Source organism: Chroicocephalus ridibundus, chromosome 2 (assembly GCF_963924245.1).
Source record: "Chroicocephalus ridibundus chromosome 2, bChrRid1.1, whole genome shotgun sequence".
Classification (NCBI taxonomy): domain Eukaryota; kingdom Metazoa; phylum Chordata; class Aves; order Charadriiformes; family Laridae; genus Chroicocephalus; species Chroicocephalus ridibundus.
In genome coordinates, this window is record NC_086285.1 from 146,287,878 (window position 1) to 146,359,966 (window position 72,089).

At 42.9% G+C, this 72,089-nt stretch overlaps 1 protein-coding gene across 2 annotated transcripts; it reads right to left on the minus strand.

Moving 5' to 3' along the window:
• Positions 1-1,269: 1,269 nt before the first annotated feature.
• YWHAZ (tyrosine 3-monooxygenase/tryptophan 5-monooxygenase activation protein zeta) lies at positions 1,270-28,920 on the minus strand. Of its 2 annotated transcripts, none has more exons than XM_063327285.1 (6): positions 28,705-28,920; positions 25,924-26,227; positions 9,635-9,758; positions 5,792-5,955; positions 5,602-5,697; positions 1,270-2,323 (listed from the first exon to the last, which is right to left on the minus strand). In XM_063327285.1, the coding sequence occupies exons 2-6, from the start codon at positions 26,215-26,217 to the stop codon at positions 2,264-2,266; spliced, it is 738 nt and encodes a 245-aa protein (XP_063183355.1). In that variant the 5' UTR covers positions 26,218-26,227; positions 28,705-28,920; the 3' UTR covers positions 1,270-2,263. The 2 variants fall into 2 exon arrangements, with proteins under 2 accessions (XP_063183355.1, XP_063183356.1); XM_063327286.1 differs by lacking the exon at positions 28,705-28,920 and adding an exon at positions 27,519-27,694.
• Between the last annotated feature and the right edge of the window lie 43,169 nt (positions 28,921-72,089).

Consider the following 72,089-nt stretch of genomic DNA (forward strand, 5'->3'; position numbering starts at 1 on the left):
TCAGATTTAATTTCTATTACCTATTATAACAGATTATTAACTTTCCATTCTAGGAATGGTGACTAGTGTCCCTAACTACTTTTTTAAGGTTTAAGATTATCCTACCCACTTTTTCTACCAATCTTGATCATTAAATTCTGGGACAAACATCTCAGCTGCTTCTAGAAATGGAGCATCACATTCTGAATCCAATGATCATATGTATTTTAACCGCTTTTTTTTTTTTAAATACAAGAAAAAGCTTATACTGAACTTCTAAAATGTCAGACCTGTAAGTTGCTCAGGTCAACTGCATATGCAAGAGGGTAAAGCAATGGAGTTCACATTCAGTGACTTTGTTCATCTTATTATTCCAGGTATCAGATTAACCTGGTGACACCAAGATTAACTCTTCACCCAAATAAAAGATATCTAAAACGAAGAAATAGTTACACTCTGCTTAGAGGTGCAGCTCAATCAAGAAAAAGGCTACTCAAGCTTCCTTTATGTTGACTACATAAATACAATGAGACTATTTTAATACAGTTCAATTATTTTCCAAGAGTCAGTACTTGACAGAGATGTGATACTGTTTGAAGTTAGTCTCAATTTCCCTGAAATCCTTTCAGTTTCAAACCAAATTCCTACAAATGTCATAGTCATTCTGTGAATACCATCAGTGGGGATGAGGAAAGGAATCACAGAATCACAGAGTCACAGGATGTTAGGGGTTGGAAGGGACCTCTGGAGGTCATCTAGTCCAACCCCCTGCCAGAGCAGGGTCACCCAGAGCAGGTTGCACAGGAACACGTCCAGGCGGGTTTTGAATGTCTCCAGGGACGGAGACTCCTCTGGGGCGCCCTTCCACAAACTGAGCTGCAGTGTCTGAACCCCCTGAACTCTACGGAGGCTCCCGCTCAGTGCTCTTTTACAGCAAGCTATGGGTTTCCACATAACTAGACCTATTCCAAAGGTCAGCTCTTTAAGAACGTATGCCTTTTGCCATAAGTCTGGGGACCGTATGTTTGTTAAGGTATCTCCAGAGTACTAGCTGGACAGTCAGAAAGCTGTAGGCATCTAAAAGCTGTAAATTAATTAATTAGAGCAATCGTAAAATCAGATGTGAAACATTCTATCTTGACTTCCCTGAAATTAACTAAATGCCTACATGTGTATTAAGATTTTCCATAACAAAAATACTTCCATATTAAATTTGTGTATAAATACTGCCATTGCTGTAAACAGTGTGGGAAGACAGATCACATGAAATCTACAAAGGTAGTTGAAAAGTCCATTCATAAAACTTTTATTCCACTTACATCAACTTAATACACATGTTCTGAACAGTTATGCTTGGATTGTTCATGAAAATTTCATAAGACATTAAACAAAGCTAGCCATCATCTCAAGTTATTTCCCTGTTAACTATTTTTACAGCACATGCATGTTAGGCAAGTATCAAAAAAAAATCACAAAAGCAAAAAACCTAAAAAAGTTAAATACATGGGTTTTTGTTTTACTGCTGTGCTCGATATACAGTGTCATTATGGATATCAAGCAATTCATTTTTTACTGCATCTTTACTTGTACATTTGTTCTTAGGTTGCTTAAACCATTTAAATACAAATAAAATGTGTAGCAAAAATAATGAAAGCAACAGCAGGTAACTTTACAAATAATGGAATGTGAACCGTTTCTCTGTCCTTCTCTAGAGAAAGTTGACTGGGTTATCAAACTGTCTTAAGGAACACTTCAGCTGCAATCAAAGATGTACACTTGATCAGTATATTCCACAGATTTCACATGTTGACTTGACATGCAATATCTATGGGACATCAGTTTATTCACAGCCGTGCGTGCTCCAGCTGGGATACTCATGCTAACTACACCTGTGGCTGCAACTGATTATCCCTTTTTTTTTTTTTTCCATCGTGACAGACCAATATGCAAGCAGTTGTCTTTGCTTGACATAGAAAGCTGTTTAAACACTGGCCTTGTGGGAAGCCACAATGTACCAAAAGTACTATGCCAAACATGTAAAACTTGTATAAAAATTTCACAACCCTATATTGGCCACCTCAGATGAAAACAGATAAGTTCCCCAAATGTTAACTGGCTCTATTCCCCTAATATTAAACAAAACCACATGGGAAATATAGAAATCCAAATAGAAGTAACATAAACCTGTCAAATCGTAAACAAAAACTATTTGTGGGACAGCATGGATGACAAATGGTCTACTGTGTAAATTTCAGAATGAGGCAGACGGAAGTTGGAAGGCTGGTTAATTCTCCCCTCCTTCTCCTGCTTCGGCTTCATCTCCTTGGGTATCCGATGTCCACAACTGTTCAGAAAAGAAAACAGATTAAAACATGTCAGACGTTAACTTTTATGATTAATAATTAATAAGGAATTACTAGAAAGAAAGCCTACTTCTTAAAAAAGAATTTTGTAAGAGGTCCTACTAAGCACCATGCGGAAAAAAGCACACATTAACATGAATATATTTCTGGGCTATTACTTCTACACAAGACAAAATGGGAATCTAGTCCTAGGTGCCCCAACCCTACGCTGCATTTAATGAGGAAGTTCATGAACAGGCAAAACCAGAGGCTCATATCCACAAGGCTCACTAAAAGCAGGCAAGAATCAAACCTACAGAAGAGATACAAGAGAATCAGGAACTAAGAATACTTGGTTTCCTGTGGATTTATACCTTCTCCTCAAGTGAGCTTTACACATCTTTCTGAAGGAAGAGCCTCAGTAAAGGTCTCTCTCCACATCCAGCATTAGAGTGAATGCTACCTTTTCTTCAAAAAAAGGCAGCTGAAGTTTATTTTTGGTTTTTAAAAACAAAAGCATTTCACCAAAATCTCTACCCCCTTGGCTCTGTTCAGTCAGTTGTGCTCCCCTTCAGCTTCCAAACTTGGAGGGCAGGTAAAGGAGGGAAGAAAATCAGGCTAAACATGCAGTATGCACATAATCTTATTTTCAGCTCCCTAAAAATCATACTAAGGAGCCATATATCAAGATTAAGTACAACTAAGGAAACTAAGCATCGGTTCCAGAGCAACACCCAGGGCAAAGAAGTTATTTTGTGAACCAAGTGTTTCACCGCGCTGGTTACTTCCAAACTATTACCAGCCCAGTATGATTTGTAATCTCTTGCTTTATGGAGTTATAGCAGCATTAACCGAATCCTTCACGCTCTATAGCATAAGGTGGTAAAACCCACATACAACTAATTCTCTCTGCTACACTAAAGTCTCACAAGACACTATAATAAATGAATAAATTTTAAAAATCCATCATCAGAAACATTTTATCCTTTCCAGGAGTATAAGACAATAGAGAAACTTGCACAAGACCAGTAGCCTTGTTCTTGCTCTGAACGTAATACATGATATCTGCACTAAATGTTCCTTGCAGAAGGCATTAAGCAACAAGTTTGTTTACTGGAGACAACAGCATGTTCGTCAGTGCCCAGCCCCTGCATTACATCCTGTGCTACGCTACATTATTAGAATACTGTGTTATTCTCAACTTCAGTACTATTCTTGTGAGGAACTGTTAGTAAGAACAGTTTTATTAGAATTTTATCAGAGCCTTCTATCCTAAATCCTCACCTCTAGAGTACGTACAGATATATACGTATATATATTTTTATTCATTAAATAAAAAGGGCCTGACTGGTATGAAGGGAGAATTACCAATTGAAAGTATAGTTTAACAAATCTGCTGGGGAAAAAAAAACCCTTAGGGCTTTTATTTTTTTTAAAAGAAAAAACAATTCAATAAAAGAGCAAAGAAGGAATTATCTAGCAATCCCAGTAAAACAGATTTTGACTTGATATATTGAACAACCCTCTGAGCACTTCTCTGCCTTCAGTCCCTGCTGAGAATAAACACAGACTCTTCTTCAGCCATACAAGGCTCAACGTAAAACGAATCAACAACTGAGGAAACTGCTCCTGCACAGAACTGATCAACATGCTGAACCATTGTCTAAAGCCTTTGTAACAGACTTGCGTAACCGGCAAAACAGACCTTTTTTACATTTATGAAATTCATTGCAGTCTTTCTCAGTCACACATACATCGAAACCTATTTTTCTACCTCAAGAAGCTGTAGAAAAACATGGAATCCATGCACTTGTACAGGTCACGCTAAGCGTTTAAAGCAAGTCATATCATCCATTCAAGAATACGGATTCCTGCAGCTGTCCACAGCTTTCTCCCTTTTAATGGAAAGCTCACATCAATTATCAGGCCTACTTCCATAACTCACACACTATGGCAGCTCAGTCCAACTTCTGCTCTTGTATGAAACAATTTGCTTTCCAACTGCTATGACAAGCTTTACATTATTTTCACTGGGAAGCTAGCAATTAAAGTCAGCTTCTATTATCTATTTCAATACTGCCATTCAAAGGACAGCTCTTGAGCAATCTCACACAAGGGGACAGCACACAGAGACATTGAGAGCAATGCCAACCCTGTATCTGTCTCCATTACAGAGTTTGAGAAATCTCTTCCATTTGTTTTGTAAGCAACAGCTGGAACAATCACAAGTGGTTTTTTTCAGTAGTGTTAAGTTGCCATTCTAGTGGAAAAGGTTCCAAGGAACAGAGAAATAAAGTGTTAGAAACAAAAGCAGAAAATATGGCAACTCCAATTTTACAGACCTGTACAAGTTTACTTCTAGTTATGTTAAAAAAGGCCTAGCTACTTTGTAAATGTCTCTGATATCAGATGCACAGAATGTGAACAAGGGGTTACATCTGGCAACAAGAAGTGCTTATTTTTTCAGTTCTGGCTTGCAGCTCTCCCTCCCCCAGCCTCAAAGACCGGGGAGTGAACTATGCCATTAATTACACTATTGCATGTTTGCTTACATTTACTGTTTCATTTGCTTTAGATGTTTATCTTTGCCAGTTTTAAAGTTCAAAGCAGGTTAAAAAAAACCCCCCACACAAGATGAAGATTTTGATTACTCTGACAGAGCAACACAATCTTCATCTATAACTTACACCACAGACAGCTGTAAGTCCAAGGAAAGAAATAATTAAGACAGTTGTTCTACAACTGCCACGGAAATAGCCTGGCTAGCACGGATTCCAATTTCAGCTTTACCAAAATTAAAGCCAAACAAAAATCTCCTAAACAGCTAGTAAGTCCATTTAAAGGCCTGTTATGTTTGTAGTTTTCAGTAGGATCTATTCCTTGCACATGCAATCACACAGAAAAAGCTATATGCAATTTGACATAAGTTGTGACGAGGCAAATGTGACTGTATTCTCAAATGCTGTTTAACAAAAGACAATAGCTTTGCTAGTCACAGTCCAAACTACGTCACTTACTTAAACAAGCTTAATTTCTTGAATAAAAAAAACAACTGAAAAGTTTGGTCAATTTGTCATGTCAGAAAACTGTGTTAATTAGCATGCAGACAAAAGAGACTAGGCAAGAGAAAGAGATGTAGCTCAGAAAGATGGTGTACCTGTAAACTCATCTGTAAGTAAATGACAGGCACAGTTCCACAGCTGAGAATGAACAGGACAGCTCTGGGTGCCACAAAGACCAATCCCATTATTAACAATACGCAAACTTTAATAATACTCACTGTCAAGTTGTCTCTCAGTAACTGCATTATTAGCGTGCTGTCTTTGTATGACTCTTCACTTAATGTATCAAGTTCAGCAATTGCTTCATCAAAAGCCTAGTGTTATAAAAATAAACAACAACTCCATTGGCCATGCGACAAAAGGTTATGAAAATAATATAAACGGATTTTCCCCCCTCCTTAGACTTACCGTTTTTGCAAGGGAACAGGCTTTCTCCGGGGAATTAAGAATCTCATAATAAAACACGGAGAAGTTTAGAGCCAGACCTAATCTGATAGGATGTGTTGGCTGCATCTCCTTTTTACTGATTTCAAAAGCTTCTTGATATGCTTGTTGTGATTGCTCCACTATCCCTTTGGGGAAAAAACAAACACACACAAAACCCACAACAAGTAAGTAATTCACATACTGTTTTCAGACATACAATCAGAACTGTGTTCACGCTTGCATGAACGAAGTATGTTAAGACCAAACGCCAGCGAGTGAGCACTTTACCTAACAAGTTCCTATTTTATGAAGATTTTACTAAATTACATTTTTAAAATATTCAAAAAGCCGAAGTTGTCACTGACTAAATCACAGGTTTGAGTCTCTCCCTGACACCCTGTGACTACTTGTATTTACGAATGTTTGCTGCAGTTTTGTAGCACCTAAGGAATATAAACCCCACCACCTACATGAAAAGGTAAAAAAAAAAAAAAACCACAAAACCAAAAAACCAAAAATGGAAGTTTTAACTACACATAGGTTTGATATAGTACCACAATTTCAATGCCTTTAAATGCTGCAAAGCATTACAGATCCACGTTTTAGTCACAGAAAACAAAGGTGACCTTTGCCTATCATGCTGAACCCTTTCAGTAACAGCCATCTATGAATTCCCATTCACATTGCTTAGCACAGACATTGTGGCATATCTCAACCCGAATTAAATATATTTATTTTTAAAAAGCTTCCAACACAGTTCCATTTCCAATGCAGATATGGAAAGCATTTTTACCTAACTTTAATGTTCTACTACCTACAAATTTTGAAGGAGAAAAATTAACAATTGGTCTCCTTTTCTAGAGATTAATCTTTTTCCATTCTCTTAATTGATTCAATTGTACAAGTTATAAACGTTTGGTGGAAAAAAACAGCTCTATGGTGTACTCTAAGATTGAAGAGCTCAACAGCTTCTGTTCTCGCTGAATGCACTTGAACTTATGAGCAGACTATGCCTGCACAAGTCAGAGATCCTGGCCCAGCACAGCCCACAAGCTGGACGATGCCCTTGATGACTGCAGGAGGCAAGAGATGCGCTAGACGCTGAGCAGAAAGGGACCATTGCTCCTGCACCCTCCAAGGCTGTTAATAGCATCTGAGAAAAAGGTGGGCAGGAAGTCATTCAATTCAGATGCAAAAGGATCCCAACCCTAACGTTTCTGGAGCAGACCAGAAACATATCCAGCATCTCTGCAACAGCAGCAGTCACACATATTCAAAAATAAAGGAAGGAATTTTAGGCTAAGGACTTAAAAATACATCACTGTTTAAGTCAGAATTACTCAAAGTCTGAGAATAACCGAATACCAATATTAAGGATGTCTACCTCTATTTGTTCACCTTTATGTATTCACAAAAGTTAAAGCATTGTATTTTTCTCTTCAACATGGGAGGACACTCACTGCACAATTATTCTACTCTTTGTCCTTTCTACACTCATCACTAATAATGGAGTGCTTCAGAAAAATCAGACAACTTCCTAATACCTTGGAAGTGACCAGAAGTTGGTATATTATGGTTGAGAAGAACCAGATTTACTCTAAGTTCAATTTAGAGATAGTGAGAAGTGTTTCGCTGTTCCCATAATGGAAAAGCTTTAGAAAATGGCACTGTTCAGGAAAGGCAAAACAAGCAAGGTGAAAAATAAGTAACTTCAAAGAATGAAGCTGAGCATTTTATTTTTTAATCATTTTTCTTTAACATACATAATTTCCAAAAGAAAAAAAATGGTCTATTTTTTCCTCATTTGAGAAAATACAGTTACCTTTTGAGCAGTGATTTGGGGAACTTAGTGCACAATTGCATGTATTCTGTTAATTTTTAAATCAGTCAGTATAGAAAAAGTTGCAAGATTTTTAACCTTGAATTCTTTAGAAAGCGTTGTACAGTTCCAAAGTTCAAGGCTAAAGTAGTAGGGTGAAGCACCTGCTTGACATTCCTGTCCATCAGATTGCTGTACAAAACCTCAGTTGATAAAATAAACAATGTGGTTTATGAAGATAAAAATCCAATTCCTACAGTTGGGAGCTTTATACTGTTGCTGTATTTACTGCAAAAGGCTGAAAGAGTACTGTCCACCTAAATTGGCCGTTATTTCCTGAACAATAATTATCAACGGCTCTTCTTCAAGGTCACAGACAACATACAGGAAAAGCCTGTGAGCTGAAATGCCTGGGGGGGGCGAAATCTTAAATTCAGGAGCCATAGCAACTATGAGCTAGATGGGCTTTCAATACATTTTCTTCATCTGGAAACACACTAAAAACTGCTCTGCCAGGAGACTGGGTTACATAAAAATGAACTTCAAAACCACTTTAAACAAAGATTTTCGCAATCTAATTTTAGAGTCTGTAACTTAATCCTCAACAGAAAAAGAAACTTCGGGACTCAAAATATTGTGCCTTCTATGCATGTGAATAGAGATTACTAAAAGGAAAATATAATTACTCTCTGTACAGTACCAGATCTAAAACACTAGTTACACAGACAATTCTGCCACCACCAAGACTGGGTCAGTTTGTATGGAGTATCAAGCATCACAAGTCAAATCAAGCCTTATTATACTAAGTATCTTTATGCAACTCCCTATTATTCAGCATACTGGGGAAACTAGGCTACCCTGTGTACCGTGGATGTAACACATATGCCACAAAGCTACAGCAGACGCATCTATGCCCTTGAAATTATTCCAAGTCTGTTTCACCTCTATACCAAGTTTCTGTGAAGTTGCACAGAGGTCTTTCTGTATCATAGTGAGAGAGCAGCACAAGGTCACAGGGGCACCACAACTTCAACAGCACCGCAAGGAACCTGTAAGTCCTACAAAAGGTCAGAGTGCTAACAGGCATAAACCACACAGCTGAATGGTTCCACAATAATCCCTGAAGTTCCAAGTCCATGCATCCAGACTGCTTGCACACTCCCAAGCATCCCATGCACATGGGCTAGCAGAAGCTACCAGACTGGGCTCTGTGCTGCTCTTCAGGGCACGCCACCACCAGTCCTAAACTGACTCGAGGAAACAGCTTAACAGCTCATTGCAAACAGTGCTATCTAAACATGATGTGTCATTTTGAATTTTGAAGGGTGTTCTCTTCAACTACAGCAGTTAAGCCACCTAATATATTCAGTGCTGTATATTAACTTTTCTAACTAAATTTAGGTGAAGGCAACTTACCTGCAATTATGACAAGCTGCTTACAAGATGATAAAAAAAATTTGAGGAAATAAAAAAAAACATTTGGACATTAAAACTACCATGGTTATGGAAGAAATTTTCCTAACAGTAAGATTAGTTTTATTAATCCTTTTCTTCTCCAGGTGGTTTCTAGTCTCTTTGCTCACTGAACCTATGCAGACTTTTTGTATTCTGTAGAAACGCAGGAGAAACAGCATGAATAAGACTTCAAAAAGCTACAAGACTTTGTTCCCCTGCAAAGAGGTAAAAACCCAATACTCATCCGGGCAGAAGATGCATAAACCTACACTTCAGTGATAAATCAGATGCACGCACACACACATAAGTTGGAGTGGATTTCAAGAGTTTGTGACTGAACATCTGCTCCCTGCTTGCAATGGCAGAGGTACATGGAGATTTTTATAACTCATTTGAAAGCCAATGACCAATGATTTTTCTTCCAAAACCAGAAAGCCTATTACCAAAGAAATGTACATCTAAATCAGAATTATTCTAAAGTCAGTCATGTCACCATCCCACCAAAAGCAATCTAATTTGACAATATTTATCCACAAGCTAACATACAATACCTTTCTTGTCATCTCCAGCAGCAACCTCAGCCAAGTAACGGTAGTAGTCTCCTTTCATTTTCAAATAGAAAACTTTACTTTCTGCTTGTGAAGCATTAGGGATCAAGAACTTTTCCAACAGAGACTAAAAGAGAAAAAAGAACATAGTGTTTTGAACATACATACTTTTACAGAGCACTGAACCAACAATTCAATTATACTACAATCTATTTCAAACTCAAGACAGCTTTACTTTTTGCTTGTTTTCTTCACATCCTACATAGCATATTCAACTAAGGAGAACATATTCTGGATCACAATTCCAGCTACAAAAAGGAATGCTGCATGCTGTGACTCGACAGGGGGAAGACTGTGTTAATTTAGCAGATGAGACTTGTATGACCAAAGCAAGGGTTTCTATAAACTGTTGTACAGTACCCTGACAAAAACAAGGTAATCCAAATTGTCTTGGCAGAGGGTACACAATGGAAGAAAGTCTGCATTCACAGAAGATAGTAAAAGGATCTGAAGTATCAGCTGCCAAATCAGAGACCCAAATATCTTACATACACAGGCAATAAATAGGCCTCATTAACCTAGTTCCCATTAACTGGAACGCTGTACTGGCATCACCAGCAAGAAACTGCAAGGTGAACCTGGATTCTTGCATTTCCAGACACCTGACAGTCTGACAGTCAGTTGTGTGGCACTGAAAAGGATCATCTATTTGACTTTATGTGCTGCCCTAACAGGTGTTTCCTATATCTTCTGAAACAAGGGTTGCTCTCTCTGGAGTCACTCCACCAAATCCTCCCTGTGGGCTGCCTGTTAAGACCAGGTTTTTCTAGATTATTCTAACTGCTTATTAAATTAACATAGCAAGTTCCCAGCTGAGGCAGTCATGTAATTTAGCAAGAGTTCTATTATGATGAAAAGAAAAAAGGAAAAAAAATAAATCACCGACTCCAACACATTTAGTCAAATTAAGGTACAAGCTTGTCAAACTTCTTGATATAGAGTGCTTTAAGTCAGACTTTGAAAGAAAAGCCAGTTATTTAAAAGCCAGAAAAAGTGCAGAAGTGCTCTTGAATACTCAAAATTAAATGAGAAGCTGTTACACATACAAGGCTACATAGCAAATAATTTTTTAAAAGAAGTTTTAGTAAGAATTTTTGCATGTCTTTCTTCCCCTGTAGATTAGATGACTGACGTTTCAGTTTTGTCTCACTGTTTTTAACTCATATTTCCAAGGACACCACAGAAATGGACAATCTAATTCAGTTCCAACCCACAGGACGATGGCTGCTTTACAGTACTTTCATCTAGATAGCACCCTGCAGGCTGAGTGAGTATCTTACACGACGTACTCCTGGGGCAGGCATACCCTGAATACAGTAAGCTGTAACCACTGTACCGTGACAGAGGTACCTGTGGTACCTGCTCTGCTTAACAGGCCAAATGACATAAAGCTACAGAAAACTATATTCAGTTTTCAGAGAAAATTCAGAGAAAGAGCAAGAAGAGCGAACAGGTTTGGTTGGTTGTTTTGTTTTTAATTAAAATACTGCTAATTCATTTTATATAAATCATGAATATTTAGCCTGGTAGCCTCAGCCTTGTGTGAGACCCTTCAAAATGAAGTGACCTGTTGTGACAGCTCTCTCTCATTCCTGTCTCAGCAGATAGGGTAATGCAAAAGTTTGGCTGACAGAAACCAAAATCAAACAAGGTTCGGCCATGCCCATGCTCCAAAGAGATAAAAACCTGTTAATGGACTCTATTAGTTTCAACATAATGGAATGTATTTATTCAATCATCTTTACTATTAGATATTTTCAGTATTGTGGGGGTTGGTATATAGCTTCATTTTATGCAGGGAGACATGGAAAAATACTCAGTGTCCTGGCTTCTTCCCATCTGAACAACAGCAGAGACAATCCTTTGGCAACAAAGAAAACACAACACAAGCACGTCGGCAGCAACAGCATTTTTATGGATCCTATCAAATGGGCTGATGAGCTGCCTCACGTGAAGGGCACCCTTCTGGAGGACGTACCACTATGCGAGAAGGGTTCAGAGCCACCTCTGCTCCAGTGTGGCTGGAACGAAGCAGAAGGCCATAAGGTATATGGGTCATGCGCTTCAGCTCTCCGTAACTACTTACGCACTCTGTTCTCACCATTAGAGAACTTCAAGATTCACAGCTATGACATTTTTCATCAGTGCCAAGAAACTCTGACTTCAATGTCAAATGAAGGTTCCCAGCTACTGAGAATAAGGCTCCTTATTAGTTTTTCTCTGTAGGGCTGCAATTAAGTCAGGTGTGTCAGTCTGCACCTACCCTTCTGGCACCACGGGGAGTTGCCCTCCTTCTGTCCCCTCCATTAATTGGTCAGACGAAAATATTGTCAGTGATTCTAGAAACTGAAGTCATTCATCATCCACATAGAAGGTTGTTCAATTAAAAAGTACAGCTCTGCTCGCTCCCATAGCAGCAACCAAACTTCCAGACTTAAAACTTCACTTAGGCAACAAATGAGGTGAAGTTCTTTGCAAAACACCTAACTGAATGGGTGAATTGGACCAGCAGACAGAGAAGAGGAAAGACTACCAAATGAGATAGGCTTTCTAATCAGATAGATACTAACAGGGCAACAGCAGCTCGGACAGTGCGTAAACCTTGTATTGAAAAAAAGTTTTAAACCCATACCTAATTTAGGAGACGGACAAACTAAGAAAATCCTGTTGAACAGCTATTCATAGAATATAGCCTATGCAAAGAGGCTCTGACTCTGAGACTGCGCTGGTAGCTTGCTCATATCTGGATGAAAGGCTCTATTCTATACAAACAACACGTAGGACTGGTAGGCCACATATCTTTGGAAGAATTTTATTTATGCCAAATACTTCATAAATAGCAACAACAAAACCTGAAAGCAGATTAACATTTAAAAGCTAGCATGTGAAATTACTGAAAGGAGATCTCTCCCCTATTATTTATCTAGTACTATATATTCAGTTTCTGCTGTTTGTACCAGTCTTTTTAGTTCAGGATATATTTTCTTTTACTGGCGTAAGCAAGCATAAAACACTCCTTTGAAGTTAGCCTGAAGATTCAGGGTACTCTGATTTATCCTAGAGATTGGCTGTGAAAGCTGCAGTCTGTATGGAGGTGGTGTGGCTACAGAAAGGCATACAGATGAGACCAATAAAACTACTGACCTTTTGGAGTTCAGTTACAGAAGATAACGTAAAATGCTAGGCATAATGAAAGGCATAACCAATCTAACACTTTGTTATCTTATGGGGAATATCTTTTTTTTTTTTTTTAAATAGCTTTAACCGCAAGGCTCCTCTGGAAGATACAATTTTTTCCACATGGAAGACTATCTTTAAGACTATATTTAAGTCCTATTGATGGCTTCTGTTTGTCCAAAGCAGAATAAACAGAAACAAGAACGGTTCCGATAGTACCACTAATATATGCCTACCTTCTCTCTCCATTACCAGTTGATATGACAATGATTATCAGTATAGAGCTGATAACCATATGGTCCACTAAAGTGCTAACAGCTAGTCCAAGATTGTACCAGTAAGCTGATCTGTAATGACTAAGTTTGTTGGGTGATCTGCGTCACTGCGATGCATACAACACCCTGACAACTGGAGTCCACTCAGCACGGGTATATTATAGCTACATGGTATGTAGCTAAGCCCTCATGCTCATTCATGACATTCCTGCTATCGTGCCAAATTCCCGTCCATTTTTGATATATACTAATATGCACTAACTACAATTCCATGGGCAGTAATTACAGTGCCTCAATCAGAATCTAGTAGAAACAGCTTTTTAAACAAAATCAAAACACCGCTCCCTGCCCCCAAAACCCCACAACTACTCAGCCGTAACTGTCAGAGCTTTTAATTTGACAGCAAGAATCTAACTGCTGTGAAACAAACCATAGCATTGTAGTCAATTAGGCAGATGCAGCAGCATCTCAGAGCACTTTTCAGCCAAAATCTGTAACAGCTTGTATGACTGCTTCTAATACTTTTCATAGCAAAGTCATACACAGTCTTTCCAGAAAGACTTAATGGAAAATTATTACTTTAAACACCCCCCCCCCCCCCACACACACACCTGCATGTACTAAATTTGAATACCAACTCTTACTAATATGTTGGCCGTTAAAAGATCAGGCTTCAACACTTCACATCTGCCAATTGTGATTACGACTAAGTTAACAGCTTTCTGGTACCCTGAACTGGGAGAGACAGCACATTCGAACTCAGGAGATGTCACCTATGCTCACACATACCTAGATAAGAAATCTCATAGATTTGGTATGGTCCCCCATCCCCAGCAAGTATGCACTAGAGAAAAGTCTTTGTCTCCAAAAACATAACAGAGGCTGCATGCACACAGCTTCGTTATTCTACTGGCAAACTTCAGTCCTGGCTTATTTTAAACACTGAACTGGTACGAGATTTACTTTCGTCATTCTTACACATGTTCTTTTGCCAGAGCAGGACACAGTCAAAAGATGGCAACATTAAGCACACTGCATTTGGTGCCTATTTTGATGAAAGGCCCTATGGACTTGTTCCTGTGGTTTTGCAAGATAAAGTCTGAAAGCTAAAGTCAAACTCAGTTAGGAGTGTGAAGGAAGCACAACAAGCAGTAATTCTGTGTTACAAAAAAAAAAAAAAAAAAAAAAAAAAAAAAAAAAATCAAACCCCAACACCCAACCCTCTACAAAAAGTCTGCCTGCTTCTTACTACAAGTAGACATGCTTCAGTTTGTCACGTTGTGGTGACAACTTCAGTTGAAGACAGGAAGCCAACCCACAAAGACTTGAATAGTCCTTTCCTGACACTTGAAGCCTACAACTACCCTTCTTTTAAAAGCATTTGCTTACATCTTTGGCAAACGAATTGTGTGGGTCAGAACACTATTCCCAAATTCATAAGAGCATTAAAATCAATGCCTCAGTTTTGCCTTGTTGCTTATAGTTCTGTGCGTATTTCCCTTTATTAAAGGCTCAGCCTCAGCACATGTTATTGCCTGGGAACTTTAGATAATTATTAATGGACTTGAGGATTGCAACAGCGCCAATTTTCTATTTAAGATATTTCTCTCCTGACAAACAGGAGAATAAGAATAAATTCACCAGATTCTAGAAAGATGTAGTTTTAAATAAGCAGGTATATATGGTTAAAGTACTGAAAGCAAGAAACTTTGTTTTTAAATACCAAAAATTGATTATTAAGATACATTTTTGAGTAAAAACTCTAGAACTATCGAAGAAACAAAACGATATTGCTCTTGCACGGAAGAGCCAAGCCGCAGAATGGCAAAAATCCAGAAGAATACACTGATAAACATTAGGTAGTTTAAACAGTATCAGTTTTGCTCAGAGCTAACAAGGCAGGCCTTATGTTTTCATGCAGTAACATAGTTACGATGTTATTTCTAGTTTTGAAAATAAGTTACACAGGAGTATTAGCTGAACTTTAATTTACATGTCATCCATCTCTAGTATATTGCATGGGGATGAAGATGGCATGGAAGAACTCTTTGTGTTTTAAATTAATGGAAAACATGAAAGAAACGTTTTTGGTTTTTTTTAACTCAACCTGAAATCTATTTCACGCTAACTGACGGTGGCCTAATATTTTCATGAGTTAAGCAGCATGCCACTATCTTTCTCCAACATATTACAAGAATACAGGACAGATTGTACTGGCTGACAGGACTCTTCTGTCTACTAACCTACCTGCAACACTTGCCCAAAAGAGGATACCATTGGAAAAATACATGAAGAAAGCAAGAAAATGCCATGCTCCTGTTAGCCTCCATCAATGCCTAAGGACTTCCTGAGCCAGATGTGTTTTCTCTGAATGTAGTAACCTTCAACAGGCTTCTCATCCACATTCCACGCACTTGTCCAAACTCCCCTTACATCAACATAACCCTAATACCCACAATACACTATGGAGAAGAAGCTGGAGACACTTGACTACCTGCAGAGGAGAAAGTGGTACTGTTGTCTTAAACCTACTTCCCAGTTTCATTAAAAAAGAAATTTAGCTTATAAAAGCACTGGTATTCGAGTCTGCATTTGTTTTGAAAGACTACCAGATAATCTCAGGCTATTTGAAGAGTTTCAGTACCATTCCCAAATAGGAATCCAAAGCCCCTGCTTTTGATTCACACCATCCAGGTAGCTATTTACTTTATTCTTTACAAAGGAAGAAGGTGAGCAGAGGAGGAGGGAAAGGAAAATAAGAAAAGTGTGATGGATATTAAGAAAAAGGACATCCAGCTGAAGCCCTGTGTTAAAACAAGCAATAAAATTACAGTCTATTGAATCTTTAAGATTCAGCTTTCCAGATACATCAAGATACATCTACCAACAAGGAGCATGAGTATTTTAAAGAATTACACATATGTAACTATCAAGTGTACTTAGGTAGGCATTCAAAAATATTGATTCAGATCAGTGTTTCCAGGTACACACTTTGGAGGAAAAGCTACATGTACTTGCTTTCACCAAGTGGAACTCACTAACCAACCAGCACAGTAACTGCAGCACACCTTTGTTAAGATGTTCTTTTACAGACTTCTATTTTGATGACGAAGTTATCAAAGTAGGCCACCTGTGCTGGACAAGTTCAAGATGCCTATCACTCCCATAAAAAGCTAGTGTGTCATTTTCCAGGTATGTGTTCTGTGCCTCAGCACCACAGTTAGGAAAGTTACTCGGGCTATAAAACAATACATGCAATCAGCTGTACTGCAGACTGGCACACATGCTACAAAGAGTTTAATTAAGCTATCTGTGGACAGTAGAAATTTTATTTAAACACATCTATCTGAATTGTTGGAGGGAAGTGACAAATATTTGTATTTTTAAGGGGAGTATTTTTAGACAATTCCTTCCCAAACCCAGGCTGTTTTGAGACAGGCTCATTATGCTGCTTCTGATTACAGTTCTATGCAGATCAGGGCTCTGCAACTGCTGCCTCATGGGTGACCTCCAACCCTCTTGGTGGAAAACCAAAAGGACTGTTCTACTGTCAGCCTTATACTCCAGCCAAAAGCAAAGCCTCTTGTTTAAAGTTAGCTACAGGTTTCTATGTATTCATTTGCTCACTAGAACAGGAATACAATAAAATCTGTCAAATACTAGTGGCTGCTGTGGTACCGGAGATCTCTCTGGTAAAACATCTGCTGAAGAAGGAAACAAGCCTGCTGCCTGTTCTCAGTAGCAGTTATTCACTCTTCCCATCAAATTGGCTGCCCACAGAAACAGACAGCAGCAGAAGTTTGAAAAAGGTGAGAAGGCTGGCTGGAAGAGATGAGGTAAGAACGATTCCTCCTCTTAGCAGGGGAGGAATTCAGAATTTGGGACAAAGGACTTTCACTGGCAGGAAGGAATTTGATTGTGGAGTTCAAACAACACTGGGAAGATGTGACATGCACGGGGACACCCAGGATTGACAAGAGCAGGGAAAAGGTACACTTGATCAGACATTTTGCTGTAGTCTATCTGGTAAAGACCTAGAAAGGGAAAAAAAATGGAGGATATGAGGCTTAAGTAATAAGAGAGTAATTGAAAAAAGAACTAAAGGAGAAAAGGGAATCCTGTATAACAGGAAGAATGGCAAGAAATTTTAGCTTATGAAAAAAAGTACTATTAAAACAGTCTGAATGTGTTTCTTTAGAAAAGGGAAAAAAAGCAGTATCACATATGGACAAGCAAACATGGAAGAAGTAGGACACTCAGAAAAAATTATCTTCATGCTGACACGTATGCTGGGGGATAGAACTAAGTCAGTAAGAAGTAGGTGTATGCACTAAAACACCTACAGGGTGCTTAGAGGGAAGATATGGCACTTAAGGACAGACATACTACTGGTCTGCATAAAAAGAAAAGGATTGGAACTGAGACAACGAGGAGCAGTATCTCAGTTCACGTTTTTACAGCCACACACGTAGCTCTCCTTGCAGATCTACCCTCCCCAGCTTAGACTATCACGCCCTTTACTAGCTTATTGCTCCTACCACTCTGCTTTCCAATTAGTATTTATGGCAAGGGAAGCAAATGTGCTTAATATCAGGATACACTCTTTGAGATAACTCAAAAGATTTTATAAGTCCTTCATCCCAATCATCACAGGTTTTTAACAAAGTATGCTTAGCAAACACATGACAGTGAAGGAATCAGATTCTGAAACATAGGCAAAAATACCTCTCTGGTTCAGTAACCAACTCTGAGTAAACTCATACAAAAGGCAGCAGCCAACAAGACACTTAAAAAAATAATTAGGATTAAAGTATTTAATTTGTTGAGGCATCACTATAGACATTAATATACAAACCAGTCTCTGCTGAGGATCAAAGCCACTGTGCAATTTTTAACTTTTTTTTTTTTTTGCATCACCTCATTAATTTATTTCTTGACTATTGGGGACTTGCAACAAAATGGAACGGTGCCAAATGCATCTATCGTTATTCTTTGAAGAAACAGAGTATCTGCTGAGAAACTTGAGATAATACAAAATTGAAACCAAATGAGTTGGATGAGAAATTCTGCTAGACAGGTAGGTCTAAGCGACAGCTGTTGTGTCTGTACTTGAATCAGAACACGTTCTAGCTGTCTTAAGATGCTACAGGTCTGGTCTCTGAAGAAACACCAATAAAAACCCCCACAAACATGATGTAATCCTTTTTATCCTTGGTAAGAAACAGAAATAGGAACCATTTTTCTTTAGCAGCTTGCACTCTGAGAAGATCTGAAACCTCCTGAAGTAGACTATATATCTATTAGGAGTTCATTATAGCATAGAATTGTTAATAAAAGCATTTTATTAACAAAAATGCCATTTTGTCAATGTAAGCCTGCCTTGCACTAGGAGAATCTGATCAGTTAGAGATCAGATTCCTGCTGTTATATTTTGTCACCTGCATAATCACAAAGGGTATCAACACCCAGAAAAAAACCCCAACAAAACAACAACTGCTAACTCATTTGAGCTGCATTAAATCTGATAAAAAAAATAAAATGTTTACAGTTCATCTCAGCAGCAGCACTACTTATTATTTCTTATTAGAAGAGGCATTGCTGTCAGATTTCAAGAAAAATAAGCAACTACACAAGAGCTGACGTTCAGTAAAAAACAAGTTTAAAAAATAATCACAACCTTAATGGTCTCCAACCAGCTTTAATAGCACAAGCTTTCTCAAACTATTTTGAAATAGTAGTCAACTACTGCCTGAATGGATGACCAACTCAAGTTCAGGGCCAGGAGCCGCTGTGTCTGCCTACAGCAAAGAACGAGTAAAGCATTTGAAAACCTGTTTCGGAAACATGTATTTCTGTCAAATGCACGATAACAAGACAGAAGTTTCCAGCGAAAACCAGAGATGGTGTGGCATCTGTTTATACAGATGTACAGAGATAATACACTAACTGTTCATATTCTGAATTTTGTATTTCTACCACTTACAGTTTTCACAGGCACAGTAAAAGCTGGTATCTTAACAATACAGCATTTCTACTCTTAGTCTTCTAAGTAACCAACCAGCGAAAAAACACAGCAGCTTCACAAAATTACAAGTACACACAATGAAGTTCTTGCTTCAACAGCACAGAAGGAGACTGTCACAGGTGACTAAACTTACTTTATTTTGCTGCTTAGAACTGCATATCAGCAGTAAGTGCTTAAAGTACTTGAACACTGAAGGTTGCTGTCAAATTAAGCAAGTTGTTCCTTGCATGCTTTTGAACAGTGTAAGCACTATGTACTTTTTTCTTTTTTGAATCAAAGCCAATTACTGAACATTAATGCCAAGTGAAATTAATACAGCAGACTATTCGTTATAGTAAAGATTTGTTCTACTTCCAATAAATGCAAGAGGATATAGACATATGTATATATGTGTATAAACATGCGTGTGCATAGCTAATAGAAGTATAAAAGGTAACAGCATGTTTACATATTTTTTTGCATTTATGCAGAGCACCTTAGCTGATTTTATGATAAACAGGTACATCAAACACACCTATCAACATTACAGATGCACTTCTTGCTAAGATTAATAAGTACTAGCTCACCTTTGCTCATGCACCCCAACCACCAATAAATTACTTATATACGCTGCAATCTAAAATCCTTTCAAACATGAGCTGAAGTTTCATATATTTACGAACAATTACATGAACAATGTAGAATAAATAAAAACCAACACAAGTCATCTCATATTTGAACTGATCCGTGAATGACATTTTAATTCTCCATCAAGATTCAACAGTTTTTCAAGTTTAATTTGCTTAAAAAAGATAGAACATTTGCTCAAAAAAAAAAAAAAAAAAAAAAAAAGGAAATTGCTCTAGTTTAGGCAGTGCTTTCAGTGCGGGGGGGGGGGGGGGGGAAAGCCAAAACCAAAAAAACCTCCCATAAAAATCCAACAGCCAAAAAAAACCAACCCCAAAACCCCGAAGGAGTGTAGCTACAACCAGGAAAGTGATTAAAGGATTAACAAAGTGAAATCATGAGGTTGATGCGGATTGCCTCAGCCTCCTACCTTCAATAGATGTGAGCAATTACACCAGCCAAACCTTAACTGAAAAAGCTAGACTCAAGAGTTAATCAGAAGCTTAAAGTATAACCATCCTTGGAAGTTAGTAAACCCTGGCTACATTTTGCTCTGTGATATTAAAAAATCCATGCAAAGAAGCATTTGTGAACCAGAGGTACTCACATATTTTCAAATACACCACTAGCGCATTACCAATTACCATCTTTTAATAAAAATTTTAACAACATAAGATGACATCTTGAGTTCTATGTCCAGGTTTGGGCTCCACAGTACAAGAGATACATGGATATACTGGAGTCCAGGGAAGGCCACCAGCATCATTACGGGGCTGGAGCACATGATGTACAAGGCAAGACTAAGAGAGCTGGGTTTCTTCAGCCTGGAGAAGAGAAGACCAGCAGATCTTACTCCTGTACACAGCCGCCTAGAGAAGATGGAGCCCAACTCTTCCTGAAGGTCTACAGTCACATGATGAGAGGCAGCAGACAAATTGTAACATGAGAATTCTGATTACATACAAAGATTATTTTTTTTTCTTAACCGTAAGTATGATCAAATATTATGACAGGCTGTCCAGAGAGGTTGTGGAATCTCCATCCTTAAAGATATTCAAAATTTGACTGACAAGGCCTTGAGCAATGCAGTCTAACTGGATCTGTTCTGAGCAGAGTTGAACTAAATGACCTCCCTTCCAACCAAAATTAGTCAACCAAAACAACTTAAAATAATCAGGACTAATTGTTTCAAAACAAAGATTTTGGGCAACTAACTCCTAGATTTCAAGAAATTAACCACCCCTCTTCTGCAATCAACATTCTGCAAATAGAGGCTTCTACAAATACCTTCCCTTCTTTTCCAAAAACATCAAAAAAAGGACACAGATCTCAAAGACAGAAACAAAGTGCAGTCAAAAATAAAAAAAATCAAGCATGCCTGAAGGAGTCACAGAACTAAAGGTAGCAATTTTCAGACAGAACATTGAATTTTTTGTTAGTATTGGGTATCTTCATAGCACAGAAGGTTGTGTAGTATAATCAGTCACACGAGCTCATAAGCAATCTACTTGTTAGCACCACTCAGTAGGTTAGTTGTGCTCTTTGACCATGAGGAGGACACACTGAACATACAAAGGTTGACAAAATGCTCACACATGTGCATGTCAAAAAGCATATGGCTTTCTACAGGACAGAGGACTACATTTCCTAATCCTGTCATTAAGAATTAGTGCAGAAACAGGTTTTATAGATGTTAGCATAGTAACCTATTAGATGTTTGCAGGCAAGTAGAAAATAGTCCCACAGTAATTTGAGTATGACTGCAATAGGCAATAATTCTGTGGTATGTTCTTTAAAAAGCCATTTAGATGCATTCTAAATGGCATTATGCTCCCTTCCCCCCAGTGAACTGCAGCCCCACGACAGGTTACTAAACCTTCTCCTACTCCCCCCCAAAACAACATACATAGGAAAGAATTGCAAACATAGTCACTTAGCTGGCATTTAACTGCACCTTCTCTTCTCACAACAACTACCACTTCTAAAAAATGAAATATCCATAACAAGCGCAAAGAAAACTGAACAGTGTAAGTACACAAGGAGTACCATTTTACACTTCTGAGCATGAAGTTAGGAAGAAGTAACATGGCGAAGCAAGCAAAAAATTCATATTATTGAGAGGTCCTGAACAGCACCATTACCCATATTCTGACAGGGAGGGAGTGGGAAAAAAGTACTATGTAGCAGTACCTATGTGTGACAGTAACTCTGGAAGGCTGAAGGGCAGCCAAGGTTTCAGGAAGCTCTCTAGACCTTAAAGGGGAACAACTGAAACGGAAAACAGTGAAACAGAGCGCTCGGGCACTGCAAGCAGAGATTTACTTCAGGTATGACTGTGGGGAAACCTGTCAGGAGGAAGAGATATCACCCAGAAGACTGGGCATGGGGGAAGAACATGGGAACTCTCACACAGGGTTCACTTCGGGGACACGCAGGGGACTATTGCTGTACGGCACAACCTAGGGAAGAAAGTGTAACTGTCTTGAATTACATTCATACTAAAATAAAGATAGCCATTCGTGTTTTAAATGATTAGTTTTGCATTTAGCTCATGTCAGAAACTGCCTGAAAGCTACTAGTATAAAGCTCCTGAGAACTTCTAACATGCAAGCAGTATCAGATGTTAGCTATTCAGAGACCTCTCCATAAATTCTTCTCTGTACTTCAGAATCCTCATTATCTGAAAAATTCATCTTACTACAGATTTGGACCACTTCAGCTAGAGCTCTGTTTCCAATTAACTGCAAAAAGCGTTTTGAAGAAAATCCACACCTGTTACATTAATAACAATTTTTATTATGGAAATGACAAATAAAAGATCATTATACTGGTATTTTAGACAGACCTTCCTTTCTACTATAGAAAGTGAAACAGGATGTGAAGCACACAAGTAGCTAGCATGAGGAAAAGTACTTAACAAAAACCTTAATTTCCTGTATCAATATGAAATTTCTGAGGCTGGAAGTTTTCCATAATATGCAAGTACATTTAAGATGCTCGTGTATGGCAATGTATGTCCTTCCCCCCCACTCCCCCATTATTCGTGAAGAATTTGGAAATTCAGTCTTTATTGTTACAATGCAAGGAACTCATACTATGCACAACGTGTCACAACTATTTGCAGTTTATCAGCACCACCAGACCAACTCCAAACTGGAGATGGTTATACTACACCTGAAAATACTCCAGTGTATACCTGACAGAACTGGTGCTAGACCAAGAGATTTGAGGTATCTCCTCTTTGTACAGCAGCACAGAAAAGGACAAGTTCAGGATGTAGATGCTGGCTTTTCCTGCTACAAGGTCAGCGTAAAAGAGAAAAATAAACCATTGGACCTGATCCACATAACTGCTAAAATTTTTATCACCGAGTCAAATAGTTACAAAGTGAGAAAAAAGTCCAGCATTAATTGCCCTTATTCACTCTGTAAGTCAGTGGAACAGCTGGGAACAGAAGCCAGGCAGAGTTTGTATACTCTGTGTCTACTGGATTAGAGGAGCTATTTCTTCCATTCCATAGTAATTTGATTCCAACAATTGAGGGAAGAGAGCGAGAAGCTGCAGAAGAGCCAGCTTTGGCTACATTCTGCTAGTCACAAACACATTCTCTTAATTGGTTTACTCCCTTCAACACTGAAGTTTGGACACCAGTTACTTCCAGGCTCAGCTGTGATGCAGCACCCCAGGGTATTAAATATTACTTAAGAGCCTAGCAGGCAATTGAAGACACAACAGCTCAGACAGACTCACAGTCTTAATAAAAGATACAAAAGTTTTGGAGATGCTTTTGTACTGTAATTGATAAGGCTCCTGACTGAAAGCTTTGAAAGTCTGTTAACACTTCAGGTCCTATTAATGACATACTTCACACCAACCAAGATTTGGTAAGCCTTGTTTTTTCACTTCTGTGAAGAGTTATAGACTAGATTATGCTGTACAAAAACTACAGAGGATCTTGTGGGGGGAAAAAAAAAGCCACCCTAGTTCTATATTTGCACTTAGCATTGTGCAGACTCCTGTTCATAAAAATCAATTAAATACGTTACCACAGTTCTTTTTTCTCTGTTAAACCATAGTGGCTATCAAATAAAGCAATACAGTCAGTCATGTTTCTAGGTTAGTAAGAATGCATGTGAACAGAATATTCCAACAAAGAAAACAAGAATATGTTTTAAAATATAAACCTAATTCTTTAATGTAATTAGCAATGTCAAAGGTGGTACATGCCACCTGAAAGCATTTTTAAATCCTATCCCTTGAATAAAAAAAAAAGTTTTTTTTTTTCTTTTGAACCTAAGTCTAAAAAAGTAGTTTAATTACTACTAATCACTGCCTAAGGCATTGTTTTTTTTATGGATAGTAGTTTTTCCTTAATCTATTAAGAAAAATTGGAGTGGCAACACTGAAGATTAGTAAGACATTAGCTTCCTAAAAGTAGTAACATGTCAAAGAATAGTAACTTCTTTGAATAATGTACATATCTCTCATTAAACACAGAGAGAAGTTCAAGTCCATTTTGAGATTCAGAAGATTTAACAAGATTCCCTCTCATGTTGCCCCCATCCTAGATACTTTAGCTGCTGCAGCAAATTGAAAAACTGGGGTTTTTAGTTTTTGTATTTAGCATGCACAACAAAAGCTAGTTTCACCTCAATCTGGTTTCCATTATCAGAAAAAAAAATTAATTGGAAACACTAAGTTCTTCTAAAAGGGTGTTTTTAAGCCCAATGACTTAATTAAAATGATTTCTTAAACCCAAACGTAGTTTACAAAAGAATTTCAGATCGCTCTGAACTGAAAACATCTACCCCTGAGGACTTTCACACTAATAAAGTAAATTAATTAATTTTAAAAAGAAATAATAATAAATTAGAACGCCAGATTTGGATCCTTATTTCCCTGGCTTAAATAGACGAGCCACCACTTAACAACACAAGAACTAGTAAATCAGTTCTTTCCTATGTACGAGTTGGGCATTTCCATTTTCATAGTGGAAGTTTAAGAGTTATCCTTACACAAGATAATAAGACATACGAAACTGGGTGTGTTACAATAACCATGGAAGCCAGCCTAAACTGGAAGCCAGGACTCAGAGTTATCCATGCCGACTTTTACACACCCTTGGAGAACCAGTCTTCTAGAAGCAATCGTCACCCATGTCATTTAGTTATCTTACAAAGCAAGCAAAATTTATGCTACTCATTGATCTTAATTTTTGTTTGACATCAGATCTTCAAGCGCATACTTAGCTATTTAACACTTCCCTCACATCACATGTCATTCTGCCACCTCCAGGTACGTGATCCCTCATCACATATGGGATGACACACCAGCAGGGTCCACAGTGGACAATTCTACTGCTGACAGTAACATCTACCTCACAAGTGGCTGCAGGACTGGATATCCCTTAGTTCTGTGCTCACTGAAGCACCACAGGTGTATGCAGTTGAAAAAACCCTGACAATCTGGAATAAGCATTTGGAAGAGGTTTGGATTTCATAAACAAGTCTCCTAATGAAAATATAGGGTTGTTTGCCAGGTATACGCACATTTTAACATAACTACAAGCCACAGAAAATGTCTAACTTGAACACCCTTGTACTTTGCTATTAAAAATTTTAAGTTTAAGAGGGTATCACAGCATTTCTACTGCCTCTTCCTGCAGACGATTTTCTGCATGGCTGAGTCATAACTAACATTACATCATCTTACCCAGGGAGGGGCACAATTTCCGTAGAGTAAGAACTACCTCTTACAACTAGAGCAGCATATAAAAGTTGCAGAAATCAAAGCGATCTAGGACACAAATACTGCACTGAGGGGGGAGGGCAGGGGAAAAAACCCCAAACTAAACCTATATCTAGTTCAGTCTCAAAGAAATATGTTGACTTTTCATACCTATTACTTTATATACAATAATGTTTCATCATGTCTCCAAATTCACTAGCATTCATAACTATGATGATTTGTATATAAATAATCAATATACTAGAAGGAAAGAAAAGTCAAGACTTTTTAAACCTTGTCCTTCAGAAACAGCATAGGAGACCATAGCTTTACTAACAGACTAGAAGTAGTCCCAGAGAGCCCAGCACCATTTACCCTGCAACTCGAAGTAAAAATGCATCAACAGTTTCATTATTTCTCACCAGCACATCATTGCAGATGTCTCTTAGCTCAGTCTCAATTTTCTCTCTGTATTCTCGAGCCATCTGCTGTTTTTTCTCAGCGCCTTCCGTCTTTTGTTCAATACTTGAGACGACTCTCCAAGATGACCTGCGGGCTCCTACAACATTTTTATAGGCAACAGAGAGAAGATTCCTCTCTTCGTTGGACAACTCGGCTCCTTGCTCAGTCACAGACTTCATGCAACTTGCCATGTCATCATATCTTTCAGCCTGCTCAGCCAGTTTGGCCTTCTGCACCAGCTCATTTTTATCCATGCTGATATTTCTGAAGAGGAAAAATAGCGAGGCATTATTCAGACATTGACCAAGGACAAAGGTGTTTTAACTTCATATGCAGAGCAACCATTCTCTAAGTAGTTCGGAACTGTAAAGCTACAACGGAAATCCAGAACACAAGGCAAAGAAACACTCAATGCTCTAACACATGAATATGTGGATTGAAGACTTAGTCACTGCTTCCTCCTGAAGAATTGTTAACTTAAAAAAATATGTTATTATTTTAATAAATGCAAACAAAAGCATCCAAAGGTGAACCGAAAGCAAATCATTCCCATCTTATGTGCATAAACAATTCTAGTCCTTTGCCATTGTTCTCTCATAAGACTACTTTCAAGCTGCAGCATGAACTGCATCCAATTATCAATATAACAAAGTCGACAAAGAAAATATCCAATAGTAAGTTTTTCACAGGAACAGACCAAATAAAGTGCAGACAAACAGTACCAGGCAACTCTCTATGCCTTAACAGAATCTTACAGTTACATGCAGAAAGACTTGGCACAGGCAAATCAAATCCCACACTGGATGTTACAGTCATCATCCACCAAATATCTAAATTTCAAGGTGTACACCCTTCAGCAATGTTAACTTCCTCTCCCAAAATGGGATACAGCAGATGTTCTGAGCAAGGTAGTGCTCTCAGCCCGAATGGCTATGCTTTCAGAGACAAAAGGAAATTTCACTATTTAAAAATATTACTTCGACATCAGTATTTGATAGCACAACCTGTCTGAGATGCTTCATAACCTGCATCTTATCAGCACTTTAAAAAAATAAAATCAAGCTCTGCTGAACTGAGATAATGGGATTTTTTTTTTTGGTACATCAGGAAAGAATACTCTCCCGTTACACCCCCATCCTTTTCTGTATCTTGACTCGATCATTTTGAAACCCTGGTAATGTGCTTTGGGATATATGATCCTTTAAAGTCTGACTAGCTTATTAAAGCAAGAACCAATTTTGGTCATGTATGCTTTATGTATTTCTGTACATTCCATACACAACAATCCTGCATCTTAAGCTTTAACCATTAACCTTTTTGTCATTTCATATGAAGTTGCCGCAAACAATAGCAGCACTATCTTCCATTTAGGAACAAATTAAGCACGTTTTAACGTTCCAGCCACCTGAAAGGGAAAGTTTTAGCAGCTCCTACCCCCAACACGGGGGTACAGCCTCAGCGGCGGCTCCGCAGCGTTCGCAAAGGCGCGTTGAGAACTTGACCGCACCGCGAACGGCGGGTTAAGGAGCCATTTTAAGGCAAGGTTTTGGCTTACGGTTATTTACCACCCGGCGTGATCTGGGCGAGGGTGGTTAAAACACCGGCCCCAACGCCGGTGTACCGGGTCGCCCGCAGGCTGCTACGGCAGCATCTTTCTCCGGTGGCCACGCCGCCCGTGTCCTTCCCGGTGGCCGAGGGCGACCGCCCCCCAGGCGCGGCGAGGGCTGGGCGCTGCCCGCGGTTCCCCCGCCGGCGAGGTGACAGCAGAAAATGGAGCGGCCCGGGGGAGGGGAGGGAGGGGAGGGGCGGGCGGGGCGGCGCGGCCCCCCGGGGCTCAGGCGGATCGGCCCCGGGCCGCCCCTCCCCGCGCCGCCGCATCCGCCCGCCGCGGGGACACCGAGCGCCTCGCCGGCCGCCTTTGTCATGGCGGATCGGCGCCGCAGCCCAGCCCACTTTCAGCGCGCGTTAATCCCGCTCACCTCCGCCCAGCGCCGGGGGCGGCGGCGGAGGAGGATGCCGCGTCCCCGCCCAGGCAGCGGCCGGACGAGGGGAAGCCCGCGGGCCAAGCCCCGGGGGACCAGGGGGTGTGGGGGGGCGGTAGAACGAGGGGGCGGCGGAGGAGGAGGAGCCCCTACCCCCGTCCCGGGGGAGCCACCGCTATCCCCAGACCCCTCGGGGGGGTGCGAGAGGGAGGATGGGCGGAGGCGAGCGGGGGCGGGGGGGAAGGGAAGCGCTCCCGACCGAGGGGCGGCCGCTGCGGCTCTTCCGCGCCCGGGCAGCGCTCCCGGCGGGAGACCACACCCAGCGGCGGCCGCCCGCGCCCCGGCCCCCCGCCCCCGCCCGGCGGAGGCGGCGCAGCCCCCCTCCTCCCCCATTCCTTCCTCCCTCCCCAGGGGCGCGGGGTCGCCCCCGCCCGCCGCCCCACGGGCGGGGCCCTCACCTGCCGCCCCCTCCCCCGCCCCGCCGCCCACCGGCGGCTCTCCCCCTCCCCCGCTTTTCCTCCCTCCTCGCCGGCGGGGAGGGGCGGCCGCGGCCTCACCTGCGCGGCCCCCACAACGGCCCCCACCGCCCCGCTCCCTCCTCGCGGAGCCGCCCTACCGCCGCCGCCGAGGCCGGAGAACGAGGAGGGCGGGGGGGGGGGGGATCGGCGCTGCCCGCCGGCCGCCTCGTTCGGCCCCCACACCCCCGCCGAGCCCCCGGGGGCAGGGTGGCGGGGCGGCGGCGCGGCCGGGCCCCGTTACCTGTGGGCGGCGGGAGCGCGGCGGCGGGTGTCTCGGGGCGAGCGGGCGGGCGGCCGGCGCGGACTGTGCCTGTCTGGCGGCTCGCTGCGCTGCAGCCTCTCTCCCAGCGCCACACACGGCGTCTCCGCCAATCAGCGCGCTGCAGCGGCACGGGCAGCGCACCGCCCGTGACGTCAAGCCGGGGCCATGGCAACGGCGGAGGCGCGAGCGCCGAGCCCGCGCAGCCCCCCCTCTCCTGTCGTCCCCCTCCCGCCGCGCGCCGCAAGGGCGGAGGCCCCGCCAACCGCCGCGGGCGCCGGCGGCGCGCGGGATGGGCGGGACACGCCCTGGAACCGGCGGGCGCGCGCCTTCCCCCCCCGCTTCGCCCCCACCGACTGCGGAGCCGAGCCGGGGGGGGCCCGGGGCTGCCGCAGGCTCGGGGCGGGCCGGGGCGAAGCGGCGACCCGCCCCCTCAGCCCCGGCCTCTGACACTCCGCCAGCCGCCTCGCCCTACCCGGCCCGGCGGGGAGCCGCCTTCGCCTTCCCCTGCCTTCGCCGCTGGCCGGCTGAGGAGATCGGCGGCGGCGGAGCTGTCGCCAGGCCTGCGGCACAGGCCGCCGTGTGGAAACGCGGAGGTGGGCGGCACCGCCTCATGTGGCCGTGGGTTATGTGTGGGTGTCACCCCCGCCTCCCCCGTTTACCCCACAGCCCAAGAGACCTGTCCTGGCTTTGGGTTTTCCATGAGGGCCGAGTTTTTCCAATCAGTCCCCCTTTTCTGACCCCCCGCGGGGCCTTGCTGAGCAGCCAGCACTGTTCCCATTGCAGGGCCACGATGTGGGGTGCCAGAGGCCAGGTCCGTGGGTGAGCCCCGGGGTACCGAGGGGATGGGGAGTGTCCTGGTGGCACGGGTTTTCTTGAGGGCCTGCGTGTGCTGAGCGAGGCGTCAAACTGCCCACCAGGAACTTCATGGTCCATGCCAGGAGCCTAATGGCCCCTAGGCCCAGAGCGGGAAGGAGGTTGTGGGTTGGAAAGGAAAGGCCCAGAGAGGAGGGCGCAGGGAGCCTGGCAGTGAGGGCACTGTGTGCTCGGAGGGACTCTGCCGGGCCCTGGCTGGGTGGACATGCAGCCGGGCTCTGCAGATGCAAACTGCCCTTTCGCAAGCCTCTCCCTTGAAAAAGCAAACAGGCATTTCGGCCAGCACCAAACAAACATTGATGAGAATGTGCTGACAGGAGTAGGAAGAGTGTTAAAATAATAAATATTGCTGTTGTTGGAAATGCTTTTTTTTTTGGAAAAAAAAAAGAGTGTTTCCCAAAGGTGTTCAAAGCCTGCACTCACTTGTCCCCTTTTTGAGGAGCTTGCCCCAGCTTGATTCCCTGACTCAAGTCTGCGGTGTCCCAACATCTCATGCTTTCTTCTGGGCTCTGGGATCAGTGCTATCTCACAGAATTAGAAATAAGATGGAGAATAATGAGATGGAGAAAGCACCTTGATATTTTTTTTGAAAATGGTCAAGTAGGATAGAAGGGGTAGGGAGATTTTCTCCTCTGGACTCACATCGAATCTGGCAATGCCACAGAACAGGACCATCTCCAGCGGGAGAGGGAGATTCTCCCCCAGGGGCTTGCTCCAGGCTCTAGTGCCTGTGGGAGACCCTGGTGAGCACTCCACCCTGTCCCTTTTCATTGCCAGGTCTCCCATAAAACCTCGGGCTCTGCTCACGTGCTGGGTTATCATATCCCAGCTGTGGAGCCGTAACTGGGAATCAAGCAGCAGCGGCTTTCTGAGCGACTCCTGCTCGGGTCACAAATACTTGCTTGACTGATTGTTCAAAACAGCTTGTGCAGAAATAGCCACAGTGCAGGATGGACATGTATTTATGTAGACAGAGTCATAAAAATCTGTTGGTAGGGCAGTATCTGGGAATAGCATAGGATGAGTGAGGTGCTTGCTTCTCAGAAAGCTAGAGGAAGTTATGAAAGTATTTGTTTTCTTGACAAGTGACTGTCTGGGCCTGGATTGGTACAGTACCAGAGAAAGTGGCATCAACAGATTCTTCTGCAGATGTGTTGCCTTCTGCCTTGTGCCTCCTAGTCTTGCCTGCATGCCCCTCTCCATCTTTTCCAAGTGCTTCTGGGGTAGCTTTTTGGCATGTTCCTTGTCTTCCTTCTGCCTTGGACTGGTGAAGTGACTGTAGACCTGATAGTGCAATGAAATGACCGGAATGGGGGTTTTGTTTCTAAATCTTCAAAACAACCATCCTGTGTTTTGACTGAATATCAGAAAGGTGCTATTTTAAGCTCCGCATGACAAAGTTGTCTTTTTAAGAATAGAGCTTTTTTTCATTTACCCTTAAAATTGTATCATATAAAGAACGGTTAAGCTTTCTGTGGTGGCATTTTACCTATAGGATTTGTTTATGGATCTCTTACTACCCTTTCTCAGGGCCTAAGATGTATGTTGGGGTTCGTCATAAAGTGTATTTTTGTCCGTGTAAGCTTTGCTCAGCAACTTCTGTTATCTTAGAAAATGATTTAGCAGTGGGGTATTATTTTTTGATTTCTCATCAGTTCTAGTGCCTTCCATTTGCTCCAAGGTTTAATGAATTTCACTCACGTTCCTGTGGAATGTTGCTGGAACGCTTGTGAAGAGAGCTAAAAAAAAGCAAAGTGGGCAATACCGGGTAGAGCAAAGCTCACCAGAATTTACTAGCTGTGTCAGGTGAGAACATCACTGTTGCTTAATTTAAATGTGAAGAATTTAACCTTCCTTTTTAGCTCCCCAGTGATGCTTTGTTGGGGTATACAGATACAGAGGAGTTCATTTTTGAAACAAGCATTGTAATGCTCAGGTTCATAATGTATTCCAATACACAATGCTTCTTCATCTTATCTGTTTTTATTTTTTATCATTATTTTCCACTTTAGGAAGCAATAGGAGGAGAGCTTGGGAGCTGTACTTGAACACAGATGGTATGATGGCACAGCATTTGCTGCAACTTGCTTCAAGTTATGTTACAGAGTTCATTTTTAACATAAGCTTTAAACCTTTATTTTGTAGAAAAGTCTCATTGAAATGGCAACCACCCAAATATAGACTATACATTTTCAGAGGTGCTTGAATATTTTGCGGTAGCATGATGAAAAATTAACTGATACAGGCAAAATAATAATCCTTACAAGTGTGTAAAGAATCCAGATTGGAGCAAATGATAGGTGAAGCATAGGTATGTATTGTTTTTTTGATAACTCCAGGAAATACAGGAGAACCCCTTGTGAAGTAGGCTGCGATACTGTAGGCAGTGTTAATAGTTTTGTGGAAGGAAAACATCAGCCTTTCCATTCACTTCTTGCCATTATTTCTGGTTTTGGAGTGAATGGAACAACCCTAATTGCCACTAACCGTAGTTTTTGTTTGCTAACAGCCCCGTATGTCAATAGACTCTGCACTCCTTCCCCTTTAAGTGGGCTATTTTTGCCAAACACCATTTCCACTCCTCTGGATTTTGTGAACGCTGCCATTTGAAACAGATCCAAGGAATTAGACATTACTCACCTTTGCATATGCCGTCTCTCGAACAGATACTCTCCTGCTGTCTTCTATTCTTATATTTCCTGCATTTCCCCCAGTGTGGAATGTTTTATTTTGTCTTGCCTATTGCAGTTTTGACCAGGGAACTTTGTCTCTTAAAAAGATAGGCTTTAATCAGTTTCCCTTTTCTTCAAATGCATTTTCCCTGCTGCTCTCCACACAGCTTTTTGTTCAATGACTTGCACTTTCACTATCTCAGACTGTCAGGCGTACTTGTCGGCAGCTAGGAGCAAAAACTCATTTGTAGAGTTAGACACATTTGCATATAAAAGTACATATATGTATGTTTATTTACAGTGATTCTTACTTTACTTTCTTACATGAGAGGAAGAAATTGAAGGGGGGGGGGAACGACTCCAGATATCTTGTATTCTCCCTCTAACACAGCATTTAGTTCTTTCTTCTTCCCTCTTTATTCTTCTCCCTCTTGTAAGTGCTTAGTTACTGTTCCATGTGCTTAACTATATTTAATTAAAAGCGGTTGGTAGCAAGGCAGGGTTATCTATGTACTAGAAGAGGATGGCAGTTTTGGGGGGGTTACCCTCACATGGGCCAGGGAAGTCAGTCCAGGAAGTCTGTAGGAATACCTCCTAGAAGATGGCAAATGCCATCAGGACTGGAAGGTGCAGCAGTGGTTCCTTTCGGTGCTAACCAGCCTGCTGCTAGAAAATGGAGATGTTCTGATTGACATTTTGTTTTTCCTGGGAACAGAAAAATGAGGAAAGGCAGCCTAGCAAAGGGCATTTCTCCGGAGACCAGGAGATGATTCTGCAAATCTATGGCCTGCGGGGGGAAAAAAGAAGAGTAGCAGCTCTATCGTGTGCTCTCCTGCTGTCAGGAACTACTTCTCTGAAAGCTGCTTGCTTAAAATCCTGACTGTTGTGGCTTTGTTACATACGTACCTTTCTGTGCTGATTCTCAGGCTACATGATTATCCTGTATAAAGGAGTATTCTTACGCAGCCTTTGTGTGCTTCTGTAGGGCTTTGAGCTTCTTGCGTCACACTTAGCAAAAGCAAGATTGTCAAAGTATTACCATCTTTCTGTAATAAAACATTTATTAACATTCTTAGGAATATGCCCTAGCTGTCTTTATTTCTTTCTTTGTCCACAGCCTGTGATTTACAAGCCAAACTTGAAGCTTTGCACAAGGGAATGAGATCTTCCGTTCCTCTCCTTTACAGTCTGATTGTACTTTTGGATCAGCTGGCACCCTTTGTCCTCAGGACACTCTTGTAGGTTGACCCAACTGAGAAACTAGAGAAGGCTGGATGCATTTTAGGCTTTTCTTTTCTTTTTGTTTCTCCCCGCCCCTCCCCCCCGTGGTCTAAAATGAGTCAGATTCTGACTCTCTGTCAAGTGCCAGTGAGGAAACATATAAATTGTGGATAAAGCTGCTATTTTCCATCCCTGAGTGGAAAGTAGTTAGAGCTGCTGGATCTCGCATGGCCTTTCCCTCTGCCTCTTTGAAGATGTCCTGAGAACCTCCTCGAACCTCCTCACCTGCCTGTCCATAGTCTAGTTTTATAAAAAATGACACATTTAGCTGAAAATCAAAGTACCAGTGAGTCTCACTTAAGTAATTCTGTACCTTGGATTAAAATCCTGAAATGATTTTGGATGTGGACTAGTGTAAATATATATGTTAGAGAGTTAGTGCATGATTGGAAGTGTTCCCAGGATGATTCCTCAGACTTGGCCATCAATAAAATGCAAAGGTCATTTTCACAAAAATAATTTAAAAATGTTTGCAAACATCTTGTCACCAAAGTGACAGGAATCCACAAAGGATGTCAGGATACCCACCAAATAAATGGCATACAAGTGATGAATTGTAAGTTACCATGTTCCCTGATTCTGGAAAAAAAAGTGATGTAAAATGGCAACATCTTTCACAGAACTTGTCACCAAATGACAAAGATAAATCAGCACTGCTGTATACTTCCTACTGACCTTTCTGAGAAAGGAAGCTAAATGCTGTTTTTCCATGTTTACAAAAAGCTCCTGAAAGGTATGGAAGACTGTAAGTTTGCACAGGTGTCACTAAAAAGCTGAATTTAATCTAAAGAACTTTTATTTCTGACATTTAGTGTATGAGATGGGGGAGGACGTCAGGATCTGGCCACACTTGAAGGGCTGCAATAACTTCCAGTAACCAGTTAGCTGGAAGGAGGGTTTGAGAGGTCTGGGTGGCGAAGTTGTGATGTACAAAATGTAGGTCCATATTGAGATCTCAGTGGTTCCTTTCACTGTAGTGTTTGAGTGCGTTGGTGGCATCTGAGCGCCTACGTGTTGAATGTAAAAGTGTGCAAATTCTTGAATTGCTGAGAGCTCGTTTTGAAAACAGGCAACCTGGCATTGCTTCGGGTTTATCTACTTTGCCATGGAAAATTCAGGTTGTTTTTGTGTTGTACCTGAGTTGATTTTACAATATTAGGTGCAAACTCAAAAGCTGCACAGAAGAACAAAGTTCATTGCTCTTGAAAAAGGTTGATTAATCAGACTACTTTGAGATGCAGCTAAGGAGCATTTTAGGGATGCTGTTGCAGTCATCAGAACTGTGAAGAAATCAAATGAAATATCCCCAACCATCAGCAATAAAAAGGAGATTTAACGCAAGTGTTTGAAAACACTAGGCTGGATATAGGCCTGCAAGTGGAATATATATGGTTTATATATTATGATTTTATTATATTCTCATTCCTAACTGATTGCGCAATGCTGAGGTATTTGTGTGTCTTCCAAAGATGTCTTGAAAGAGCTTATCACATGTGTTTTCTTCTCCGTTTCTCCCTGCAGGAAGCAAGATGAATGGTGCCAAAGTGGGCGTACTTTGCCCTGGGATGCAGGAAGGCGGTTGGCCACCCCCTCTGCAGGGAGCACCAGCTGAACCTGTCTCCTCCAGGGCTGGAAGTACAAGTTGGAGTGAATTTAATACTGTGTTGATAAATTAACTGTGCATCGGTCTTATTCTGGGCCTCCACACAGGACTGAATTACACCCTAAATTATTAAATCCTGAGTAATTCTTTTGGTTTATAGATGAAAACAGTACTTTTCTTTTTGCAAACAATGGCCATTGGGATTTGGGAACTTGGAACTCTTTTCAGCTTGTATTCATTTCCGTTATATGTAACTGCTCTTGAGTGAGCAAGATAATACTTAAAAAGTATTACCAGAAAAGACAGGATGTCTTGAAGCAAACTTGAGACTAACATCATTCTATTATACCTACTTTGATTTATTTTTGGACTTATTTTTTATTTATTTGCGCTTACTAGCTAATGTTATTTTAATGTTGATTGTCAGGAAAAAGGCTCTCTAATATCTTGTTTCCAATCAGTTCTGACACTTAATTTCAGAGCTTCTTGTCTTGTATGCATTTATCCTGAGTTTGTCTCTTATTTTTTAAATAATAAATTATTTACCTTCTTTACTTTCTTTAGAAAGATACCATAGGTGTTAGAGTTGAAGGCATCGTAAAAAATGCCAAGGTGCCAGTTACTAGTCTCACAGGGTATGCGCTGAGGTTTTCTGGAGGACCTCAAAAACAAAATAGCGTAGCTGCTATAGGATACATGCAAACTCTCACTATAAACATTTGCCATTAAAAGGATCAATCGGTAACGTATTGAACCTACATTTTTAAAAGGTAATCCAAGGAACAATTAATACAGTAAATTGTGTATTAGATGATCATTTGAAGTTCTACTTAAAAATGGAGTGATACAGCACTTCAAAAGGTCATTTTATGAGATGGTCTAACAAATGACAATTTCTAGAGTAGACAAATCTGTCTCATTAATCTCTTACTGGTATCTGAATGATTCGATAGAGGTATGGATGACTGAGAACTTACTAACATATTCTATCAGATTTTCACAAGCCCTTGTTAAAATTATCACAACAGGCTACTAAATAAATACAGGATGTAGTTTTACAAGGGAAAGTTAGGCCCCTAAATATGTATTTAAGTAACTTTATTAAAGTTATAGGCATTAATAGCATTTCTAACCTTGAAGGTTTTCTTAATGCAGTAGGTACTTAAATTTTCGACTGGTAAAAATGCTCAGTTCCCTTGTTTTTGCTGCTGAGCATGTGCAAAACCATCTTGACAGCTCCAGGCTGCTAAGCCCCAAAGAAATACATAAAATAAGCATTTTCTTGCAAGTTTCCTCTCAACTGCCTGTCAACTTCAGTTTTGCATCCCAGCAACCAATTTCAACTCATTTTATTTTATACTGACTACATTTATCACAATTTATTTTATATTCTTGATAGGATATTGAAAGAGGCTCTCAGGGCCACAGATTGCTGCTGAAATGTTAGACAACATTTGGCATGAACAGGATCAGAAATTAAAAACTGGCATTTTTTAGCCTGGTTGCCTTTGAAATGAGGTTTATGAGATTGTGTTGTTTATCTCTCTGTACATTCAGCAATTCCCCTTAAAAACTTTGGGACCCAATTTCAACTAAATGTGAAAGATGATCTGAAATCTCAAGATAAATAAGGTCTGTGAAGAACTGCAGCTGTACAGAAGACAAAGCGCGTAATTAAATGCCTGGGCTGTGGCAAAGGCAGGTGGAAGCCAGCCTTTATATAGCGGTTGAGAGCCGCCAGCCTGCCCAAATATGCTCAAAGATTTTTGATTGAGCATAGCATGTGCCCTATATGGAGGGTGGGTTTCGGAAGGGAACCCAAGGTTGCTATGGTAGAGGAGATTTTAGGAGGCAAAGAACTTAAGTTCATAAAAACAATCAATCAAACTCTGCCTTGTTTGTTTTATTTCTTGCAGAGCAACTCGATTCTCTTGCCCTGCCTCTTCTTCCTCCTTCCCACCCTGAACACCTTTTTCTCTCCCAGAATCTCCAGAGCCTGTTACTATCTTTGTATTCCCCTTGCTCTCCTGGCTCAGCATCAATTCCTGTAACTTAACCGGCCTAAGAATTCTGTCTGATTTAGTAATGAGGTCTCAGATACACTCTGGTGGGAGCCAGTTAATGGCTGTTTGTTCATCCAAAAAGTTCAACCAGGCTGTTAGGATGTTCTCATGTCAATAGCTGTAACAAAACTAATTGGTACTGACCCCTTTCCATCCTGACTGGAGAATCTCCTGCTTTGGTATTTATTCTCATCAAACTTTTGTGGGTTGTTATTGTGCCCCCCTGCCAGCTACCTGACATTTTAAAACCCAGCTGTTGTGTGGTGGAACTAGCGAATCTACTTTAAAAGAAACTAACTAGAAGTAAGCAAATTATTATTTTTTTTAAAAAATCTACACACACATTTCAAACAGTATATCCAACCCAACATCATATTGTATTTAGAATATTTCTATAAGGAATGAAAGCTTACAACTGTCCCGCAGGATCTGTATTGCTCTAAAAACCCGTGTGAGCGCTGTATATTTTACGAATTATCTTAGCTGGAGAAACGAATTAAAAATGCCTTGTCTCCTTTTTGTCTTTTCTGTCAGGTCCTTCCTCAAGATGGATACCTTATCTAGCATGGAAAGTTTTTGTAGCTCTTCTCTGGTCAATTATCTAAACAGGACACAATTGAGCTGATGTCAAAACAAAGAATAGACACATACATAGTACTGGGCTGTGATAAAAGCTGCTCTTCTGCACAACTTCCCAGCTTGTGAAACCTGTCTGGTTTTGCATAATAGATAAGCCCCAGGAAGTATAAAATTAGTGGGAGTGCTTGCAGTGTGGCCAAGTTACAGTTTTACAGTCGTTTAAAGGTCAGTAGCAAATTGACATCTACACCCAGTCCTGCAGGATAAGGCTCTGTAGGGACAAAGCTCTCAGGCAAACCTCTGCATGATTTGCCTGTGGACATATGGAAAACCTGAGGCCGAAGAAGGGGTTGAGATGTCACTTGCAAGCTGGGGCCAGAGTTACCAAGCCAATTTTTCTTGTCATTTATCTAGGGCAGACTTTGAAACCTAGGCTTCGAGGAAGAATTTTTGAAGCAAAAACTCCAGCCTAAGGTCTCACAGGGCAGGTACTCTTTTTTCCCCCAACTTCTGGATTCTCTGTTTCATAGTACTTAACTTGAAAATGAGGTTTTGATGAGAAGAAGGTTAAACTGCTGAAGGAGACTAACAAGATTATGGATGTTATTATCTCTCAAATAGTTAATGTCTCACTTCTCAGTTAAACATTTATTTTTTTCAAACCTCTCAGGCTTCTGGCTAGGCTAATTAAGAGTGCAACTAGGCTGTAACCAAATGATCTCTATGATAGATAAGCAGTATGCGAGCAGGAGTAATAGCAGTAGACTAACTTCAAAATGCTGTGAGTTCCTCTGAGCTTCACCAACAGATTTGTTGATCAGCTCCAGATTTTACAATGTCATTTTTCTCCTTCTTCTTTAACAGAAAAATTGTCACTAGAACTGCTTACAGCTCAAGCCTGAAAATGCAAAAAGTTGTGTGGAGACAGCAGCGCACAGGCAGACTTGGTAGGCCATGGATTCAGATGCTCACCAGTGCCAATTTCAGAGAAGATGCGTTGCACAAGGAAAGATCGGAACTTAAAAGCAGAGACTGGGTGCTCTCCTATGGAGAATCTGGACGTTTTTGCCCATGTGCAATGATAGGTGAGGGACAAGATTTGGGCAAGAAAAACTAACACACACACATCCCCAAAAATAGCGTAGAAAATGTTCCACCTGCTGTGAAAACAAAAAGGAAGGGTGGTATTAAAAGAAGTCTGAGGAGTATCTAGTTTCAGAATTTGGCTGAAGAAAAAAAAGCAATAAAAACCACTACTACAGATGAAATCCATAGATGGTCTTAAAGGACGGAAAGATGTACTGCATCCTGCAACTGTCGGAAAGCACATGGGGAGGGGAGGTGTTAGTGAGCAGATTTAAGACAAGGTGGAGATTGGGAAGTGTCCAGCTACAGCTATGGCTGATGTTCAGGGAGAAAGTTCTCCAAATGTCCTGAACTCTAGAGAACATGCTTAAATCCACAAGGCAGTGCTGTATAAGCTACAGCTACTCAGCGCTAAACAAGAAGCTCTCCAAACTATTTGTTTTCTCTGTCTGATGTAGATTACTCGTGATGAGACTAACACGGTTGGGAGTTCTCTTACTGATGAAACTTTTAAGCTCTTGGTGCACAGGTACTTGGTCTGCAATACCAAACCTGCCCCTCAAACAGCTGGACGCAAATTTGGGGAAGACCTTTCCTGCAGGTTCTCAGGTAAGAAGCTAGGCTGACATACCTGTACCTCAGCTGTAAAGGATGCCGCTCCTGGCATTCGTGCAGCGTGCCACTCCCAGGACGATTTGCGATTTTGCTAGGCATGTCCTGCCCCTGGCTCACGTGGTCCCTGGCACCGCTCCAACATTCACAGAACAATTTACATCTCCAGCATATCACCTCTCCAAGTAAATAAGGCATAACAGCTCAAAGGATGTTCAGAGGGCTCTTCAATACATTCACTTGGATATACATGGCATTAAAGTGCTCTTTTTCTGTGCCTCGGTGCTTTGCCACCAGCCAAAAATTCTTCCCTCCCTCCCTGCCATGATCTTCCTCCCACAGACCAGCCTTGCTGGTGATTTTGGCCTGCTCCTCCCTTCCCCAGCACTCCCCAGCAAGCTTCTTGCTCTGACAGATTTTCCCTTGGCAACAATAGCTCCTGCTGGGTTCCTCCCAGTCTGTGGTCATGGCTACTGGGGTGTGAAGTGTTCTGCCCACCTGAGTCAGAAATGCTCTGCTGACAGCCTAACAAAGAGCAAGTCATCAGCTGAATGGTACCCAGCCACCGGCACTGTCTCAGCGGAAAGGGCTGGATGTGAGAATACCTGGCCCGAACATTGCAGTCTCTCAAATTATTTTTTCAGCTCTAACAGCCTTCAAACGGCTCCAAATTTATGAATCCATCCTGCACATTATTTAAAAGTGCATTTTCGTCAGAGAAAAAATAAATTGCAAAAATAAAAATGTTCCTCTGCCTAAAACCAAGCCTGTGTTATGTTTTGGGAGTGGAAAAGAATCCCCAAACTAGATTACAAAAATACACAGTAGATTATTTTGATTACAGTTGTTCTAACTGAATATTTTTACAGATCTGAAAATGTTCAAAAGCATTTAAAAGTAAAGGAGGCACTTTTTTTTTTTTTAGTCCTAGGGCTTTAAAATTTAAATTCTGCCTCCATGTTTGCTAGAGATCCTCTTCTCTGCTTCTTTTGTACAGAGCTTCCTGAGTAAGATACTGTTTTTCTTCGTTTTTTTGGGGGGAGTGTCTTAATTTAATTGAATGAACCACTTCCAGAGAAGGCTGGCTGCTGAGCCCATGCCATTGATAGTGCAAACCCAGTGCTGGTGAGAGGTGCGGTACCAGTGGGGCCTTGTTCTGTAACCTAGTGGGGGGCATCTTTGCTGGACCAAGTGCATGCGCTCTTTTCCTGTCACACCTGTGGCGTCTTCCTTACAGCATATGTTTGTTACTGTCAAGTTAATGACCCTGCGCAGTTGGCTGCCTGCAGTGCTGAAGGGAATCTCTTTTATCAGGTTGGGGGGCATTAACATGCAGTTTCCGTGTGGAGATGAAAATGGCAGATTTCTGCACATGTTTGTTTCTTCCTGTCTTTTTTTTATGATGAAGTAAGTCAAGGTCTGATTTTTTATCTATAGGGTGGTTTCGGTCTTTCACCATACTGCTTACTGCTGCAAGGAAGGTGCTGGGGAACCCTGATACTCCTTAGAAAGGTAATCTGAGTTTATTTATTTTACACAGTAATAATCACTGAATAAGGCACAGAAATAGTCGTTAGGGCACAGAGCAGAACCAGATTTCCTCGCCTTTGGCTGCGAGCTCTGGCCACCAGACAAGCAGGTTCAATGTTCTGTCATTAATTTTTGGATAAGTATGACAGATTTTTATCAGGAGCTAAAGGTCCCCTTGAGGAGCCTGAAGAGTGTGCCTGAAGTAACGGGTTTGTCTTCTCTCTGACGCAGGAGTGAATTGAATCTGGGTCCCCCATGTCCTGGGCAAATGCTCTTCCCACTGAAGTGCTGGGTTAAGGTGATGGGTAAGAGAAAGTAGACAATTTTGTTCACTGTTTGAAAGGAAAACATAGAATCATAGAACGGTCTGGGTTGGAAGGGACCTTAAAGATCATCTAGTTCCAACCCCCCTGCCACGGGCAGGGACACCTCCTACTAGACCAGGCTGCCCAAAGCCCCGTCCAGCCTGGCCTGTCCCAAGGATGGGACATCCCCAGATTATCTGGGCAACATGGGACAGTGTCTCACCACCCTCACAGTAAAGAAATTTTTCCTGATATCTAATCTAAATCTCCTCTCTTTCAGTTTAAAACTGTTACCCCTCATCCTATCACTATACTCCCTGATAAAGAGTCTCTCTCCGTCTCTCCTGTAGGCCCCCTTTAGGTACTGGAAGGGGCTATAAGGTCTCCTAGGAGCCTTCTCTCAGCCTGTCTTCATTGGAGAGGAGCTCCAGCCCTCTGATCATCTTTGTGTCCTCTGGACCCGTTCCAACAGGTCCATCTCCTTCCTGTGCTGAGAAACATAGAATCATAGAATCTTCATGGTTGGAATGGACCTTTGAGATCATCGAGTCCAACCATACTCGCACAAAAAAACCCCCTACAATCTCTGCCACATGGTACCTGCTTGCTCTTCTTCCAGCTCCATCTTCAGAAGAAGCACCTGGCTCTCACCCCCTGATGAAGAGAGATCCTTCCCTGCGACCTGGCTGTGGGCACAATGCAGAAGATGCACCACTGGATGCCTCTCCGTAGGCACAGAGCCTGTCCTCTGGGAAGTACCAAAATCTTACCAGAACTTGATATGAGGTGGGTGGGGAGGAACGGGAGGTTTCCATGTTTTACACTGAAACAACACGTGTATTGACAAGCCTCCATGTTCGCAGTCTTTCTTCCTGTGTTCCATATAAACAGGAGTCAGTCCCAGTTAGAAGACAGCTGCGTATGGGATGGGCTGTGTGTTGTTATTGTTATTCCCATAACACTCGCGTGTAAAGATGTCAACCTGTGCTGAGACCCAGTTAGGTTATAAACACAGCAAGCTGGAATCCCTTGGAGAAACAGAAAGATAGATGACTTGCCTGCAGTCAAACATAAGTCAGTGGCAAAAATAGTACCTGGTCTCTGGACTGAAAAACCAACGTGGAATCAACCTGGTTTGTCTTCTGCTTTCTGCAGCTCACAGGCGGATGTGAATATGTTGGGCTGAATTGGGATCTGTTAGATCTAATTGAGCCTTAATTATAATACATTAAACAATTAAAATAATGGAGATCAGGCACAATCAAATTTCAAAACAAAGAGATTTAGCAAGATTAGACTGTTAAAACCGTACAGATGATGCCATTAATTTTGGAGGAGGTCCAACATAAACGATACAATATCTAGCCAGCTGGGAAGACAGCAAACTGGAGGTAATATCAGGTTCCCAGCATGAAGCGTCAGGGGGTAGACGGATTTTCTCCTTACATTTTACAGCTTTATTTTTAGACAAGAGCAAAATGCTGAACATATCAAAACATGTATATGTGTGGCATGCACATATAGCATAGGTGTGATGCCTCTAAGTCATACAAATTTGTGGACTTCAAGGAGGCAGGGAGTTCACAGCTTGAAATGCTTGGTGAATTATATACACTACTGTACTTCCCATTTATGTTTTTAAGAGTTATTCTGTTATTTATAGTAACTTTAGCACTGAGGAAGCTGGCTTTGACTGACAGCTCCAGGAGCAGAAGTTGTTCTTTGTCCATAAAACAGGTACAGCACTTCAGGAGATGAGAGGGGGCTTTGGGCCCCACGCTCGTTCCTTTCCTGGCCTCTCCAGGGGTCTCGTCATCACTGTTATCAACAGTAATGCATTTATGACACTTCGTCATTTGTGAGAAGAACCTGCTGTGTTGTTCACATGAAGCCAGGCTCCCCCGCAGGAAACCCAGAGCTGGTGGAAGGTCCTGGAGCCCGGACACAAAGCTATGTGGGGGGGAAGTGCTGCAAAACACCCCAAAGCTGTTTGTTGGAGGCAGAGCGTGGGGAAGGACAATATGTAACAGCTGATAACGGAAAAGTAGGTAAATGTGACCAAAAGCCTGGCCTGCAGTTCACAGGTAAAATGATTTTACCAGAAAAGGAAATTATTTTTAAAGAGCCAAAGAACAAAGACATTTGAGACCTCCTCTGGGAAATAAGGATGAGCAATCTAAACTGTGGGTTTTCTTTGTATAATCGAACACTGTATTCCTGGAGGGATCTTTTTATTTGGTTCTTTGGTCTCTCTGATTCCTCTCGACAATGTACACAAGCAGCAGTACAGAAAATAGAGATAGTCAGAGAGAGATAACACTGTACCGAGAGAATTTAATTAATAAGTCCTTGTGGGACTGTGGGGGACTGTGAAAAGAATGGAGGAAGATGAGCAAAAAGAAATCTTCCTAATGTCTAAATGTATTAAATATTTAATTGAAAGAAAGCAAAAGAGGCACCAAAAGGAGTTTATAATTCTTGGAAAACCTAAAAAAGAATATTAGGCAATATATTCTCTTTTCTCCTTCAATTTTGCTTTAAACAAACTTAGTACTGCAACACTTTCAAGGAGGAGAATTTGGGTTTAGGATTTAGCAACAGACATCTGAAGACCTCAAAAAAAGCAAGGGACTGGGTAAACAGAACCAAAGGAGAGACTCACTCTCTTTTTCAACAACCACCACCTTTTACAGTTCTTCAGGATCCACATGTGAAGTCCTGCATGGCCGGATGCCACACACACCGAGACGCAAATGCTGGACACCCATTGCTGCGCAGCAGGCAGCAGATAGACAACAGCAATGCTGCTGAATTTCAGGCTGACCCAGGAATGAAGGATTTTTGGCATACTGATCTTGACCTCTGTCTTCTGTCCTGTCAGCTGTTACTTCCCAGTGCCCTTGGGCTGGCTGAATTTGCTCTTGCTGATGGCCTTTATATAGTTCCCTGCCTTGGTACCCATGTTGAAGCTGGGCTTTTAGGTCTTTGGGTAGATCTTGGAATTGCAAATTAAAATCACATATCCCTGCTTTTATTAGAAGCTTTGCTGATGTCCAGAAGTTGCTGGAAGCCCGATATTCTCCACCATTTACTGGCTGTGAGCTATGTAGATACTCATATTTTTAATTTCCTTTCATTTAGATGTGTGTGCAGGACCTCTGTCATGATCAGCAGGGAACTCTCCCCTGGGTACAGAGAGGCAATTCGGCATCTGTGCCAACCCTGGCTTGTAAAAGCCTGGCAGCTCTCGACAAACAAAGCCTAGAAATGTTGCTATTAAAAGCATTTATTGAATAAATCCATATGCGACAAAATGATAGCTGCAAAAAGCAGTGGAATTGTTTTTTAATGGATAAATCTTATTTGAAAGGTAAAGCTGAGCTGCAAAAGCTCAGAGAACAGTCACCTGAGGATAGAGCTTTGAGCAATGTGGGAAAAATTAGAACCACTATGAACAATATAGAGGATAATAGATTTGAGAACATGTCTGCTTTGAGTGGGAGCTTTTATGTAAAGAAAAGAGAGGATAAGCCTGGATTTAACTTCGGCATTTGAACACTCTCATAAATAGAGATAGAAGAACAAACCCTCATTCCCTTTAGCAAGCCTGCAGCAGGCAGAAACGAGAGGAGACCTGTTGTTCCACGTAGGGGTCGGCAGACTGCAAAGGGGGATGGTGGGCAAGATCTGACCTCCCAGCGAGCCACACAACTGAGCTGCAAGGTGCCCCCGTCGCACCTTGGCTGCGTGTCCCACCAGCTCGGTGTCCTGTGCACAGCCTGTGTGTTTCAAGGGAGGCAGGGTGCTGAGCTCGGCTGGTTGGTGTCTCCCTTGGCGGGGGGAGCAGAGGAGCAGCGGTTGTGTAAAGGCTGTTGCAACAACTGAAGAGCAGCTCTGCTGGAAATTCAAAATTGCCATGGGAGAGGATCCTGGTTTTGTGTCTCTCTGCTTAAAGTGTCTCTGCTTTGGCCTTGCTTGGGTGATCAGAACTGACTCTAGACAGCAAAAAAGGAAGAAGAAAAAAGAAAAAAGTCATTCCTTAAAAAGAGGCATCTGGGCAGTATTTAGCTATAAAAATAAACCAGCATTTGCTATCTGAATTGTTTCTTAGGACACTGAAAAGAATCTGTTATGACGGGCTTCAGGCAGGTGATCGCTGGGGGCAGATATTTCCTGGTGAGGGATGGGGAGCCCTTTGTTGGAACTGGCAGAGGCAGATGTGGTGACCTAGAGGTGCAAAATAGCCTCTCCTGGAATGAGAGGTCTCCGGCAAGGACAGACAGCTCCCGTGGCTGCTGCTGACATACCTGAATGCAGTATGGGAACACTCAAATGAAGTCAGGAATTTCTTGGCACACATAATGTCCACATTAGAGAAATGTTTTACATTATTTGAGGGATGGTCTGTCTTGTCCAGCCTCTTCAAAGAGATTATTGGAGAAACTATGAAAACCACATATCAGGATTGTAAAAGTTTACTGGGAGATCAGATAGATAGAAATGAAAGGGAGGACAGAAAAATGTTATGGAACAATGAAAACAAATAACATCTGAAAACATAACATCGGAACTGATCCTGCAGAGAACTCCAAGACATGCAGACTCATATTTAAGAAGATATTTGGGAGATAATGAATTCAATCTAGCAAGGAACAGATTTTTCAAAATCAGACATAGGAAAACAGTCAGAAGCACCTACTATGTTGGGAATATTACACATGCAGGTGCAAGTGCTCGATTTAGAAATTAGTCTCTGACATTCCTGCTCACAGTCTAGGAGGAAGTGAATGTTTGTGTGGACCTATTGCTGTAAATCAGTCTCATCACCTATGAATATCTTGCTTTTGGAAATGTCAATATTTTCTGGGGAAAAAAAAAAAGTTCTCTCTTCAGTTTCTTCCCAAAATAGGATGCCTAATGTTGGTAAAGTTGTAGACCTTGTATTTCAAGATAGATCTACACTGGCTTTTCTGTAATAGCAGTTTCCCCATGTATTTCTTCCCAAAGTGTTTGTGGTAGAGCTGTGATATATCATCAAAGAATGTCAGGTGCTCTGTGCTTGTAAACCATCTTCTTGTTAGAAAACATCTTACTGAAAAATGAACCATTTTCCAAAATTGAGGCTATTTGAACTTTCAGAAGTGTCTGGGATCCTTAATTTCTACCTTACTCTTAAAAAAAAAGACGACTAAAAGAAAAAAACATAGTTCAACAGCTTATCCAGGGGAGAATAGGTAGAAAACAGAGAACAGAAGCACATCGCATTTAATTCACATGTAAAATCCCCCCTTGCATTACAAGTGAGACAGAGTACCACTGCTATATTCCAGCCCCCAGCTAAAAGTAGCTGGAATTCCATGTAAGTAAAGCCCAGCTTTGCTGTCTTGTCTTCTTTCCTCCTTTGTCTGATGCTCTGCTCCCTGCCAACCCCAGCCACCCCATGATGGTTTATTTCTCTGGAGGAGGGGCCTTAACTCCAGACATCTTGCAAAATGCTTGCTGTGTGGGTTACCAGCACTGGGAAGAGTAAGATGGCTGTGTGATAGAATAGAATTAGAATAGAATAGAATAGTTCAGTTGTAAAGGACCTACAATGGTCATCTAGTCCAATTAGATATTAGATATTAGCCAAGCCTTCTGCAAGGGACCGGTCTCACAGCTGCAGCATCTGGCAGAGCACAGATAGCCAGAGCAGCAGTTGCTCTTAGGGGTGAAGGGAGGGCCCCATCCTGCAACAGCACTTCTGTCTTCACCCTTCCTATCTCCGCAGTAGAGGCAGCGGTAACAAGCCTGGTTTTCCGTCACAGTGCTGCCCTTCCTTCCCCTTTCCTGCGGCAGGAGCAACCCAGCCCTGGCCCCTTGTCCTCAGGATGGCAATATTCAGTGCCACCGGCTCTTCTGAGGAGCCGTTGGCTGGCTCTGCCTTGAGTTCCCCATAGCAGAGGGCTACAGTTGAAGCTGGGGTCTCACAGCAGTCCGTGGGTCTAAGGCAGTCCACAGGAAAGGTATGAATGTGTCCCTCATGTGAGTTCTTAGGGAAAAGTCAGATGCTTCAGCTAAATTAGGATTCAGAGCTTGCAATCAGGTTTCGCACCAGCAGAATAGCCTGACGGTTAAGGCAAGGTCAGTGAATCCGGAGAGCTCGCCCATCTCAGCCTGCAGGGATTTGGATGCACACATCCTTTGGGAATATCGTAACCACCAAACTGCGCTGCCGCCCATCTAACAAAACCGGACGTCTTCACTGCAGGACTTGCTGAGGAGCTGCTGCCTCATCCTCGCGGCCCTTCGCTGCATCTTTCTGAGGGAATTTCAGCAATTTGCTCCAGCCTTGAACCTGTACTATGAACTAGAGAAAGCACTGGACTTGGATGCCTTTGAAATCACTTTGAGCCTTGCATTGCTCTATTTCTCCCAACAATTCCCATTTGTATACTGTGACATTTAAGTCTCCCAGCCCCTCGGAGCAGAACGGCTGGGCAATTATAAACCACATTTGTTGTTCAGCTTGCGCCCCCCTCCCGTGAACTGAACCGTGAAAACGGAGCTCAGGCCAGCTCTGCTCTTGTGACCAGGCAGCACCATTTATAAAGCTCCGGGATGAGACTTCATGGCTCATCCACAGTGATGGATGCAGAACTCCTGCAGGTGGATAAGGCTTGATATTCAAATAGTCGAGCTGATCTCCAGATTCTTCCTTCCACAAGGCCGAAAAAGCCTCTCAACAGAGAAGGGCTGAGCTGAATTTCCCATCCAAAAATCCTGCTTGGATCTTTGTGTGCAGACTCCCTTTCTTCTTGGCCTCTTCACAATGGAGGGCGCCGTATAAACGTTATTTATCAACCTCCTTGGGAATGGAGTGTGACCAGTTATAATAATCCCTTGTATTTCTTAAACACCTTATACCTGATTTCCTAGCCCTTGGCAAATGTTATGACTTCAGCCTCATGGTGTCTGAAGGTAAGTGCTGTTTTCCATGGATAATGGGTGGGAAACTGAGGCGCAAAGGTTTTAAATGGCCACTGGGATCTCTAACTGTCGTGTGAAGTGGATCCAGATGCGAGGCATTCCCAGCCTCAGGTCTGTGCCAGCCCTCTAATAACAGGGCCAGCAGGAAGAGATGAGTATGAAGGATTCTGCCATCCCCATATTAGCACAATTTGCCAGCTTTTTTCCATGGATACAGGGAGCTCTAAACAGGACTGATGGGTCGCGGGGGCTTGAGCCTCTATCACCTTCCAGCACTGTTGCTCTGGGGCAGTGGCTGCTGGCAGAGCTGGGTGCTCAGGTAGGGACAAACGATACAAACAACCATCGCAGAATTGCCCAATGTTGTCTGTCAAGAGGCCTCGACATGACCCAGAAGATGCACTTCTGACAGAGCCAATTCCTTTTCAACCACAAAGGCATCCTTCCTTCCCCGTGCCTCTCTGTTGCTTGTTTCGATAGCTGTGGTATGTTTCCAACATGAAATAAACACACATAATATAATTTCCCCCCGCCCAGCTCTTGAGTTTATCTAACCCAAACATTTTTAGGAGCTGGATAATAGAGCAGAATGCCAGCCTCAAAATCATAACTTTTAAAGTTGGGTGAAAAATTAAAACAAATTAAAAATAGATATTAAATTTGAGAGAGGCTGAAAAAGTTCTGTTGGAACTTGGAGGAGTTTCAATGTTATTTTTAACTGTAGACATTTAGCTCTTATGGGAAACAAAACTTAGAAGGACAGATATAATTAGGTCAGATATTGAGAAACTTATTATGCTTTGCTACAGATGATCCCAGGAGAATGTAACTTAAGCCCTCTTTTTGTATTAAGATTCAATCATGGTTCTTCACTTTTTAATGTAAAATAAAGTAGGATAGAAATATGCTTTGTATTACTAACTGCTTCAGCATGTGAAGCAATGAATGTTTGACAAGAAATCTGAAGACAGAAGGCAAGTTTTTTATTTCATTTTGTACCAAAATACATAACATTATGCTAGCATCTGTGCCTGCTTTTGTTCACTGTGTAGATACAGTTGATTTACTGACGATACCGGTGTCTCCTGGGATTATCTGATGCTTGGCATCTCCGAAGCACCGCTGTGCAAATATTAACTGTGCCTTGCAGCATGATTGCAGCATAGACATTATTCATATTACAAGTGGGGAAACTGAGGCAAAGAGCGCCAGTTGCTAGATCAGCACCGAGTCTGTTTCACAGCCACAGTCAGGACTCAAGAACTCCTGCCTTCTGCTCCCACTGCCTCTGCAGAGAGATCCACCTTCCCACGAGAAGTGTGCATTTCATACATAACCAGAGGAGAAAAGCCTTTATCAAAAGAAGAAATGAGCCAGTAGGTGGCTGATAGAGAGTACTGTTAACACATGGATCTGTCATTACTCATAGCATTTATCATGTCTGTTACTGCGAGGCACACTGTTCTTTAAAGTAGGTGTCTAATTTGAGGGATACTGGTTTTCCTAGCAGCTACAGCGATCTGGGGAGGGAGACTTGGTGAGTTGCCTGAAGTGGGATTTTGCACACCATTCATTGTAAAGGCTGCTCAGAGAGAGGTGGAAGTGGACTGGAGTCATGCTGGGCAGGTCCTGGATACCAAGTTTTCCTGGCACAGCCCCACTGGCTCAGGAGTAGGAAAAACAATATTCTCACTGACAAAGATTTGCCGGCACCTCTCCTGGAACCCACAGCCAAAGCAGACACAAGACATACAGGCCATATCTAGCCTTTTGGCTAGATAGCTTGAATTTTTCAGGGAGATGTTTTAACTGTATCAGCAACAGGTCTTCATTGCCAGTATAAAATGCTTCCCTAGCCCGCAGGGGATTTGTGGGTGTCAGCAAAACTTATATAGAGTAGGATCAAAATGCAAATTTTTACAATGACTGGAGTATGAAGTTTGGGTCAGACCCTTCATTATAGTTGAATGAAATAGGAGGAGTCTCTTCTTGCTGCTAGGCCAGGAGCGGTGGTAAATCTGAAGAACAGATTTATCTTGAATTCATCTTGAATGTGAAGCGAAGATTAGCCAGACGCAGTGGCAGGACCATCTAGACCTAAGCACATTCAAGACAAGTTAATCCAACTGGTGTTAACATGGAGCAAGACTCCATAACTGACATGGCCCTGGAGGAACATAAGACAAGCCAGGAAACAGAATACATTAATATTTCTCATAATATGTTTGAGAAGCGTAGCGGAAAGGAGAGCACATAAGTTCATATGGTAAGGAAAAAACTCATGCTTGGCCTATAAGAAATCTTGATCAAGACAAAGTGGTGGAAGGTAACTGGCTCCTGTTCTGCCTTGGAAACCGTGTATTTGTGGCAATGTGAGAGTGTCATCCATCCCACTGTTGCCAATATTCAGAAGGTTACTCGCTTTCTATACTTGTAGATGGTTGAGATTGCAGTCAAAGATTCCCTGTTTACCACAGGAGGTGTTAAGGTTGATGAGGTGTTCATAATTATTGCTAATGACTACAAGGTAGTAATATTGCTCTTCACCTTCAAGGTAATAAGTGGCATCAAGCTATGGCAATAATTTCCTGGAATAAACACTGTACTCTTACTTTCTAATGTAAATTGCACTCTTATTGATGCAATAAACTGCAACTGTTTCTTCAGGCTGTGGAACACTTCCAGTAAGTGATAAAAGCCTCAGTCGTGTAATTCTGTTGGGTGCGAGTTCCTCACAGTGCTTTCTTGCTGAGCTTGCAATAGGGGCTGTGTAAAAGAAACATATTCCCTGTCTGTAGCATATGAAATGCACAGGAAGTGTGTGTTTTTCCATGTGGTTCAAGTAGAGTTTGGTTGTTGTCTTTCAAACATGCCACTTCCTACATGCAATGGCAGAATCTCACTGCCCTGAGAAACTCAAATCAGCTGAGTTGTAACTCAAGGCCCAGAGGTAGCCAAAATAGGGAACTATCTTGGATAGCCTCTTAGGGATAACGCTTCTTGGTAGTGTCCAGACAGTAAATTGACTTGCATTAAAGCTTATTAAGATTATTACTGTCTGAGAATACATGTGCGTTCCTATGCTGAGTAACTCTGCAGCCACATTTCTACAGTTCTTTCTTACCCGCTGCTTCTCCGCATTTCTGTTAAACTCTCAGTCATCTGTCAAGTCTGTCTCAAGCCCTGTCAAGCCTTGTAAAGTTCTCCTGAGAGAGTAAATTTCCTTACTTAAGGTACATTGGCTAAAGAAGTTTGGTTGGGGTTTTTTTGTTTGATTTGGGCTTGTTTTATTTTTTTGCTGAGGGAGCTAGTTTAACTTTTCTCGGTCTAAAAAAACCTATCCCAACAAAATTACTTTTTTGTTTCTGTACCGAGTCAACTTTTCCCAGCATACAAATATAATTTGGATGTGTAATGTTGCACAGTAACAACTGGTGTAGCAGTAACAGCTCTCTCCTGACACAATGGCCGAGCTCTGAATTTGACATTTGAGTGTTCCCTGCTGTAGGCAATAGCACCTGCATCTCTAGAGTAGTGGCACGGGAGCAGGCTATGCAGAAAGTAAACTCTGCTTTGGATTTTTAGGATGCTCAGCTAAAAGATATTACCAGGCAAACATGGAACTTCATCCCCAGGCTTTGGGAGGTGAAACTGTGAATTCCTTTTAATCCTTGAAACATCATATTTCTCTGTTAGTATTCGAGGCAACCAGTAGGATGGCTACTTGCCTTTTCTATTTTTCGGAGGAAAGCAAAACCAAATTCTTCCTGGTTTGATACCAGAGAGACACTGTCTACTTGAAACAGAGCCAGCTTTTGAAAATGAGTTAAAAGTCATCTCCTTGCCAATTTTTGTGGGTGTTCATCCTGCTTGGGTAGCAAGAAAAATCCTGCAGGGAATCTCATGAATGTCAGTGCAAGCAGGTAATGAAGAGCTAAGCCCCTGCTAAATTTCTTTCTTCCTTCCTTTGAGGAGGAGGAGGAGAGGGGAAGGCAGATGGTAATTCTTCGCTGGAGCACTGTGCGTATGTCTGTTTTTGAAGCTTTACCTCTATAGAATTGATGTATTTGACTAAAGAATTATATCCTTGCTGCAGAAAACAGGAGCAAGACATCCAGCATGTTCCCTGACTGCATTCCTCTGAGCCAGGGGAAAAGTACTATGGGAAGCAGGGAGAGGAGTGGATGGGAGCCGCTCACTGCAGAGAGCACTCCCAGCTAGAGGAGAAAATGTCAGGACCGCTGCCAACATGCCAAGTGAAAGGTGTTGGGGAGACTTGTTCACATTTACCAAATTGATGTGATTTATTGTGCTTTTCCTTCTTCCCCCTCTAAAGAAGTTACATCTATTCAAATACATTTTTTACTTTATTGCTTACAGTTGGAGGTATTTCACACAATAAGGCCCAGGTAATATAGTGCAGTTTCCCAGCTTTTTCCATGGAAGCTCAAAATAATGCTCAAGTGCTTTTTTTGCAAAGACCCTCTAAAAATTGAACCCAACCCCTGCTTCATCAGTCCAGTTTGTGGCAGAACAGTGGGAAAGCCTGTCTCAACTGGGACTTTACAGCTATACTAAAATACATCTTTTTCACAATAAAGACATAGCCTAGGACTATGGCTTCTCAGGGGAAAAAAAAAGTGTTTAAACCACTGTTAAAGTAATTTTTGTACATTAGTCTCTTATCTCGTTCCAGGGAAGACAAAGCAGTGCATCCTCTTAAGTCCCAGGGAAATATTTCCAAAATTTGGGGGGCATAAAGTATTTCTAGTTCAGCCAGCTGGGGAGTTTGGAGTCCACCACACTGTGGGGAGGAGAGGATGTTAAAAACATATTTAATTCTATGTTGAATGCACTGAATTGTATTCATTTCAGCAGTCACCTTTCTGAAAATATTTTATTCCAACACGTTCAAAATAAAACCTTTGTTTTTTCACATCGAAGAGCCTTTTCCCATGTTTAATTCAGTAAAAATCAGCCTATCCCCCCAAATAAAACATAACCCCTTTTGCCCTCGTGCCTTTGGTTCCCATATTTTGTTTCTTTGCTGGTTTTCCACTTCAGACAAAGGGTCAACAAGATCCAATCCAATCCACAGGTGTTACAGATCTTTATTTTGTCAGGTGAATGTGAAATACTGTTAATTTGTGAAGTTGAGCAAAATGGAGGATTTTTGCCTGTACCGGCCTGGCAACACCACTGTCCTCACCAGGACAAGTTCTCTGGAGCAGAAAGCTTGCAGTCAGGGGTGGACTCAGGAAGCCCTAATTAGCACCTGAGCTGGGTGCTGGTTAATTGGGTTATTTGGCAATCTGAGCTTTGAAGCACAGGGCTGGCCCTGAGAGCGAGGCCTGGTGGGGCACAGGTGGGTCCAGCCACCATTGCTGCCCAAGGACAGGAGGGAGGGCAGGGCCCCACCGCCATCTTAGGGCAGTGCCAGTGGGTGCCAGGACATGGCAGGCTGGGCTGGTGACCAAAGTGGCTCCTCTTGGCAAGGGGAGAAGTTCCTGGAGGGGGAGGAGGTGGCAGCCGTCCTGTTTCTGGGAGGAGAAAGGCACCGAGCAGCATGGATCGACACAGCTGGGCTGAGGGAGGCGAGAAGCCTCAGGGTTTTTTTAGCGGAAGCAGGAAGGACCTGGTGGTGAGGAACAATGGCTGCGGGGGTCAGAGGCCTCTGGGGGGCAGAGGCAAGTGTCTGTCTTGCTTGTTTAAATGGCCTTGGCACGTGCGTGAGGACCTCTCCTTCGCAACTCCTCATACGTATGGGAGCAAGAAGTAAAACAACTGTTTTTGAATTTCTGACATGCACACAGACAAAATCAGTTAAAATGCTAGCAGGATGCTGCTTCTTCCTCCTCTCCTCTGCCTCATGGAGAGGCAGGCGTTATGTTTACATGGTAGGAACATGCAGAGGCTGTAAGGTTCATCACCCGCGGCACTGGGTTAATGGAAAATAATGCCAGCGGGTGTCACTTCCATGGGATGCTCCATGAACATGCAGCAGAACCATGGCATGCGCACTAAGGAGAATTTTATCCTAAGTAAGCAAACAGGAGTTTAATGAAGAGCATGATCATTACGTGGAAGGTGTCCCTGCCCATGGCACGGACGTTGGAACTAGATGATCTTTAAGGTCCCTTCCAACTCTAACCATTCTATGATGATACTTGGGTGCTATTGTTGTCAGGTGAGGTGTATTAGTGAGTGTCTAACAGTCCAGACAATCACCAGAATCTGATTTCAGAAAAGATCTGATGCTTACCACTGCAGAAGATATACATGGCACTGGAAAAAGGTGGGCAGACAATGCCTTCAAGGTGGGGTTTGTATCAGTTCGACTGCCCTGCTTCTGTCCTGCAGCAGACAGCCGGGAGGGATGGAGGTGGAGGCCAAAGGTACACTACTGCCAGGCTGTTCGAGGAAATGGTCAACATGAAGTTTCGATTAAAGGCCATAGAGAATAACCTTTCTTTGTATCCCTGGTGCTTAAGTATAATGTAGAATACTTGAGTGAAATTTGGCTAAACCAATACCAGGCAACATTTGTCTTTAGAATCATAGAATCATAGAATGTGTTGGGTTGGAAGGGACCTTTAAAGGTCACCTAGTCCAACCCCCCTGCAGTAAGCAGGGACATCTTCAACTAGATAGGTTGCTCAGAGCCTCATCAAGCCTGCCCTGGAATGACTCCAGGGACGGGGCCTCCACCACCTCTCTGGGCAACCTGTTCCAGTGTCTCACCACCCTCATTGTAAAGAACTTCTTCCTAATGTCTAATCTAAACCCACCCTGCTCTAGTTTAAAACCATTGCCCCTCGTCCTATCACTACATACCCTTGCAAACAGCCCCTCCCCAGCTTTCCTGTAGGCCCCCTTCAGGTACTGGAAGGCTGCTATAAGGTCTCCCTGGAGCCTTCTCTTCTCCAGGCTGAAGAACCCCAACTCTCTCAGCCTGTCCTCAGAGGAGAGGTGCTCCAGCCCTCTGATCATCTTCGTGACCCTCCTCTGGACCCACTCCAACAGGCAGAGAGAGGGGGAAGAAGCACTACAAGTTTTTATGTCATTTTGGACAAAGATAAGCCATACATTGAGATCTACTGGTGAAACTAGATTGCATCTGTGCTGGTGTGGAAAATTACGTAGATGTTTCTGGGCTGGGAACCATCTCCTTTGAACTACCCTGCACCACATTATGCCTTTCAGGTGGTGGAGAGCACCCGTGAGCTTCCCAGCCCCTGTGCTGGAGCCAGGCATGGTGCAGCTGAAGGGGACACAGGCAGGGTTGAGCCATCTTTGGTGTGAGACCCAGGAGGAACGAAATGGTTTGAAGCCACCTTTTCATGCACCTTCACCTTGCTCGCTTATTCTACTCTGAGCCAAGGACATGAAAGGTGAAGAAAAGAAGACGTCTCATTGTCTCAGATTTATGAAGTCAAAACAAGAATTATTTAATTCTGACTATTCTGCAATAGTTTACTTCTGCTTTTGTGTGTATTATACTGCATACAAAGTCTGCAAAATCCTTACCTGTTTCTTTCTGTTGGACATAGCTAAAGAAGACACAGGGAAATCCCAATGAATCAACATGCAGCTACCTTGACCCATTGCTTCCGCTGAGATGTCGGCAACACGCAGCAGTTGTGGAATGCCTATCCCACTTTACATTCAACCCCTAGCTTATTCTGGAATAACTTTCATGTGTAGACAAGCCAGGGCAAGGCTGCAGTGCTAACCACCCTGTCTTTCTGTCTTCAGGAATTCTCCCATGGGAAGGCAATGCTTTATTTCCTCTTTAAAGCAGCGATTCGTCCCAGGATCTTCCACAGCTGCACAAAACGGGGGAGACGACACAAGGATTTGTGCAAAATGAGATGGGCTGGATTGTGAATAAGCAAAACAAACCCCCTTTGTGTGAAGGTCCCACCTACCATTGTAAGGTGGATCCAAACCAGAACACTGAATGAGGCTCGTCTGTAATGCCAGGGAAATTGAAATCCAGGTCCAACTTAGAAACCTAGGAATGAGAGGTGAGGTAACATGACACTTCCCCTTGGGATGGCTGTGCAAAAGAATGCAGGAAAAAGGAAAAATTAACCCTGTCTGCATGCAAAGTCAGCCACGTCCCTCCCTTGCTCAAATCCTGGGGGAAAGGCTCCCTTTGCATGTTCAAGATTTGAACATTATTCCTATGCCCCAGGCAAGAAAGGGCATGATACAGTTCTAATGACTGGGATCTAGGGGAATGTGGAATTCGTTGAGAGTATCACAGACTTTGCAATACTGATTGTGCTGGTGTGGAGGAGGCGTAAAACAATAAACATTTTAGGAATTTCTTCTTCCATTTGATGCAAGAAAGTTAGTTAGCAAATAAGTTGTACTTGATATTTCTTACATTTTTAAAGGTGAGCCTTACCTACACTGGAACATTCGGTCAGTTATGTAGCACTTCTGCAATGAATAAAGATGATCCTAGAACTCAGTACCACTAACACTTGCTTTACTGTCCCTTTTATCATGGTTTCATGGCTCTTACACTGTGACACAGAAGTGGGAAAGTGATTATGGAGGCAAATACAGCAGCTATATAACACTTTCACTCAAATCTTCCATTAAAACCCTTTTTTGGAGAGGGAAGAGATGAAATTTGAAAGAAATGACATTTGAAAAAAGAGCCGAGGGCAATGGCTGATTTCCACTTCAGCAGACATCAGAGATGGGCAAGGGAATCTCATCTATGGTACCGTCCGTAGGCTGATGCTTTTAGTTCAGTGGCACCGAAATGCCACCCACCATCAGCCGAAGTTTTGTTCACTATTTATATAGAGCCAGCACCTGTGATGTTCTGGCCTGGAGGCTACAGGAGCATCAGCTAATGCAAAAAGTTAGCACCTGCTCATGCAAACAGATTCACTACAGATACACACACCTGTTTGCGTGACAGTGTTGTGCTTGCTGACGAAAGGCGGATGTTTAGTCCTGAGTTTGCAGAGGTACTTAGTCAATGCTGAAGAAGTGAAAAGCTCAGGTGGGAAGTGCTTCTGACATTAAAAACGGGACCTTCGTACTGCACGAAACATTCCAATATGGAAGGTTTAAAACATACGGTGACTTTACTTACTCCTACCTTTTGGATCAGTGACTATTGCAGTTAGCTGGAAAAAAAACACAAGGCAGAGCGCAGCCAAAACGGTGGAGCCGCATATGGTTTTGACTCAAAACTGTGCAAAAATGCAGCCTTTCAATGGTTTGGGGAGTTGAAACCATAATTCCCTCCTCCCGTGATCTGCTTCATAATTCCCATGGGGACGGATACCCATCAGGAAACTTGGTCGTGTCGCCCCCCCCCCAGATCCGCCTCAGTTTGCTGAGAAGGGCTGGGGGGCGGTCAGGGGAACTCAGCTGAGACTTTGTGCTGGAACAGTGAACCCTGTAGCCGAACTCTTGAGAGGTCTCAGGTGGTTCTACTTAGAAGCTACAGTTTCTATCAAATTAGTTATAGCCCCCCGTGGGCTTAGATCTAGGCCAGTTTTAAAATGATGGCAGAGGCTATTATGTTTAAATACGTACTCCTCTCACAGCTTGAGTGGTAGTGGTGCAACTTCTAAACCAGGTCGATGACTAATCAAGGGCAGTTTGTACTAAAAAGAAAAAAAAAATTAAATTGTGGCACACACGTGACTTGTAGATGAGGCCCAGTGTCACACACTCTGCCGATGTGGGGCTCAGCAGCTCCTGGGTCCCAAACTAGTCCTGGGCATTATCCTGGTGACTATTTAAGGTCACTCTGGTATTTTACACAGTTTTAAGTGCTAAAAGGCCACATGGTGTTACAGCTGTGACTGTAGGATTAAGGATAGTGTTTATAACATCTTGAGGATGATACTTGCTCATGCACATTGGTATAATGTTACACACGCGAGTGTCTCCACGTGTAGTTGTCTCCACATATTAGTGCCATATATCAAGCCCTTGTGTGAAATTGCCCTGGTTTCTAAAGACGTGATGGGACTGATTTCACCCGACTTCAGTGCTTTCCATGTCCCTTGTCTCAGTTAGGCAACTGGGCTCCCTTTGCAGTCAGAGGGAAAAAGGCACTTAAAAGGTATCTCCTTGAGACATCTGCACAAGGACGAGAGCAATCAGGTTCTGGACATGTTTATTTCTCTACACTGCCTATCAGAGGAGTCCAGCGCTTTGCTTTGTAGCTGCTGTCTCAGCACCCCAGCCTCCTGCGTCCTGCATCACTCATGTCTCCCTGCATCCCTGACTTACCATTCCACAGGAAGCACACGTGGGCAGCAAACACAGTCAGCCCCACAGTGTAATCCTGGCTGATACACAGAGTGCTGCGAGCAGAGATCCCATCTGAAGGTGGGGTAAGCTGCAAGGTACATCTGTGGGAAAGGAAAAGGCTCAGGTATTCGTTGTGGACAGCCAAGAGACCAGAAACTGAATGACCCTGAATGTTCTTCGTAAACCCAGCAGAGGAACCACCCAATATACTCGTATGCTTGGCTATGATTTCTTCCTGTTTTTACAGGCTTTTTTTTTTTTTTGTCTTAACTGTTTAGTGCGGCAAATTTCTCTTTCCTCATTCTCTTCAAGCCTTTCAGTCTCCACAGTCTTGTCTATCCCAAGGCATCACCTTTCAAGGTCCTCTCCGCACCCCCAGCCCTGTTAAGGTGGCATCCTGCAGAGCCATTTACAGATGGGGCCAACCCCACCCCACACTTCGTTGACTCTGCCTGGCCATACCAGTCTTTTGCTGGAAGATGACCAGGTCTGCCTCAGCTCCAAGCTGCAGGGAAAGCCAGGACACGAGGGAAGCTGGCCAGCAACCCAAACCTACCCTGGGACTGTGTACAAACAGATCTGGCAACCAGCCTGGCCTCCCAGGAGCTCCCAGGGAGAAATACCACGATCAGCAAATCTAAAATGTGAAGAGGGGAGGGTGAAGGAAACAGCCGAGCTTTTCAGATGATCTGAAGCAGAATCTGGTGGGTGTTTCACTCCTTTCAGTTCCCTCTGAAAACCCGGGCTCGCAGTGACAAGATCACATGGGCGCGCAAGCCGGTTATTGCACAGTTTTTGTTCCAGACGGTTTGAGAGGCTGTGCGGTTGTTTTTTAATATACAGTGCCCCCTCTGGCTTTCCTCTCTGCTGCTGCTTTGCTGCCAGGTGCCAGTCTCCTGCAGGAGTGCAAGCAGGAGGGGAGCAGGGCTGCAGAGCATGGGAGAGCGGCATCGTTTTGTGGATCACGTCAGCTTAGGGCACGCCGTGTCCTCAGGCAGCATGGGAAGCGGGAAGATGCTGGTCTTAGAAGCTGGCCAGCAAGTGGTGTCGTTCTGGAGCACAGGAGATGTAAGAAGATTTTTCTGCCCCCAAGTGCAGTTCGCATTCCTGTAGCTGGCACTGCGTGTTGACAGGGTTCAAATGATTTGACTTTTCCATTTATTTTTGTTTCTTTCGCGGTTTTGCTTAGCAATGATAGCACTTATATAATGTCTAGCAGGCTCTGATATTAACACCTCATTAAAATGAGCAGGGAACAGGATTCACACTGCTACGGCTGCTGTGTTTGCTCAGAGACAGGTGTTCTCTGAGGTGGCTGAACGAAAGTAGATTTTTATGGGGAAAACTATCTTTATAGCAGATAAGGCTAAGAATAGACAAACTCCTTGGCTTGCACCCATCTTTCAAAGAGACATCCAGATGGGAATCCTGAGTCCAGTGAGTCAGACCGTCTGTGGAAGATGAGGGGGCAGAGGGCTCCTTCTTTGCAAAGCTTCTTGCTAGATAAGCAGGATTTGGAGAGCATTTTCACCCCGTGGAAGCTCCCCGTGATCCTCCAGGGTGCTGGGGGCACCCGTGCAGCAGGTTGTGGCTGTGGACAAGACTGCAGCGGTGGTGTTCCTTGAGCAGTGCAGCCATCAGCACATCCCTCACTGGGGGCTGCATGTTGGTCCTTTGCGCACTGAGAAAACTCTTCCAAGAAGGGAAACGTGATGGCCCTGTTCCAGGAGAGGAAATGACGTAGAGATATGCTCAAACGTCTGAGGGAAAGAGCCTGTCCCTCCGATGGGTTCAGAGAGGTTTTTGCTCAAAGAAGAGAAAGGAGAAGGCGGCCCAGTCAGGCTGAATTTGTCCCTGTTGTGAGGTTCCCAGTTGCCTCCCCTTGCCGGCAGTTGGAAGGGCAGGCAAAAGCCAGTATTTCTAAAGCAAAAATGGGCAAAGAACGAGGTGATGGGATGACTCTTCGAAGCTGCCTATTTGATACTTTTTCCCACATGACAGGTACTAACCCTTACTTGATTGGATATGCCAAAAATGAACTTTCTCTTATAAGTATGGTATTCCTGAGCCAGCACAGAAGAGCTGGCCAGATAAACACAACACTGAATTCAGTATTCTTTTTTTTTTTTTCCAAACTGTTTTTAAAGAAGTAAGGATCACTGCCTTTGAATTAAGTGATTTTAGGAATCATCCCTCAGGAGGGAACTAGGTCATTCAGAAATGACAGCTGACCACTGCCAGAAACAATTTCTTTTAAAGGCAGTACTTGTATGAGTGAAGTGAGAACATAGAAACCCTCAGTCTTACACCTCCAGATTGACAGGTAAGTGAGATATCTGTTGAAGTTCCATCACTGTGATAAAACGCAGCTCTCTGGGGTACCATCAGCAAACTGGATCTTCATTAACCCCTGTATATATGACTGCACTTGTGTGAATGCCAAATAGGATAAAAGACTGAAATTGCTGAGGGAAAACACAGCCACACTGCAGAAATTTTCTTCAGAGCTGTAAATATAAAAATATATATTTCATATGGATTCACCTACTCTTAAAATCAAAGCCTAAAGGAGTGCCTTTGGTGTTTAAAGAAATGGCACGATATGTACCTTTCCCTCACCGCAGGATGGTAGGTTTCAGTAATGCGAACACTTCTAGAGCACAAAGCTAAATAAAAGGTATTGCATATCTCTTTGTGTGTGGGATTCATTCTCGATTCACATGGCAACTTAATTTATACCGTCTTTGTTATGTGAAACAAATCAGACCAGCTGTTCAGTGTCAGCAACTAGAAAATGCGGCTTCTGAGATTATGGAAACCAGTATTGCTGCTGTAGTATGCCATTACTGGTCCTATGGGAAGATCTTTTCTGTGGTACGGAAAAATAGTACCTATGTGCCCCATTTAGTTTTAACTATTTTACACGAAATGCTCTAAAAGAAATGTCCATGAAGCAAAGCAGTCATGGAAAGTTGTCCTTGTTTCTTCCTTATTATTATATTCACTAAGGAGGAGAGCAACAGTGGTCCTTCGTCCATTCTTCTGAGGTGGCAGTGTACTTGGCGTACCGTGTATTGGTGAAGGATCATTGCTATTTGTAAAGTGTGTTCTGATGCTCTCAGAGAAATGAGATATTATAGGATAAAGTGTTAATTCTATCTGATCTTGCTCTTATCCCTATAAATCCCAGAGGCAAATAACACTGAACTTAGCAAATCAGTCCCTATCTATTAAGGATGGCATTTCAGGGTTTGATAGAGCAGCAAATTAATACTGCATTCTGTTTGACGCTTGAAGAGGTCTGATCATCTCTTTAGTTTCTCTGCTCATTGATTTTAAATTTTCAGTATTCAAGGCTGCTGACAAACATTGTTTTCCCCAAAGCTACTCCTCTGTAGTGTTGTCTGTATAACCCAGTGCAGTGCCGTGAATACCTCTTTTGCATTCATGACTTTTTCTTTTGCTTACATTCTGTGTTCAGAATGACTAAGGTCCTGATCTACAACGCAGCCTAATACCCGTAGAAATGAATGGCAGTGAGGCATCCGTCTGCTTTGCGGTTCTCGGGATGGTTCCTTAATTTTCTGGCTAGCCTTTTAGAGATCAGCTGCTTGTAGAGGATGGGATGGCTGGGTATCTGTCAGGAGTGGTGATACAGGGGAGAGAATCGGTATGGATATGTAAGACAACAGAGTGAAACTTCTGACAGGTATCAGTTTCACAGGAGAATTCAAAAAGAGAAATGTCTACGCTTCCAGCAAAAACAGATACAGATGCTCCCTATTTCAGATTTTCCTCTAACCTTTATAGCTCACTTGTAGCGTCTCAAAGACAAGCTCTTAGACATAAGCACAAACTTGGACCTCGTCAAATGCCACCTAAAACCACTGTGGATACGGGGGCCAGCAGATGGAACATGTTGTTCAGATGTTTCCAGAGGTTCTTGCAGAAGCCTCCCTTGCGCAGAGCTAGCCAGATATTTTCACCAGCTAAAGATACTTCTGACGGAAACCTGTCCAACTGCCAGTAAGTACTGGCATTCACCCGGCGTCAGATCAGGCAAACAAACAGTGCCCGCTCCGCTTCCCCACAGTACGGAGTTGCAGAACAGCTCTGTCGGTAGAAATGGCTCAGGATCGTCTCTGTCAGACTGGAGCTGGAGAACCTCAAACCCAAAATTCACCTGGGTGCCCTGGCCTCTTCGATCTCCCTCTGGTGCTGTCAATGGCAGATGAATATTCCTCCGCTTCCCTCTTTATGAGGTTATGATGGGCACTGATAGGAAAACTGAGCCCTCGGCACATGGGACCAGCCGGGCTACGCTCAGGAACAACCTCCCACCCCTGCTTTTGGAGGCCAGTGCCCCCTGCTCTCCTGCCTGGGTGCAGGGGAAGCACCACCCTCTGATGGATGGACTTCATCTAGCTGTAGCACCTCTTTCTAGAAGCACAGGTCCTTCCTTCAGTTATGCTTTGGAGCAAAGCCCTCACCTCTGATCCCGATGCCATATGTCTATGCTATAGGCTCTCCACAACACCCCCCTCACCCATATTTAGAGATACACGCATACTGATACTCTGCAATGTATTTACCAACACCATATTTACACGAAGAGAACATCTTATCCTACCGAGAAGTAGAACCTACACAGCATGAAAGAGCGGAGGAGAGTTTTGATTTACCAATTTCAAAATTGCATTGTGTTCAACCACGAGGAGTGAATGCACTTCCCTACGTAGGTAAAATAATGTTAAAGGACTAAGCACTTTCCTACACGGGAAAGACAATATTAAATGTTAGTAGTTTTCATGGGATCAGCCACATAACTCTTCTAATTCTGTACCTGAGAAATGTGGCCCTAATTGCAAGTACTCTAAACTCTAGCAGAGTAAAGCTATGCCTGCTCTGGGCTGGCATGTCTGTTTAGATTATGCAGTGAATTATGCTGAGACAAAAACTGTATTAAAAAGCTAAGTGGAACTTGACAAACCATCAAGATACGTTTTATGGGAAGAAAACGTATGAAATGAGTAATATTTATGCATAGTTAAAACATATTTGCCAAATGCTGCGGAAATGAGAAATATTAATTAATAGCGCTTTTTTTGCAGCAGAAAATTAATTGAAATTATTCAGAGTCCAATTCTTCTCTCCTTGTGCTGTGACTAATCTAATTGAGATGAATAGGCTACTTGTAGAATAAGAAACTACTCAGCATGACTAACTTTGGTGGAATCAAGCCCTCTGTGAACATTATTAACCAGTTTTGAAATACAGTGCTCATTTTGTGTTCCTAGACTGAAAGACAGGCAATTTTATCCGCTCCTTTAGATTTCCAAGAGGCCCAGAGAGGTGTCATTTCAAATTGTGCCAAGAAAATAAAAAAAAACTAGTTATGAGATGCGCAAAAGGTATTCCTACAGGTGTAAAATGGCCACTGTATGTATAAGAAGTGAAATCACACTTTCAAACTTCACATTTCGAGAAGGCAGGGCCTCTGCTAGGGTGTTAACTCTGGTGGAGGCTTAGCACCCTCCGTGTCAAAGTGATGTATTGGGTTTTCCAGTGTCAGCTGAAGGCAGATAACGTAAAAGCACAGCTCAGGGCCATCCTCTGGATTTCTCAGGGTGCTCATGTTTTGCAGCCATCTGCTGTACAGAGCTGATGCTCTCAGTGGTGTTCGTTATGAGACAGGGTTTTAAAGCATTTAACATAACCACAGTCTGACAGACAGGAAGATGTTTATCCCCTTAGGGAAGATATCAACAAAGGCGCATCTGGATGGAAAGCTAAGCTTTTGGATTCCGTCCTTGTGGCCTGACTCCATAAACGATGAAGTCAAACTTTTTTTGCCTTCAGGAGGACTTTATGCTTTTGATCCAGAGATGTGTTAACAAAGATCAGAGAGTAGAGGTGGCATCCCGGATGGCCCACTGGCAGATCTCTGGATTTCCCTGAAAGGAAATCCTAATACTCTTTCTGAGTCCTGCTTTTTGTTTTCTGGGTCCTGTGCCGGCAGTTCAGCCAGTCTCCATGCAGAGAGGAGACATCTGCCTGACAGGTGCCCAGGCATACCGAGGAGTTGGTGCAGGTTCCAGATAATTACTGAATTTCTCTCTGCATCTGACCTAAGGTAAGAACTTTTTCCTTGGTTCTATTATTACAAGAAAAACAAAATCCTTCTACTACGCGTACTTATTAAGCTATTCTAATTTTTTCAGTTTTGGTCTTTACATAACGAGCTCTTAAAGAAGACTGCAGACTTTCTGACAATCCACTCCGCAGCACGTCTGCTAAGGATGCTGTGGATTCATGGGAAGATGGCAAACACAGAACAAGATGTCAAAATGTTCTGTGTTTAATGTCCCATACGTTTTACCACCTGAGTGCTAAAATGTTCTGCATTGCTGGCTAGAACATGACAACCAGTGTGGTGCTGCCTACACTGGTCACCTGCCAGAATCTGGACATTAATCTCATGCTGGCCTTTATGGCACTGCCACCACATGAAAGAAAGGGCCTGAGTTGTAATATAATAGAAGCACGAATTGTCTAAAGTTGTGAGAACCATTTTATAGTTTTAGCCTCCTGTATACATAAGGCCTTAACTAAATGCATCAGGTCTCAGACAAGGTTGTGCTTTCCTCCAAAAGTCCTAGGTCATAAGTATGTGCAAGAAAACAGAGAAAGTAATGTCTTGTCATGCAAGACAGGAATTCATTTCGCCTCCCATCTGAAAAGCAGGCATATAATTTATGCTATGATCTAGGATCCTGTGAACATCCGTGGAGAGGACCACCCTGAGGATGAGTCATCCCACCTACTCTAGGCACCTCACTTAGGAAGGTGGTGAGTCACCCGTGAGAGCGCCCATCTCTCTCCATTGATGGCAGTGGAGAGGAAGACGGCCGACACACAGGAGCCGCCCAGCTTCTCCCTGATTGGTGTTGGGTGAATTCTGCCTCAGCTGATGGGTGTTTGACTCCACCTTGTCTGTGGTGGTGCGAAGGGAGGAATAACATCTCTGTCCTTCCTTTTTGAGTATGTGGTGAGAAAGGTAGCACTGGTTGCTGGAATGAGGTCCTGAACCACCTTAACTTAGGTAAATTTTGTTCTTTTCAGGCCTCTCTGTCTTTCCTTTGCAGGGAGGGCATGACACTGGCGGTCCCTCAGTTACTACCCCCATCAGAAATGGGTCATTCTGCCTTCAGACCTGGATGGTTGGCATAGTGATTAATGAGATTTGAATTAAATGATAATGCTGAGGCTGAAATAGTTCCTTGGGGAGCCTCTTTTTTATATTTGACTTCTGTTCACAATTTATATACGAATTTGAATCTTTTTACTTCACTGAGCCTGTGCTGTTCATCTTTGAGAACTGGCTGTGGAGGTGTTTGTTGAACTGAAATCATTTACAGGAGAGACCTGCTCTTTATGGGGCCCTCATAAGCCCTTTCTAAATTGCTGATGTCTGCTAAGTACAGGGAGGGTGGCCTTGTTGCTGGCCTCATGGTGCTTTCTTCATCTTGGTTCCCATCACACTCAGTGGGGCTGGCAGGGGACATGTGGCATGTGAACCATGTTGCATTTTTATGCAGACTTTCTCTTTTCATTTACGTACTACTTCTGTGGCCCCTTCCTAAAGCTAGCATTATGTCCACATGTCTTTACAGAGTCAATGGTTTCATTTAAGATTCTGCAATGTGTAGCAGGCACTGATTTTTTTCCTTTTAGGTTCTTTCTTGGTTTACCTGCATTGCATCTCCTGTGCCTTGTGTTGCCCTTCAGCTGGATTGTTTTAGGTTCTTCAAAACTCTTCACCACTATGGTCACAAATTTACTTATTTGAATAACTTTTTGACATCTGTAGATATTCTTACCTGACCTTCACCTCCCATAGGCCACCAAAAGGCCTATTTTCTTTATAGGGAGCTTTAAGGAAAAAGAGACTGAAACGAACATGTTGCTTTAGCATCCACATCTCAACTTAGGCACACTCATATGTTGACTTGAAGATCATGTTTCACCTTCAAAATCCCTTTCGATAATTGTACCAGGTTAGAACGTGAAGTCTTGAGCAGAGAAGAACTGAGTCTGGGGAATAACTGCGAAGGACGTTCTAGAGGACTATCCTACCATCTTTTAAACACCCTGACTAATTTCTTGACTCCTCTTGTGGCTAAAGAGTGCTACCAAAGCCACATACCCCATATGGCAGTTTCTCTTTGTGACAAATTATTATCCTTTTAGCTAAACATTAAAGTTTGAAGCCTAATTTTTATTCAGAAATGTATTTTTTAAAAAGCAGTTGAAATTCTGAGCTGTTTGTAATCTTACAGTTAATTTAAATAGCTTGTTTGGTTGATGGATGGCATATGTTTGTTTGCTAGACTGGTAGTTTGCACTGAGCGGAAATCCAGGAATCAGATGGTTAATTATTGCAGTTCTGTGCAAGAATTAATCGGGACACCAGGTGCTTGCTGTGTACATGTTAGGTAGAAGTTCCTGAGAACAAGATGCTTCTGTATGATTGTTGTTCTAGCTTGAAACGGTGTTGAATTCATTAGAGTGGAAAAAGAGTGGTATGGAGAACATCTTGAGAGAGCGAGAAGATTATTAGCCTCTGGGCTGCTGGGTTGTTGTTTTGAGCTTTAAGGATATTTCCCTTTTTTTCTCCCCTGTGTTTAAATGCAAGTGAAACATCTGTGAAACATTTTCCCTGATGCACCAGGAGCTTTTAGACAAGTCTTTCACATGTCAAACCTTACTGTGTCCTTTCCGTTGTTTCCTATAAACCTTTCATTGTACATCTCAGCAACTGAATGCTAATTGTATGAAGGGAAGCTACCTGATTCATCATCAAGCCTTTCATTTTCTGACAAGGCTAGCCACTGCTGGCATATTTTCCAATAACCCCCTCATTCCTAATATCCTGTTAATGGTGTTCATACAGCTTTCAGTGCCCATGAAATCAGGAACTATAAAAAATAACCAGAAACCATGCTAGTATCTGTCACTTGCTATTCTTCTGTTTTACAAGCTTGTCATCCAGTTAGGGAACATAAGATACACTGTGTGACTAGTCCAATACCAGTAACAGACAGCAACTTGTCAAAATGAACATTTGCAGGCAACCCACAGCATAAAAATGTTTTTTTCTGAAGTGTTTGAGAATACTTACAAATAACAATTACATTCAGGAAAGCCTGAGAGTAGCATTCAAACCGACAAAGCCTAAGCTTGTATTTTTGACTCATTGAGTATTATTTCATACTCCGAGTGTGATGTGTGCATGCTTATGTATAGGATTAACCATATGACTTCTTCACCCAGTGGTGAAATAAACTAAACCACCAGCCTCTCAAATATCAGTGTTTTTATTATGCATTTTATTTTTGCCGGTTCTCCTGTACTGTAGAATCTGGGGTGGCATTTATATGGGTACATCAGACACACTTTGAACCAACCTCAGGCGCTGAGGCCAACCCGCCTCCCACCCACTAAACTCTCTCAGCCTCCAAAAGAGAACACCTTGTCAGGAAAGGTCCCTGGCCTGTCGTTGGTCTGAACTATGCCCAAAAATTTTTTTGCATGTCAGGGGGCATTCAAGCAGTTTAACAGCAGCAACCATCCGGTTCCAGTGCCTAGGACTTTCCCCAGCATTAGTTCACAAGGCTCGCTGCCTCAAAAGCCTATGGTTTTCCTTACAAATACCCCGGTAAAGAACTTCATGAGGAAAGCCAAGCTCAGAGCAGCCAGACTGCTCTAAGATGTCAGTTCTCTGGCTGGCACAAAAAAAATATATCTAAATCTCCTACTAAAATCTGCCTCTCCATCATCGTGCATTAGCAAGACCTGTACGCCTTGAAGACCAAGCTCTGCCGGTGAATGCTGTGTGCTTGAAAAACCTGACTGCAGATCATTTGCTTAATGTTGTGCACCAAAGACCGGAATGAAAACTACATCTCCAGAAACCCAGCTGAGAGCCAAGGGACACAAGTCTCTTCTTGCAACCCAGCAGCACTGGGGCTCAGCTCAGGACTGAAAGTGAATCGTGCTGATGGAATTACAGAAGGACTGCTGAAATTATGTACAGACATGAGGATTAACATGAGAAAAAATGGTGAAATTTCAGTCCCCAGGTGGTCAGCCAGCTTGAAAAGGAGCTGAAGGAGGAGAAAATGGGCTCCCTGCAATCCTGGCAGCAATGCAGAACCTGAAGTCAAGGCCTTGAGGTGCTGGTGCAGGCTCAGCTGAGTGAAAGCTGCAAAAAGGGATGTGGCATCTCTGCAGGTCTGAACTTGGTGTCCTGTATGAAATCCCACATCCTGAACTCACAGCGCTTCTTTACAATTCTCTGCTTTTCCTGCTCACCTTCTATCATGCTGGCACAGCCTGCATGGCAGGGTCTGCAGCGCTGTGCCGAGGTGATTGCCCCTGCGGGGCCCAGCGTGGAGCACTGACCCTCTGAGTGGGCCGTGTGTTGTGTAGGGGTTGTGTGGGGCACAGGGACCAGACACCAGCAGGCCAAGTGGAATGGAGTTTACTTTGCCTTGCTGGAGGCAGGCTGCGCTCACTTGGGTGAAGGTGCAGCACCAACAGCCCCTTCGCTCCATTCATACCTCCAGCTGGGAAGCTATGGAGAGTCTTGGTGGCAGACCACGGAGCTCCAACATCAGCTGCAGCCAAGGCTGGGCACTCTGCCTCTTACTGGACTCTAACATATGCACTACAGACCACTGGCAGCATGCAGGGAAGAAATCCCCCAAGCAGGATCCCCACAGCAAGTATGCTGAGCAGGGAGCCCCCAGAGGTGGCCAACAGGACATGTGTGAGACAGCTCTTGGGGCTGTGTCCTGCCCATTATCAAAATTTAAGATTCTCACACAGAGGGAGACGAGCCTGCACTCGGGATTCGCTGCCCTTACCTCCCTCTTCCTCTTGAAGTTAGGTGCCAAAACCTTTCACAGAATCACAGAATGGTTCAGGTTGGAAGGGACCTTAAAGATCATCTAGTTGCAACCCCCCTGCCATGGGCAGGGACACCTCCTACTAGGCACAAAGCCCCATCCAGCCTGGCCTTGAACACTTCCAGGGATGAGGCATCCCTAGCTTCCCTGGGCAACCTGTTCCAGTGCCTCACTACCCTTACAGTAAAGAATTTCCTTCCAAACCCAGACAAGAGGAGGTACCATGCCTTTCAGAAGGGAAGGGGTGCCTCTCCAATCCTTTTCCAACAGGGTGCAAGCCCCTTTTGCAGAAGATTTGAATCCCCAATGCCTACACAAGACCCCTTGTGGACTGGGCTATTGGCTCTTCCAGTGGAGGGAGAGTCAATGCTCCCAAACTCCTATTTTACGTGGTGAAATCAAGCAACGACTGGCCTAATAAACATGAAAAGAAAAGTGGACATGGCTGTGCCTGGTGCTCAGGCACGTACCACCCTGCTTTGAGGCAGGTTTGTGGGGCCAGCCTGCTTGCTGCCATTTGGAAGGTTTCTTGAAAGAAGCTGTCTCCCCTTGCCCTGGGCAATGCCATCCTCCCAGCAAATACATTTTCCCCAGGAGGCGGAGGGCTGCCTGTCTTTCTGACACCCCTCATCACCTCCCCTCTCTTTCCACTTACGCTGCACTGGATGTCTGTGGGGAAGTCTCATGGGCTTCCACACATGCTGTCCCCAACTATTAGTCTCTGGGGTGAACAGCTGTCAGCTGCAGCCCCTCGGGTTTAGTCACCTGCCTTAGCAAATGCCAGTAGATATTTAGGTCAATTGATTGCAAAGGCTTGCAGAGTTGGGTTTCTAAGTGCAGGCTGGGTCTCCAACAGCAGCACCTTGTGAGACTGGGACAGGAGCTGCCTCTTGGAGCATGGCACCACTCAAAGCTCTCTTCCTGGAGGGCTGTGAGAGCAGTTTGAGGCCAAGCTTTTAGGCAGGATATCTGGGTAAAACCCAGCTTATTTCTCATTTATGGGTGTCTCTAATTACATAATATAAAATAGGTTAATTATGTCCCAGATTTACCCTGGCATAAAAGCAGGTGGAAGCAGTTACAACAGTAGTGATCCCTGGCAGGGAAGACAGCAAAGATGATGCAGCCCTATGGGAGGATGCTGCAGTCATACACAGTCACTACCCTGTTATGCTTTGCAAGGAGAAGGCTGAGGAGGGACCAGCTGAGCTGACTCAAACAGCAGTCAGAAGAGACCATACAGGCCATGGCTTTGGCGTCAGAGTAGCCCTCAACAGCCTCTGCCAGCAGGAGCCCTCTGGTAGCAGACACTATCAGAGTTAGGTCCTCAAGGCCTGGATGTGGCAAGCAGGCAGCAAAAGGAAAGGTGCAAAAATTGGCCACGCTGCAATGTAAATACTTCTTCCTTCTGGGGCAGAGAATTTAAGTGAGAAAAATATGATGGGGCTTTATTTCCCCTTGAAACTTTGGGGAGAGCAGAGCTGCTGCTGTTTCATTTCTTGCCCAACCACTCCAGGACCTTTAATATTTTCTAGTAGTTGCTAGCATCATACCTCTAATTGCTTAGGCTTCGTTTGGTGTACTGGTGACATAAAGCATTACACAACCACTTGTGAGCGTGTATTGAGAAGTGCCCAGAAAGACACCTCTTCTCTTAGCACTGAAATGGCAAACATTAATGGAGGTCTGCATCTAAACACCATTAATAATGGTAATATGAAAGAAATCTCATTAGTGGTGTATGAGTTGACAGCTGAGACCATGAGTCTACCTCCTCATCCTGAGATGACTGCCTTCAAGCTCTGGAGCAAGACTGGGCAGGCAAGCAGCAGAATCAGGACTCTCTACTTCAGGAGAGCAGATTTCATCTTGTTTAGGGAATTGCTAGGAAGAGTTACCTTGGAAGCTGACACAAGGGGAAAAGGTGCCCAGGAGAGATTGCTAATTTTTAAAGGAAACATTGAGAGCTGAGGAACAAACTGTCCTGTTGGGAACTCAGACCAGGAATTTCAGAAGGCCTGCTTGCCTAAGCAAGGAACTTCTCAGTGAACTAAACTGCCAAAAGGGAGTGCAAAGAAGAAGTGGAAAAAAGGAGACAGAAAATGAAGAGTGTAAAAGAACTGACTGGGGATCTAAGAACAAAATCAGGAAGGTCAAAGTCCCTTTGGAAGTAAAACTAACAAGAGACATAAAGGGTAGGAAGAAGTATGCTAACAGCAAAGACAAGTACAGAAAGAAGTTCAGAAGTTCATGGTGATGAAGAAGAATATGAGCCAACAGTGTGCTCTCATTGTAGATAATGCAAACTGCATACTGGACTGCAGCAGGAGGAGTGGAGCCAGCAGATCAGAGGGAGAGAACAGGGCAGAATAGAATGGAATGGAATGGAATGAATGGACCTCATTGGTCCAATGGATTCAGTTGGAAGGGACCTACGATGATCATCTAGTCCAACTGCCTGACCAATTCAGGGCTGACCAAATTAAAGCATGTTGTTAAGGGCATTGTCTAAATGCCTCTTAAACTCT

Coding starts and splice junctions, on each gene's coding strand:
- YWHAZ (XM_063327285.1), bottom strand. CDS start 26,217: ATGGATAAAAATGAGCTGGTGCAGAAGGCCAAACTGGCTGAGCAGGCT. Junction 9,759..25,923: donor ACATCTGCAATGATGTGCTG/GTGAGAAATAAT, acceptor TTTCTCTTTTAG/TCTCTGTTGGAAAAGTTCTT. Junction 5,698..5,791: donor CCTGTTCCCTTGCAAAAACG/GTAAGTCTAAGG, acceptor TTATAACACTAG/GCTTTTGATGAAGCAATTGC.